At 35.5% G+C, this 72,089-nt stretch overlaps 1 long non-coding RNA gene across 2 annotated transcripts; it reads right to left on the bottom strand.

Annotated features, from left to right (window-relative positions):
• Positions 1-28,536: 28,536 nt before the first annotated feature.
• LOC105378814 (uncharacterized) lies at positions 28,537-63,342 on the bottom strand. 2 transcript variants are annotated; one of them, XR_947533.2, is made up of 4 exons: positions 63,074-63,342; positions 58,975-59,207; positions 48,723-48,860; positions 28,537-28,736 (listed from the first exon to the last, which is right to left on the bottom strand). It is a non-coding gene; the product is annotated as an uncharacterized LOC105378814 (long non-coding RNA). The 2 variants fall into 2 exon arrangements; XR_947532.3 differs by lacking the exon at positions 28,537-28,736 and adding an exon at positions 40,070-40,142.
• Between the last annotated feature and the right edge of the window lie 8,747 nt (positions 63,343-72,089).

The following is a 72,089-nucleotide window of genomic DNA, read 5'->3' as shown; positions in this document are numbered from 1 at the left end:
AAATTTCAGTCTATTGAAAGAGGCAGAAAATTAAAAAAGAAGTTACACTGAAGCAAGTTGAATAAGTCTGAGAATAGAAGAAGTCCAGGGTGCTATGAAAATTCAAAGAAAAGATATATAACTAAAGCATGGTGATGTAAGAAAGACTTACTGTGGAACTGATGACTAAGCTGAGACCCAAATGATTATATGATTTAACAAGATAAAGTTTGGACACCTTTTTTTTTTTTATTCCATCCAGAGGACAAAGATCCTGCAAAATCCTATTGGTAAGAGAAAGCATGTTTTAACATGGCCAGACCTGGATACTGCTCCAACAAATTTTTATTGAGTGTCAACTCTCTACTAGGCACTGTGTTGGAACTAGGGATATTATGGTGAGTAAGACAGGCATGGTATTTTTCTTCACAAAATTTAAGAGAAAGGTAAATAAACAATAATAATCATGCATCTTAACTTCATAGTTTATTTTCTGAACTGCAATGACCATGTTTTTTACTCTACTTTAGCCACTCAGACTCCTGACCATACGCTTAGATTCCCAAGTTGTTCCCTGTCAGAAATTTTAACTGTTATTCTCCAGTTCATTGGCATTCATTTATTTTTCTCATTCCTTCATGCTCTCTCGTATTCTCTTAAATCTGTGGAGATATTCAGCCTATCGATTGCTTTATTCCCTCCCAGTTGTGCTTGGTCTTGGCCTTCCTACTTCTCTATCCATCTTAGACTGCATGGTTTATCATTTCAGTCACTCAATAATCATGAGTGTTCATCCTTAAGCCTAATTATCTAGAAAAGACCTGATTCCTAACTCATCCAAAACTATACCGTCTCTATGCAGGATCTTGAGTGCTGCAAGAAGAGTCCTCAAAACCCTAAATATTTTTGTTAGATCAAATTCATGTCCTTCAACCTTAGCTGGAGTTATGGTACAATGCATCAAATATAGTGTAGTGATACCATATTTAAAAATATATTGATGTTCTTTCTTCCTGAGAATTTCTTTGTGATGACAGTCTTCCTAATGAGCAGACACCTACAAGTGATGATAAGTAGGTTGTAAAGAGAAAAAAAAATCAATATTTAGCTTTTTAACCTAAAATTAGGCTCTTGAAGCTCATTTCAAAAATAAATAGATAGTTCTGAAAATGAAGACAAATTTTGTATAATAAAAGCAGGGCTTTCAAGTAAGAGGACAACCACCAAAGCCATTTTGCAAATGGAAAACCATAATTCAGTAAGAGCCTGTCATGTTACCAAAACTTATCAGCAGAAGAAGAAGAAAACCTATAAAGTATTGGGTTATGCAAACGCAAGCAAGCACAGTATGAGGATAGCTGTGCCTTGCTGAGGGGCTATGGCAGGAGCCTATAGGCTCTCTGGCAAAGGCACCATATGAGCTGCCATCTGCATCTCACCTCTGTAGTGTCTCACAGGTATGAGTGTTCAAGGTTTTCTCAACTCATCTAAATACCATATAAAGTGACCCTCTACTCAACCCCCCGCAACTTCCAACACTCCTAATGCCTTAAGCATCAAGAATCAGTCAGGGGAATTTTACATGACCAGAGATAACAGTACTGGTGTGGAAGGAAATGTCCCCAGCACTTTTCCTTGTTTGGATTAAAAGGAAACAGCTCCAGATTTTCTCTAGGATTCAGGAAAATAGGAAAATCTAGTCCCTCATTACAACATCGCAAGGCCTGGCACATCATAAGCCCTGAAAAAATATCTGTTGAATAAATGCATGTGTAAATGAACATAGGAAAGCATGATGAAGGTCTAATTCCAGAAAGTGATACTGGGGAGCAGACAGATGATCAGGAGATAAATGGGATGAGGAGAGGTAGAGGACTATAGCTGGAGAGCATGATGTTGAAGGAGGAAGGCTTTTACATAGGGTGTAGGAGAAGCTGCTCTAAAAATCACCAGGTTCGGGCTGGGCGCGGTGGCTCACGCCTGTAATCCCAGCACTTTGGGAGGCTGAGGCGGACGGATCACGAGGTCAGGAGATCACGACCATCTTGGCTAACACGGTGAAACCCCGTCTCTACTGAAAAATAGAAAAAATTAGCCGGGCATGGTGGCAGGCACCTGTAGTCCCAGCTACTCGGGAGGCTGAGGCAGGAGAATGGCATGAAGCCAGGAGGCGGAGCTTGCAGTGACGATCGTGCCACTGCACTCCAGCCTGGGCAATAGAGTGAGACTCCGTCTCAAAAAAAAAAAAAAAAAAAATCACCAGCTTCCAGGTGCTATGCTTAATGGAACAGTTATTGGCACAGAATGACTATACATAACAAATGCCTTGAGGAATATCAATGGATGCATCTACTAGACCAACAGTAAAGGGTCAAGAGAGGATAATGATGAAAGGAAAGAGTATGAATAGACTTTCAATAAACTTTCATTCAAAACTTACATTGGACACCTAATACATTCTAGGCACCGAGTTAGGCTCTGGGTGATGGCGACAAGCAAAACAGGTGCGTTTCCTGTCTTTTTGTGACTTACCATCTATTGAGGAAAATTGATTTTAAACAAATAAATTCAGTTTATGTTTATGCACAATATAAATTTTGAAAACTTCTGTGAAGTAAAGGAACAAATTTCATTTGAAAGAATTTTAAGGAGTTTGGGGAAGACTTCTCAAGGAAAGGGACCAATGAGCTCAGGTTGAACGAAGGGAAGGGAGTTAGCCAGGCACAGAGAGCACAATTGTAATCTTTTAATTATCTGGACCAAGGTTAAAAAGATAATGTGTTGGCAATTAGAACACAATATGAGGAACTTGTACCAGCCAAACTATATATACATATGTGTATATGGGTGCCTGAGTGTGTATATGTGTGTGTGTATGTACATACACACACACATATATACATATACATATACAAACACACATATAATATACACATTCATGCACACATACACACATATGTATGCACACATGCATATACATGTGTATGTGCACATATATCCTCACATACACATACAGACATGAATTTATTAAGGAGATTTTGACTTACACAATTGTGGTAGTTGGTGTAACAGTCTGTGAGAAGCTGTTGCCTTCTATCCGTGTACAACAGGTCTTTTGGAAGAGAAGATAGATGTGAAATAAGTAACAGCAAAGACAAACTGCAACTCACAAAGTGAGATAGAACCCAAGATTTTAGAATGTAAACTTTGCTCCTCTAAGCTTCTCTAAGCCTCCACCTTAGATGATATCGGTGACCTACTGAAAGAGTTGGCCCACTTCCTCACAGAGATAAACACACACCTGGCCTAGGATTCAGAGAAACTAATGGATGGTCAGGTGAGAACTGGAGAATCTGCGGGCATGGCTGTTGTCCTGCATCAACAGGGTAAGCCAGGAGGCTTGGGAGAATGTGCTTTCAGTTGCGACACAGTTTCATGTCCTGTCCAACCTTCCAAATGTACAATGAATATGGCTACTGCTTCACATTCCTTTTCCAAATCCCACACATACCCACAATACACAGGGTAAGTAATTCTGAAAAATATAGTTCCAGCTTAGTTTAAGTTAACACAATGCAATTCCATCACAGTAGCAATTCTTAATTTTTTTTTTTAAAAATCCTTTCTTGAGGTGTTTAAGGGTAGAAGAGAAAATTGAATGGCTTTTAGTGTTAGAAACTAACAGTAAGAAGATGAGACTTGGCCACATGCCCGGTGTTGTAATGAGAGCAGGCTCAGGTATAAGGCAAACAGAGTGAAAATATTACAGTGTAAGGAATAGACTGGAATGGACAGCCCTGTGATCCAGGTCTCTTATTGGGATAGAGTATTCAGCCAATATAGTTGTGACCAGGTTGTCCTCTACAGGAAATGGGGGAAGAAGGGAAATAAAGACAACTATAGTCACATCAGCTTAATAGAGTATTCATCTGGGGAATGCTACAAAGAAATAAAAGTTTATGCAACCAGGTAATGTTTCCCATAACCAAGCCAAAAAAGTGCATTCCTTCTGGAAGCTATCTCCAAACTAACCCCACTTGGCTTCTTTTAGTTTCAGTCATTAAACTTCTTCCTGTCCACTTTCCTGAATACTGAACACTTACGTAAACGTCTCTTTACAGCTTCCATCTGGCAGATGTTTCTGTCACTCAAGTTTCTGATTTTATTGTTCTACCTTGTCTCCTTCATGGGGCCATAAGCTCCTCAAGAGCAGCACTGGGCTCTTGCTCTTCATATGTGGGTCATTTAGTAAATGCTGTTGACTGATATGGGGACAGATTAAAGGACTGTCCTGTTTTGAGGAACTGTGGGTCCAACCTGAGCAATCTGAAAAGCTCTTGCTTACAAACAGCCGAAACAATGTAATAAAGGGTAGATCTTTTAATAAAAGGTAGACCATTTAAATAAAAGCTATTTCAGGAGTTGTTACCCTGGAAAAGTCTACCACTTCCATGTGATAAATCCTTTGTATCCAAACTGGGTTTTGTCTATTTTTATTTATCCTTATTATCATATTCTGTACCTTAAAAGTTGCCTCATCCCTGCACCCCAAAGTTTCTGAAAACTTGGCAAGAAGAAAACTCGGCCCTATATACTCTGCCTAAGGTACAGCTGAGTCTAGCTTCTGGATTACTGCAGGATTTAAAAATCACTGTCATTTCTTTGTAATGTCTTTCCTCCCTCTTCCCCATCAGAAGTTATTTCATCTTTCTCATAGAATATTACATATGTGCATGTGTATTGAACTTATTGTCCTCTATTCTGCATTTGAGATATGTGCACATATTTTTTTCTACATGGTTAACAGGGCCACCATGGCTGGGTTCCTGCTTCTTGAATAAAGGGATATAATAAAGCACCCATAATCACAGGTTATATATACTTTATCACAGTGTATAGAGCCATGCCTTGCACTAAGTTCACTGCTGGTGAGTCTTTCTTCCTTCTCTTTTCTTTTTCGCTCTCTTTTTCTTTTTCTGACTGAATAATAAGAACGAGGATAACAAAGTAAACTGGATCCTAGGAAAACAAATGTCCTCCAACAGACCTAACTGATAATAAATTATATAGCCCCCAATACCTGGGGAGCTTGGGATGGGTGAGAGACGTGTGCTATTAGTGGCCTCGGTTATATTTCGTTTCATTGTTTAATAGGTCTATTACCTTGAACATGTTAAATTAGCTCTCTATTTTATTTTTGATTTAAAATAGAGATATTATTACCATTCTCATACTGGTGTTATAACAGGTACATAAATTATCATACGAAATACCTAGAACTTCACAAACACTTAGGGCTCAAAATTTATCCATGTTACTTCCACATGTGATGCCTTTTTATCTTTTCTGTTCCAAGACAAGTGCTAATTATTTCTAAGGGCCCAGATCAAATCTCATTTTCTCTTGAAAATCATCCTCATATACACTCATGATTTCTCCTTTCTTTGTATTTCTAATCTGCTTATAGTGTTTCCCAATGTATTTTAACTTTTTGAAGAAAATCTCTTTTTAATGTCAAAGGGTTATTTTTTTCCCATATGATAGTTGTTCTAAGAATCCATTAATTGAGGTTATGCTTACGGGCAAAGAATCCTTCCATAGTTGGTTCATATCATCCTTATTTATAACCTCATTGTACATAAAGGACAAAGCTCTTTGTATATGTATCCAATTGTGTATTCGGTCTATAGGCATGCCTAGAGCAATGAGGATGTATTCACTCTGTGAAAAACTGAGCAGGCATCACCTGGTTCCATCTCCCCCGCTTCTATCTTCCTAGCACTCCTCACTCTTCTGCCCACCTGAACTCATTCATGCTAATATTGTTGGACCCACAGTTCGCTAGTAACTGGACTATGTTTTTCCACCGTTTTATACATACACATTGTATCTACACATACACTCCATTTGTTCTAACAATATTTAAATAACATCTGATTTAGATTTTATGGTAGTAGTGAATTTATATCATTTACATCTTCATCTACTCACTATCAACTACATGCTGTAGTGCTGTTCTATAAATATTTAATGAACGAATTAATCTCTAATATGCATTTTCCTAAATACAGAAAATACACAATTTTATTAGTGATTCTTATTGACATCAAGAAGGTTGTGTTCTAGTTTAGATGAGATGAGTTGGGAGCTTGCGGAGATATGCTCATTCATATCCTTCAAAAAGCAAATGCCAAGATGGGATTAATTGTGTAAGGATTTTATTAGGGAAAATGTCTATGAGGCAAACTGGGGAAGGAGCCTCAAAAGGCTGGGAGAACCATCAGACTGGGGTGTAGTTTTAACCTTAATGAAGTATCAAGAAAAGGAATGATGGGTGGAAGCATATTGCCAGGTGTATAAGGAAGGTTCAACAAGGCTATTAGGTGCTCCCCAAGCCAGTCAGAGGAAAAAGGAGTCCCTGGTCTCCTGTCCCTGCCACATGCAGCCACTGTCTCTTGGCAGCCTGAAGGAAGCATGATCTCAGAGAAAATGGCACAGTAGATTTTTGAGTGCAGCCTCTGGGTCCCACCTGCAACGTGTAGTCTCACGTATATCACACCTGTTTCACAGAAGAACACACACTCAATAAAATAAAAATAATTAATGTACCATCAGGTGGTTTACAAACATTTTTTGTACCTGCCACTGTACAAATGCAAGTAATCATCAGAATGCAAGTAATGATTTTTTTTTGTTTGTGTGTGTAACCCTTTTTCCAAACACACATTTTCGTTTCACTTTGACTCAACATAACTTACCTTACACATATAATAGATTTTTGTTGTTGTTGTTGAACCCTCTTTCCAAACACACTTTTTAATTTTACTTTTGATTCAATATAACTAATCTCAACCATAATTTATGAGTGCCAGACTAATCTGTTGATACATTTAGCAACTAACTTTCCTCTGAGTCTTAGTTTCTCCATGTGCAAAGTTAAGGATAAGTCTGGCTGATTTTTAAAATCCTGTCTCACTTTTAATGAAGTAAGGAGACTGACATTCCGTAAGTGCCTACTATTTATCAGGCTTTGTACCATGAAGTTTCACATGCATTATTCCTTTTAATTCTTACAAAACTCACTCTAGTAGATGTTGCCAGTGTTGTCATCTTCATTTGGACACACAGGAATTCAAACAAGCTTGCCTAAGGCCATATAGTTAGTGGTGGATCTGTTATTCAAAGCAAATCTGAATGAGTTCTCATGTTTTCCGAGTTAAAAAGAGACCAAAGTAATAATAAGAAGAAGAATCAAGCTCCAGATTTCTCCCATTAATCAAGAAGCAGTTCTCAAATTCTACATCACATGAGAACATCCAGGGTGCTTGTGAAAAAATATATATTAATGAAACTATGGCACTCTCACATTTGTTGACTGGACCTTCAAATCTGTGTTTGAAGAAGTGCCAAAGGTGATGCTGACATAGGTGGTTGGATGGATGTTGCCTTAGAAAATACTGGCACAGAATGCATTGTTGCCAAGTAAAGAAAAAACAGAAGAAAGTCAGTGCTTCAGGCTGACCAAGAACACAACTGATAAAGAGTAGGAAGACACTGCAAGGCTGCACTACCTACTTTACCGTTCTCTACATGCATGCATTTCCTACTGCCCCCGCCCCCCCAAAATGGCTTCTAGATATCTATCCTAGGGAAATAGAAACTGATTTATGCCAAAAAATTTACATAGAAATTTTTTTATCGTAATTGTGATTTTTATCTCGTCACAATGCTAGATAGTATGGTAATTCAATTTAACATGATATTTCATATATAGAAGAAATACTGGAAGAAAATTTAATTTACTAAGGATGGATACTCATGAGTGGTGGTAATATGGGACTTTTATTTTCTTATTTGCAATTTCCTGTGATTTCCAGATTCCCAATAATGTACACGTTACCTCTGTATTTTTTAAAAAAGCTATTTAAGACATTTCTAAACTTAAATTTGACAATTTCTCTAAGTATTTGAAATGTACAATCTTAAAACATCTATTATACCTGATTGAAAGTTTAACTGTCACACATATATTCAGACAAAAGAATTATTCCAATCTATGGAGATAATAGACAGTGACATTGAATTGTACAATGTTTCTGAAAATAAATTTATTTTTCTTCCACAATATGTTCTGATTTAATGAATATTTAACTATGTATAATGAATAAAACTAATTACAGTAGTTTTCCTATAAGGTTATTAAAATACTAACCAGAGTGTCTTGGGAGTGTTCTCAATACCCATTTCTACATCAAATACCTTTTTTCTATCATTGTTTTCCAAAGAGCCTGGCCTGTTTTTGAGATCTGGTAAAGAATTTTCTCAGTGGAGAAAAAAATGGCAGATTTCATTATTTTGATGTTTCCTTTTTAATTTGCATTCTTAAAGAAGTGTTACTTCATTCCAATTCATGAGTTTACTCGTTTGCATTAAGTTCGATGTGTCTAGAATTTCACGACAGTGCGTTTAAACTATTCAGTCACATCTACCTCTTCTGGGAAATTTTGACATCTTTCTGTAGTGTGCTTGTAAATTTTTTGTGGTTTTCCCTTTCAAATTCAGTAGTAGATCATCAAGCCTTTGAGTATGGTAGCTCTGGCAGTTGTCAAAGCAAAAAGCCATATATGTTTCCAAATACAACTGATGTTCTTCCAGGATAGTGAAAGCTTCTATTTAATGAAGAGTTAACCAAATTATTTTTCTGTATTCCGGAGGAGTAAATTACTACAATTAAATTATTCATGTAGATTAGGTTTAAGCAGCAACAGCTATCATATTCAGAAATATATTAAGAAAACTATTTGAAAATCTTAAATCCTAGCTATATAATTTAGAAGCATCTTCCCAGGAGAAAACACATGAACACTAAATGAGATTAGAGTATTTCTAAATAATGGAGTTTCTGAAAATTATTTCTCCAACTTGAATATTTTTAAAATGAATAGCAATGCACTGAAATTGAGAGACTTTTAGAAGTTTCTGATCTGATATATGCATGAGTATCTTCCTTCGTTATTTAATATTTATTAAGTATGTACACTAAGTTAGCCCTCTATCAATTATACATATAATATACCCATATTGGAATAGCTAAGAGTTAGTAAAAATAACCTATACATTATATAAATACAAAGTGGTAATATTGTACAGCTTTTAATTAACCATGTCACCTTTATTCCTCCTGTCTGCTTTTGTTTTGCTTTATTTTCCAGTAAAAAGAGAGCTTTCCCTCCTTGAATAAAATAGACTTGGGCCCATCTACAACATTTATCTTTTATGAAGTGTGTGTATGTGGACAAATTCCTTAACTTAATTGGGTCTCAAGTTCTCGATCTACAGAGGAAGATAATAATGTGTACATTTTTACTGAGTTTGAGAGGGTTAAATGTGAAATTAGGTAAAGAACACATGCAAAATGCATATGCACAATAATTTTTAGTGTATCATTTTTTGAATTAGCAGACACTAGACACAACACAAATGTCCATCAGTAGGAAATTAGTAAAATAAATACAATAAATATTATGCATCCATGAAAAGGAAAGAATATATTATTTGTGCACTGATATAAAAAGATCTTCAATATAGAATATTATATGAAAATTATGTGTTAGAAGAGTATGTATAGTGTGCTAAAAGGGATCACTTATGCAAGAGTTTTTCCCTTAATCTATTTTTCGTACCTAAAACTTGTAGTACATTAAAAATTACTCATTTCTCTAAGGCCTTCTTAATAGATTTTAAACTTTGGAAATGATCATCGCAAGTCCATGTTGCATTAGAATATTTATTTACCATAAACACTGCTAATGCTTTTTCAAAATCATTGAAGTTTAATATCTGTATATTGTTCTGCAAATATATATGTAGGGAGTTATCAAAATTAGCATTACCATATAATTGCAAATTTGGGATTGTATAAAATATAATTCCACATAAGTGCTTATTCAAAGACTTCTACAAATCAAATTGTTTACTTGACATAGTGAAGCCATTCTTACCTGTCATGTAAATGCATGCTTTCATTGAAAGCATGTGTTATGAAGCATGGCTATTTCTGAGGTACTAGTGGGAATTATTTATGAAGATCAATTGTGCACACTAGGTAAGGATATATCCTTAAACTATTTAAATTAATTAGTTAATTAGGACAACCTAGATACATCTCTGATTTTCCAGACACCAACCTAGGCTACATATGGATTCAATTTTAGAGGATCATTTCATGACAAGAAAAGAGTGTGAACAGGGCAAGAGAGACTAGAGAGATTAGGAATTGCTCCTAATTTGGGGGTAGAGAGGTATACGAAGGCTGTTTATCAAAAGTAGTATAATATTTTACATTAAATTATTAACTAAAACTTGCCAACTTTCAGGCATATATTTACTTCCTCATTCTTAAAAAATTTAAAGATATCACATTTTAAACAAAACTAAAATTTTCAACTCCTGTGCCACATTAAATAAAAAGGGAAATGTTTTTTTCTAAGTGTTTTTTTCCCTTTTTCCCATATATAGGCTTTTCAGAAAGCTCAGTATATTAAACTTCTTTTGGAAAATTTTTTAGAGATATTCTGAATATTTTCAAGATCAAGAAGCATTTTTACTAAGTGAAGTTATTTCTACCATTGTTTTCAGATAGAAATGCTTCACTTTAAGAATAAGAATGTAATAGACGTGAAATGTCAAAGATACAAAAGACATAATTCACAATATGACTTATTCAAGACACAATAGGACTTAGTGTCATACAAGTATGTTCACCATAAGATGACTTTAAATACTGAATGGTGCAGTACACTTAAAGTAAATTTATTATGCAAAATTTTGCTTTACATACTTGACTTAATTAAATACATAAATAAGTGACCATGCTATTTACTTTAAGAAGAAAAATTTGTGACCCAAGAATTAATCAACTATCTATATTAATATTATATATATGTACACATTTGTAAACATACAAGAAGACTTGAGGTACAGTGTGCAATAATTATTTATAAAAGCAAGTACTGACTATTATGCCCAAATAAAAAAAAGTCAGACATATCAAATCAATTAATGGCCTAATGAGCCACTTAATACAATTCACTTCTTCTTTTTGTTTAATCTGAGATGTGTGTGTCTTTCCTGAAATGTATGAATAAAGGAGAAAGTCTAAGCAGACTCCATTTTCATACATAGATTGAAATGGGAAAGGGTATAAAAGTTGCAGGCAGATGTAGGATAAATAAGTCTGTAGATTCAACATAAGAACTATAATTATTATTATTATTATATAACTATAATATTGTATTGTATGTTGAAATTTTGCCGAGAAAGTAGATTTTAGGTGCTCTTATCAAAAATAAAAGGGTAACTATGACAAGTATGTTAATTTGCTTGACTATAGTAACAGTTTCACTATGTATATCAAAACGTTATGTTGTACACCTTAAATATATACAATTTAAAACAAATTTTTTAGGTAATTCATCTGGAAAATGTCTAACTTTTCCAAACAAACCATAGTTTTATTTTAATATCTCAGCAGCATTCTCAATTGTTTTATTTGGTAGTGAATGAACTTTGGAGAAAGATGTGCACCCTTAATGAAATCCAGTTATACCAGAATGTCTAAATATGTTCGTTGAGCTTACAAATAAAACTACAAAAAAATTTTTAAAACTCTTCAAAAAGTGAGCTGGTAACTGAGGATTGAAATCTGCATAAGTATTGAGGAACAAGTAAAAAGGTTGGAGGTCAAATGGCATGTTGAGACACCCTTTGAAAACCTAATAAATAACCTGCATCACAGATTTTAAATATACAATTTATATAGAGAGATGCACTATTATTTAGTTCACTTCTGGTTACCTCCTTCAAAAGTGTAGGATAATTGGTTAGTAATGCAAGTCCAGTGTAGTACTTGTCTAAGCAAACCATGATGGAAATAATACCTTAGATTTTGAAGTATCTACAACTTAAAAGCAGACAATTGAAACTTTATGCCACAGACTATTAACACCATATGAAGTTGTCTCAGAGTTACAGAACCATCACAGGCTCTTCTAATTGAGGTAACCAGGTGATTCCCTGGAGGGATTTTTAATTGTGGAGGATCAATAGACAGGAGGGTATATTTTACAAACACATCCTTAGAGACAAACTATGGTGTCTTACAATATAATTGATCGTAATAAACTATATTTCAAACATGTTGCAAAATCCAAGGGAATGCTTTAGTAGTCATAACAGAAACATTATTCCAAGAAAAACAAATCTTCAAACATGTCTCTTATGAAGGCACTACAAAATATATCCTTCTAATTTCTCAAATCTCTCGAAATTCAAAATCCCATCAGGTTTCTTAGAGTTGCAAAGAAAAGCTATTAATTTTCATTTCTTTTCAAGACTGCATATTTGTGTAGGTCACTTTTTAATTTAAACTGCTTACCTAACCTATAAAATGCAGTTAAACCAAGCAATTGTTATCAATCATGACTCTAGAAATGTAACCTTTAATTTTAATTTTATTACTTGTTCAAAATGTAAAACTTTATTCAAATGTCATATTTTCCCTACCCTCCTTTTCACAAAAAGAAAAGCTGTTTTACTAAATAGTATCCATCAATGCTCATTATTGCTGAAACCGTGGGAAGCTTTACCCTAAATTTCACAATGCACAGTAGGTTTCTCTTCTCTGTTTATCCACACCATGTGGTCTATGCATGTTTTTGTTTTTTCCTGCAGTGGAAACCACTGTCATCATAACTTATAACTGAATTCTTTTTTTTTCGACAGAGTCTCGCTCTGTCACCCAGTTATTAGTTGCTGAATAGGCATCTGATATTTCAGGAGATAGCAACACCATGTATGAAAGTTTGGAAGCATGAAATAGCAAACTATGTGTTTGATGTAACACATATATGAGAGAAGATGATGGAAATGAGAATAATAATGTAGGCAGAGATTACATTTACTGAAAAAACATTATCCTTAAAGTTATGGTGATCATAGATATGTATTTTATAATATCACCCTCTGTAGAATGGCACAGGGATATCAGAGATTAGGCTTGCTTTAGTATGAACAACTGGACAATTTTACAGCATTTCAGGCATGAAATGAAGGGCATGTGAACTAAGGAAATTGAAACCAAGTTGGAGAGAACTGTGTACATTCAGGAGATATTCAGAAGATAGAATATACACACTCGAGAAATCATATGGAGTGGTAGGAAAGGAATACGAGGAGTTCAGAGGAATAACTAGGTTTCTATTTGTATAAATAAAATATACAACAACGGAGGAGATATTTTGGGAGAAGGAAAGATGAGTTTAATTTTAAACATACTGAGAGTTGTCTGTTGCCTTGATGACATGTAACTTAAGATGTGTGATAAGTAGCAGACCCTAATACATATGGGGTCTAGAGTTCAGCAGAGAGTCCAACGTTATAGATATATATATGTATAGCAACTAATATATATGTATTATATATAATGCATTTATGTGTGTATATACAACTAATATATTTGTATTTTATATGTATTATATGTGTGTGTGTGTGTGTGTGTGTGCTGTTTTCAAATAGATGGAGTTGAAACTGAATTTAGACGGGGTTGTCGAGGTAGAAATAAGGTGAAAAGAGAACAAAGGACGGAATCCTGAAAATGCACCAATATGAAAGAGGCTTTTCAACCAATAATGTTTCTATTCTCAGTCATTAAAGAAGTAGCAAATCCCTCACAAATGAAAATGAAAGTTGTTTCAATTTCTCTATCCATTCTCCTGCCCTCCAGTACCTCCACATTATCCCTAAAAATAGTTTATTTTCTTTTATATGCATAAAATGATTTTTTTATTATACAGCAACAATTTCTAAACTCCTGCCTTTCCACACTTCCCCTTTTATTATCGATGTGGCAAAGTTGCATAGGTGTCAACTAAATGCAGACCTAGTAGTGCCTAGGAATGTTAAGAAGGTCTACCTTGTAGTATGAGTTCATGGGAAAGACCTTTATAATACCTCCTCTATCCAAACACACACATTTAGTGGGAAACCTGAAATAACACCACTTAGGTCTTAGTCTTTCAGTTATATGGAATAAGTTACCACTTTCATAAAACCTGTGTATAACCTATATAGAGATTTTGTGCTTTTTTCCACATACGAATTTTTGCAAAATTCAATAAAGCAACCAAGCCTAATATATATGGAATCAAATAAAACAAATAGAAGACAAGTTCCATGCTAAATCAATCACAGACAACACCTTCAGTATTTCACAGATAGACTCTGCTGACCAATGGTTCGTGGAATATAAATGGCTTACTTCATACCTCCCTAATATTGCTATAGTCCTTTTCTGCAATTAGGTTGGGCTATTCTGGGCAATTCCCTGTGACAATTTTATTTGAAAGCCTAGGCTGACAGAATACATCATCTCTGCTCCCACATTTACTTTGGGGTTTAGGATACAGTGATTCCATTCACACTAAATATTCAGATCTGTCACTTTAAAGTATGGTTGAGGCATCTCTGCTCTTCTCCTGCTCTGGAAGGGAAGGCTTTCAAAGACCCATCAGAGTGGAAGCAGTCAAGCAGGCACATTTTAAAGTGACAGGTCTATATCCAAACTCTATGGTCTTAATGAAATCTTTATTCTAAGAACTGAACATTTTAACTCCGCTAGAGCCACTGTGGTCTCCAGCCTCTCCCTGTTAATCATTTCTAAATCATGTCCATGGGCAGGAGAAACATCTCCAGGGTACTTCTGAAACATGGCTGAACTCAGCAGTCTGGGGAAGCAGGCACTCCGAGCACACTGAAGAACTTTTTCAAATATCTTAGGTTTGTAATTTTAAAGAGTGTCACTCAGTTGCAATTATTATGGGGAAGAAAGAGAGAGAGCTGGTTTGCCAATAGCGTTTTCAAAGGCCCTTGCCATTACTAAACTGCAAAAAATGATCAATATGGAGCCCATTGGATATTTGTGCAATTCCCACATTTTGGCATGGTGCACTTACTTTGGCAGCCTCTGGTAGTGACAGACCATGGTCACTGACAGCAGAAGGATTGCAGGTTGACATTGTGATTCACTGCCAGACTTGCCTGAAAACTGCTTGCCTGATGCTTGAAGCCAGTCCAGGTAGTTTGTCTCTGAAGTTTACAAAAATGATGCTCATGCTCAAATTAATCTCAACAATTTTAAAATTGTTAATCCCAGCCTTTTCCTGCTAGAAAATGGTTAAACCCAGCCTTTTCCTGTTGTCTGAACTTCAGCCAGTTACTGACTACAATGTTATCTATTGGCTTGCTTACAATTGATCACATGCGTGCACTTTATCAGTGCATAAATGTCCAGGTACTACTTGGAGTGCCAACCTAACACTTCTTTAGAAACTGTAAAATGAAATCAAGTGCAGAAACATTTGGAGTCACCAAGGATAGTCATTATAAAACAGTCAATTCACCATTGTAGGAGATCTTCTGAGTTTACTGTCCAACATGGTCTGGAGAATAGTGGCTTAGACTGTTGTTGTTGATGCTCAATAGCTAGAAAAAAAGACAAGTTGAATTGCTAACACACTGTAAAAGTCTCTAGACACTTTAACCTATTATTGCTGTTTCATATAATATCACTGTAATGATATCTTTTTCATTAAAAGTAAGAAGGCTTCTCTTGGTTAGAGAGATTCTGTAGAGTAGGGGCTAAGGATGTGAGCAGTCAGAACCAGACTGCTATGAGTTGAATTTTAGTTCTTCCGATTTCTAATTTTATGACTATGATCAAGCTACTTTCTGTGCCTCAGTTTCTTCATCTATAAAATGAATTTGTTTTTGGCACCAATCAAATAAAAACCACAATGAGATACCATCTCACACCAGTTAGAATGGCGATCATTAAAAAGTCAGGAAACAACAGGTGCTGGAGAGGATGTGGAGAAATAGGAACACTTTTACACTGTTAGTGGGACTGTCAACTGGTTCAACCATTGTGGAAGTCAGTGTGGCGATTCCTCAGGGATCTAGAACTAGAAATACCATTTGACCCAGCCATCCCACTACTGGGTATATACCCAAAGGATTATAAATCATGCTGCTATAAAGACACATACACCCGTATGTTTATTGTGGCACTATTCACAATAGCAAAGACTTGGAAACAACCCAAATGTCCAACAATGATAGACTAGATTAAGAAAATGTGGCACATATACACCATGGAATACTATGCAGCCATAAAAAATGAAGAGTTCATGTCCTTTGTAGGGACATGGATGAAACTGGAAACCATCATTCTCAGCAAACTATGGCAAGGACAAAAAACCAAACACCACATATTCTCACTCATTGGTGGGAATTGAACAATGAGAACACATGGACACAGGAAGGGGAACATCACACTCCGGGGACTGTTGTGGGGTGGGGGGAGGGGAGAGGGATAGCATTAGGAGATATACCTAATGGTAAATGATGAGTTAATGGGTGCAGTGCATCAACATGGCACATGTATACATATGTAACAAACCTGCACATTGTGCACATGTAACCTAAAACTTAAAGTATAATAATAATAAAATAAAATAAAAAAAGAATAGTGCCTAGCGCTACAGTAAGTAGCATGTAAGTGTCAGCTACTATTGCTTAAGAATCATGTTTTTTTGTTTGATTCTCACAAACCCGTAAGAGGAAAAACAAACCTACATGGCCTAAAGGTAATGCCTGGCCACGGACAAATTTACCCAGATATTTAACTCACTAAAACTGGATGTTTCATCTGTCTTATTTCATAAGGCTGCTGTGAGATTTAGCTAATGAAAGAAGAACAGTGTCTGGAACCTGCAAATGATGAATAGTTTTTATCATTAATGCTATTATTGTTAACATTTTATGCATTACTAAGACTGCATTCTAATTATTGATGAGAAATAAATTTCATTATAATAAAACGACCACACCACAACAAAATCACAGAACATTAGAGTCAGAAGACATCCTAGAGACTATCAACTCCACCCTATAACCCAAGAAATGCCTCCCTTTATCATTCTCTGCTACGTAGCTAAAATAAACAGACAAAAACACCCTAAAATGACCTTTGAACATCTCCGTTGAAGGTACCATAACTCTTTCATAAAGTCGCCCAGTATAGTATACATATTTTAAAATACTTACAATTTATTCCTTTTATTTACCCTAAATTACTGGCCATTTTTTAACCTAGTTGTTTAAGCTTCTATCCTAATGGTTCTTTCAGAATCCCCTAATTCTTCTATATCATATCTTATGGTCTCCCTTATATCCCATTAAACTTTTTCTTTTCCCTCCAGGCTTAAAATTTCTAGTGTCTTTTGCTATTTCTCAGGTAACTGTGTTTTGAGTTTGTTCATTCTAACTGCCCTCTCTGAGTGTGTTCTATGTTGACTATTTTTCTCCTCAAATGTAGTACCTAATGGAATATAATACATCCTTTTTCAGTACATGGTAAAGGGGAAATATTACTTTTCATCTTGGACGTTATATTTCCATTATGTATCCTAAGATTGTTCTTATTTTTTCCCATATTGCTTTTTTGTAGCTAGGTCTTGGAAACTAAAAATAGGGCTGCACATTTATCCCTAATACTTTTCAATCTGTTAAATTTAGCCCATTATTCCCTCCTGACTTAACATTTTTTAAAACTTAGTTAAACCTCCGAGCTTTTTACTATTCATATATAGTGAGAAGTTTGCTATCAGTGATGTCCTTGAAATCCCTAGAGTGTGGAAGGTCACAGCATCAGTGGTTAATCTCTCTTCTTAGTATAGTATTTTTTGATATGTTCATTCACCAGTTACAAATTTCTTAAGTATTTTAACACCCAGCTCAGTTCTAGTCAAAGATGCCATGAGAAGACAAGTCAATGCTTATGGCTATAGCTCTCCTGTAATTTAATTGCAATAGCTCTGTTATTAAAACAAACATAAAACAAAACAAAAAATAACAGTATGCTGGCAGGACCTGTACCATAAGGTCTCCATTTAGAAATCTGGAGGAATGACTTATGATATGGTTCAGTGTGCTCCACTTATGCTACTTATCTCACTTGTCTGGCCTCAGTATAGGAAAAATAAAGGTATCTCCTTTATTCTTTATGAAAGTAGGCAAACTCAAGGAGAGACTCCCTGTGAATTTTCACAAAATGACACATTCTCTTACTTATAGAATCACATTTTTCTTGTGACCTACAAGGAGGGACACTGGAACCTATGGTATGTTCTGGTAAGGTGACAAACAGCTTACCCTCACTTGGTGTATTCTAAATTTTTGAAAAGGAAGTTAGGTATCCCTTCCCTAAGACCATTTAGCTTTTTTATTTTATTTTATTTTTCGCGGAATGGAAAGTCACTTCAGGATGGGTGCGGTGGTTCATGCCTGTAATCCCAGCACTTTGAGAGGCCGAGGCAGGTGGATTACTTGACTTCAGAAGTTTGACACCAGACTGGACAACAAGTGAGGTAAGAGGATCACTTGAACCTAGCAGGTCGAGGCTGCGGTGAGCCATGATCTTACCACTGCACTCCAGCCTGGGTGGCAGAGTGAGATCTTGTCTCAAAAAAAAAAAAAAGGAAAGGAAGAAAGTCACTTCAAGTGTTTTCTGTTATGCAGTTGGAGGTATTTACTCATTTGACAAGCACTTATGGGGTCCTCAATGCATACCTATATTTTGTGCTAGGTATAAGGGATATAAATATTTTTAAAACAACACAATATTTTTGTTGAACTCATGATCTAATTAGGAAGACATTAACAAATAAGTACAAGCCAATGTTGTAAAAACTGTACAATAGACCATGCATAAAGAACTAATCAAGCATAGTAGAACTTGTATCGCCTACCTAGCATATCAGAAAGGACCACAGAGGAGAGACATTAGATACCAGTATTGAAGGATGAATGCATCTTTGTCAGGATTTAAGGGAAGGAGAAATTCGTGGTTAAAAAAATAATGTTTCAGGCCAAAGATGTACAAAAAAGTTCAATAGCACAAATAATTTTCTACCGACCTGGCACTTTGGTCTACTAACAACTCCATGACAGGTCTTTGCAAAAGCCTATTCTCCCAGCTTTTGTTCTCATCTTCTACAGCTTATTCCAGACATAGTTGACAAATAGATTTTTTTTTTTTTTTGAGACAGAGTCTCACTCTGTTGCCCAGGCTAGAGTGTAGTGGTGTGATCTCAGCTCACTGCAACCTCTGCCTCCCAGGTTCATGCCATTCTCCTGCCTCAGCCTGCTGAGTAGCTAGGACCACAGGCGCCCGCCACCACGCCCGGCTAATGACAAATAGATTTTTATAAAATCGAAATAAGATCATTTCACTAAGTACTCGAACTGTTCCAATGACTCCCATAATAAAATCAAAGAATAGGTATTCCATAATAAAATCAAGTAAAAATAATGATATCCCAGAGAAAAATCAAAGTCCTGAAAATGTCCTCTCAGGCTTTACTTGAATCCCCAGTCCCTTACTTGACTAACATTCTGACCACATAGCTTTGGACTGCTCTGCCCTAGACCTACTGGTTACTTTGCTAGTACTCAAACACTCCAAATAGCCTTCTACCTCAGGACCTATGCATTTGCACTGCCTCTGCCGAGAACACTCTTTCTACAGATAGCCACGTGTTTCATTTGTTCTCTTCTGCTATATCTCCGCTAAGTTGTCATCTAATCTAAAAAGCCATCCCTGACCATGTCATAAAACACCCTACAACCAACACTGGCATTTTCCATCCTATTCTTCCTGCATTAATTTTTGCCACAGCACTTATCCCCAGGGATTTTTCTGTATATTTACTTGTCCTTTGTGCCTTATCCACTTCCCCTCACTATAATGTAAGCTCCATGAGGGCATGGATTTTTTTTTTTGTTATGTTTCTATACTATATTTCCAAGTATTTCCACAGGATTGAAATTTAGAATGCAGAATCAGAGGAGGCAAAGTTGTATTGGTACCGTTTTATGAAGAAATTGGTATGATGTGTTAGGAAGAATGGACTTTTACTTTTCAACAAAGGGAAACTGTTGAATAACATTGAATCCTTTGGAAGCCAAGAATGAAATCTTTGGACTTTGTGTGCCAGGAAGTTCAAACACCTTTCTTTTCATGTTAATCTGTACCCTAATATTGTTTCCAGCTATGCAAGCCCCAAAAGGGGGCTGTTTTGCAACTAACTAGAGTTACAAAGACTTTTATTTTCTATAATGATAACCAACATAGACTTTTTGAACCTACCAGCTTCTTTTAATGGCTACTAAGAAACCACTGAAGCATGTGAAATTGGAATCATTGCTATTTACATATTTGAATCAAGAATGAAAAATTAAAAGAGTCACAAGTTAACATAATTTTACAATGAAGTAAGCCTGCTTCTGTCAGTGCTGAATAACATGAAAAAGGAATTTACATATTACAAGGATAACAGACAAGCTATACAGTAAACTTCTGATGTCAACAGAGATTTTCAAGCAAAGAATAATGACCACATAATTTTAGTTACAATGTTGACTTTGTTGTACATGTTACATAAAATATATGAAAACAAAGTCTGCAAACAAGGACTCTGTGGGTTTTTTTGCAGCAACAAAAGACCATGTCAAGTAGACTTTGAATAAATGGCAGTTGTAACCCAGCAGGCAACCAAAATTCAAGGTGAGATTCTAGGAAGAGAGGAAACATTTGTCCTTTCTATAAGCTAATAGCCATTAATTACAAGAATTTTGAAAATGTTAAGTTGGTTTCAGAAAATGCCAAAATTGCAAGAAATACTACTAAAATATATAGATAAACTTCCTCAGCTATTTGGTTCATTATTTTGAAGGTCAATATTGGGTGGGCATGTAATCCTATCTCAGTAATTGCTGATTCATTTAGCAAATATTCAGCTAGACAGGTACATCTCTTAGATTCTAAAGGAAATGGTAAATGAGAGCTGTATTCATGAAGAGTTACATGACAACTTGAGTAACTAATTATTTTTCACACTTTTAGCCAATCAAAACCTGCAATAAAAATGAACTACACATTTTCTCCCACCCTTGTCAAAACAGCAATACAATTCTATTATTTTCTGCTTAGTGATTTGAGTGATATAAAAGGAAAAGAAATTAACAAAATTCCAAAGGAATTTCATGCAAAGAAAATTGTATTAAGGAAAAGTATCACAAATTTTTCTTTAGACAAATACAAACAAATGAAGATTTTTTTAAAAATTATATATAGACTTTTCTTATTTATTTGTGATAGTTTGAATAAGGTAAGGAAGTTAGAAAGAATCTCATGTTATCCTTTCAACAGCTCTAAAGATTAGGTAATAATATCTTTATTTTACAGATGAGAAAACAGTAATTCAGAAGGCTTAAGTGACTTATTCAAGGTTACAAAGCTAAGTAAGAAGCAAAATTGAGCTGTAAACCCAGGTCTAGCTGACTCTAACATCTTTGAGCTCCCTAATATTATAGGCAGTGTTATGCAGTGTGCTCGTTTCTGAAGAATAGAATAATAATTTTTATCAAATTCTTAATGACATATATCATATTGAAAGATATAATAGTCCTGGTTTTCTGTGGGATCACAGGCTAAATACAGTGCAGGTGGAAATCCATTGGACTGCCTTAATGTCATTGGCCAGGAGGCCCTCCAGCATCATGAAGTAGATAAAGTGAACTTTGAGGCTTCCTTCCTAAAAGCAGGCTGAGCATCTGTCCTACATACTCTGTAATGGCCAGCATGTGTCCTGACTGATAAGTGTCCTTTCTAAGGGTTCAGATGTCTGTTCTGATTGATTAGTGCCTTCACCAGGCTCACTGAGAAATACTTTGAAAATATAATAAATATTCACAAATCTTAAACAATACAAACACCATTCTGTATTACAAACATGATTTCCAATTAGTTCCATGCTGCAGTTTCCTATCACCATTAGGAGACTTTTGTTTCTAACTTCTTGGGTGTCTCATCCAAGGGTGGCATAGCTTTCTTGTGGGATCACTTGTTACTTCAACATCCTTTTGAAAGGTATGGGTTATGGGCAATTCCTGTATCCCTCCTAAGTGATAATTATCAAAAGAATCTGTGTACCCCAAAATCATTTCTTTAATTACCAAGATTACATTTCAAATAGAAAAAAGAAAGGAAAACATTTTTTATTTATTACATATGTTTATTCTAAAAACATATTCTAACTTTTAAATAAGACTAAAAAATGTATGCGATAAAAGGGAATAAACGATATCACATGGTGAAATAATTTTGAGATATTTATACACTGTAGATATGTATACTCTCTGCCTGCTGAGGGCACTATTCCAACAACACCGTTCACTCCATTCCAGTTGGAACCATCCCTTTAAAAAAATTCCTCATTGCATAGTGGACATTTTCTTCATTTTCTCTCCTCCATTTTCCATTGTTGTTTAAATCATTAAAGTTACCCTTGCTGAATGTTAAGCAGAGGAAAAGGAAAAAGAGCAATATAAAGGTAGAGCCCCTCTTAGACACAACTACACTGTTCAGCAAGGTCCTCTATACTAGTAGCTTCTTATTAAAGCCAGAAATTCCAATATTATCACGTCTGCCTTTTGTGCTGAGTTGTCTTCATCAGCTGATCTGGTTTTCCTTCCTGACTTGTTCCTCTCTCCCTTCTTTTCTTCACTTTCTGTCCCTTTCTCCCCTTCCCTCTAATACAATAGTCGTTTAATTCTCTAAACACCCCACAACTCTCCTATTGTCCTCACTTTACAAATGAGAAAAAAAAAAACACACACACACAGAAACCAACAGGTTATATAACTTGACCAAGATCATATACTTAACAAGTGGCAGAACTGGGATTCAAATGGGAAACAAGTTGTCTTCTTTTTTGTGGAGAGAGAAATTTTTTTTTTTTATTAGCTCCTTAGCATGAACCATTTTTTTTTTTTTTTTTTTTTTTCCTCTCACATATTCTTCTTTGTTTTATTTATAATTTTTTTTTTTACAATTCTTTTTTTTTTATTTTTTTTTTTTTATTTTATTTTTTTTTTTTATTATACTCTAAGTTTTAGGGTACATGTGCACATTGTGCAGGTTAGTTACATATGTATACATGTGCCATGCTGGTGCACTGCACCCACTAATGTGTCATCTAGCATTAGGTATATCTCCCAATGCTATCCCTCCCCCCTCCCCCGACCCCACCACAGTCCCCAGAGTGTGATATTCCCCTTCCTGTGTCCATGTGATCTCATTGTTCAATTCCCACCTATGAGTGAGAATATGCGGTGTTTGGTTTTTTGTTCTTGCGATAGTTTACTGAGAATGATGGTTTCCAATTTCATCCATGTCCCTACAAAGGATATGAACTCATCATTTTTTATGGCTGCATAGTATTCCATGGTGTATATGTGCCACATTTTCTTAATCCAGTCTATCATTGTTGGGCATTTGGGTTGGTTCCAAGTCTTTGCTATTGTGAATAGTGCTGCAATAAACATACGTGTGCATGTGTCTTTATAGCAGCATGATTTATACTCATTTGGGTATATACCCAGTAATGGGATGGCTGGGTCAAATGGTATTTCTAGTTCTAGATCCCTGAGGAATCGCCACACTGACTTCCACAATGGTTGAACTAGTTTACAGTCCCACCAACAGTGTAAAAGTGTTCCTATCTCTCCGCATCCTCTCCAGCACCTGTTGTTTCCTGACTTTTTAATGATTGCCATTCTAACTGGTGTGAGATGATATCTCATAGTGGTTTTGATTTGCATTTCTCTGATGGCCAGTGATGATGAGCATTTCTTCATGTGTTTTTTGGCTGCATAAATGTCTTCTTTTGAGAAGTGTCTGTTCATGTCCTTCGCCCACTTTTTGATGGGGTTGTTTGTTTTTTTCTTGTAAATTTGTTTGAGTTCATTGTAGATTCTGGATATTAGCCCTTTGTCAGATGAGTAGGTTGCGAAAATTTTCTCCCATGTTGTAGGTTGCCTGTTCACTCTGATGGTAGTTTCTTTTGCTGTGCAGAAGCTCTTTAGTTTAATTAGATCCCATTTGTCAATTTTGTCTTTTGTTGCCATTGCTTTTGGTGTTTTGGACATGAAGTCCTTGCCCACGCCTATGTCCTGAATGGTAATGCCTAGGTTTTCTTCTAGGGTTTTTATGGTTTTAGGTTTAACGTTTAAATCTTTAATCCATCTTGAATTGATTTTTGTATAAGGTGTAAGGAAGGGATCCAGTTTCAGCTTTCTACATATGGCTAGCCAGTTTTCCCAGCACCATTTATTAAATAGGGAATCCTTTCCCCATTGCTTGTTTTTCTCAGGTTTGTCAAAGATCAGATAGTTGTAGATATGCGGCATTATTTCTGAGGGCTCTGTTCTGTTCCATTGATCTATATCTCTGTTTTGGTACCAGTACCATGCTGTTTTGGTTACTGTAGCCTTGTAGTATAGTTTGAAGTCAGGTAGTGTGATGCCTCCAGCTTTGTTCTTTTGGCTTAGGATTGACTTGGCAATGCGGGCTCTTTTTTGGTGCATGAACCATTTTTTTTAAAAGATGATAATAGCCTTGAAAAACATAAGAGCAGATACTGGAAAGGAGAAAGGTCAGAGGCTTCACAGAATACAAGCTCACCTATTTCCCAGGGTCAAAACAATAAATGCTACTGTGTGAAGAGTGACCTGATAAAAGATCATTAGCAAGTAAATTCCATCTTTGCTAAACAAAGTAGTATTAATATTAGGTTGGTGCAAAAGTAATGGCAAAAACCGCCATTACTTTTGTACCAACATAATAATATAATTGTAATTCTCTTAAGAAAATAAAACCAGGATATACCACTGAAAAAATAAATGTTGATTTTTGAAATATCTTTTCCTTAGAATTCTTGAAGCATTTATTCCTTTTAGATTATATAGTTTTTTTCTATACAAACAGAAATTTCAACATAACTATATTCTAAGGACACATCTATTATGACCTTTTAAAATTCCTGGCTGGGCTCAGTGGCTTACACCTGTAATCTCAGCACTTTGGAAGACTGAGGTGGACAGATCGCCTGAGGTCAGGAGTTCAAGACCAGCCTGGCCAACATAGTGAGACTACCCCTCTACTAAAAATAGAAAAAATTAGCCAGGTGTGGTGGCAGGTGCCTGTAATTCCAGCTACTTGGGAGGCTGAGGTAGTAGAATTGCTTGAACCCAGCAGGCGGAGGTTGCAGTGAGCCAAGATCACGCCATTGCACTCCATCCTGGGCGATAGAGCAAGGCTCTGTCTCAGAAAATAAATAAATAAATAAATATATGAAATACATAAATAAAATTTCTTTTGTAAATAGTTGAATTAGTTTATAGATAAATAATATTAGCTCATAGATATCAAGTAACTCATATGCTAAATGTCTTCCATTTGTTATCACATTCAATATTCAAAATGATACAATGATATTACAATTTTACAGATGAGTAAGCTGAGGCTTATTGGAGTAAAATAACTTCCGGAATGTCAGTAAGCTAGGGAATAAAGAAATAAAGATCTGATCCCAAAACTTCATTCCTCACCACAGCACTATATTGCCAAAGACCAAAGAGCATGACTAATTTTTTTAATCAATACACAATTATTCTTTTTTTTTATTTTTTATTTGTTTTGAGATTAAGTCTTGCTCTGTTGCCCAGGCTGGAGTGCAGTGGTGTGATCTCTGCTCACTGCAACCTCTGCCTCCTGGGTTCAAGCAATTATCCTGCTTCAGCCTCCCTAGTAGCTGGGATTACAGGCGCCCACCACCCTGCCTGGCTAATTTTTGTATTTTTAGTAGAGACGGGCTTTCACCATCTTGTCCAGGATGGCCTCAAACTCCTGACCTCGTGATCCACCCACCTCGGCCTCCCAAAGTGCTGGGATTACAGGCATGAGCCACTGCACCTGGCCTATAAAATTATTCTTTTAAAAATTAATAATGTTATTTGTTTAAAATATTTATAGTTTCTCTTCATATAGCTTATTAAATCTTCTCTTTGACTTTGGACTAAAAAAATTTTTTGCTCTTACATTTCCGTGTAAGAATCTGATAATTTTTGAACCTAATAATTTTCAAAGTGCTAACTGTGTCTTTGATAGAAATATATCAATTTTGTAATTTATTCCAAAGTGCAGTTGTTCTAGAATTTAAAGAAAAGCTTTCAGTATTTTTTTCTTGATAAATCTTTTAAAATATATATTAGAATTGTTAGAAATGCTGGGAAAAAGGAAAAGAGAAAAGAGAAGAGGAGCTGCTGAAATTTAGAAAAGGCGAAGATAGAAAAGATGGAATCACTGAAGAAATATTTCACTTAATTCACAGAAGGCAGTGCCCTGTGTACTGGTATATGGGAATTATATGATAAAACCCCCTTACTTTAGTTTTCTGCAAATTATAAATATAAAAAGCATTATAAATTGCTAAAAAGCACTTCTTGATTTAGCATTTGAAAAGTTTGCATTGATATTAGACTGTTAATATGTAACTGTGGTCTTATGGAAATAAATTAAAATCAATGTGGAGTGTCCTTTTCCTATCCATCCACCCCTAAGGTAAAACTTGATAATTATACTCAATAAAAGTATTATTCTTACCTTTCTTCTATTTAGAATATTTTCTTTGAGTATCAGGATTTGTCATTATCTTAATTCCTTACTTTTGTACTATAAATGAGAAGTTTTAAAAATCCCTTTGAATAAATGTGATTAAAAAGGTAAAACTCATCCTGAATATAGTGAGTTGAGTTATATAATCTCTGTTACTTTTCATTTTCCAAATAACCACTTCCCTATTTTGTATGACCTAACTCATTCTGGCAAAGCATCCATCATCACCAATCAAATGACTAGTTCAGAACAATACACTCTATGTGAATGACATGAGACTGATTGAATGAGATTTTAAAATATATATATTATTTGTGATTGGGGAAGGATCGTACTAGTCAAATGCACAGAAAAGACTCATGAAGTAGAAAAACATCCAAAGTCATATGAGAAAGTTTTTTCCTATTTGAGTTAGGTTTCTAGGAGTATTATGAATTTCATTTGGCCTTTTATCCCCAAGAACTAAAATTACATGATTTACCAAAAGTCCTTTCTCTCTTTTTATTAAATAACACTTGCCTAAGAACAGTCTCAAATACTATAGTCAAGGTCACTTTCTGTAATTAATTGTAGTATAATAATAATAAAACATAAGTTATTTCTGTAGGTTAACAGTACGCTAGTCTCATGAGTAATAAGAATATACAAAATGCATTTACTGATGAAAAAGAGCTTATGTTTACCGACTAGGACCTTCTTGGATTTTCTGGTAAGTGAGTGTTTCAAAGTTCACTCTCCATCTCCTGGCCCTTTACATAAAGTGCTCTGTTGGCCCTGAGCACCCTGGCTTCATTTGGCTTCGCTGAGCAGAGTTGCCTATGTCTATACACTTTAGCAAGACTTGGGTTGCTTTCTGCTTGTCTTTCTTTTCTGTTTTCTCTTCCTTTTACTTGCAAAGCTTTCAAGCTTGATATTTCCCGCAATAAGGATTCTTCTTCAATTTATCATGGGTTCTTACTACCCTTTATGAGTCACCCATTTCTACAGAAATTCTGCATTTTCACTCCACAAATCAGTTTCCAAATGTCATTAACTTTTCTTCATGGAGATACCTTTCTTTTTAATAGGCTACCATAGAGTCTTATTTAAAAATCCCTGCATTGCGTTTACTGGAATCTTTAAAATACTTAACATGTCACCATTAGCAATAATACATTAGCAATGCACCATTTCTCTACTTGGGTTTGTCTTTTATAGTATATTTTTGGGAGGTTTTTGACGTTGCTGTTATTGTTTTTAATAATGTATGTGTGAAAGTATTGCTACTCTCTCAAAACATTTCTACTATTTCTACTCCCTTAAAACATTAAGTTTATATTATATACATTATTGATCAAATAAAAATATGGGTAACATTTTCTGATCCTTTTTTTTTGAATGCCAGACACCATCCTAGGTAGTTACATGATATTCTTACAATAACCTTAAATAGTAGTCATTATTATCCTTACGTTTCAGAGGAGGTAAACAACTTCCCTGAGGTCACCCAGCTAGTAAGTAGCAGAAACAAAGTTTATACCTAGATTTAACTGATCCAAAAGTAATGTGTTTTTCATCAACAATCTTTGCCTACAATCTTTGCCTATAATCTTCGATTAGTCATGTCTGTAAATTCTCTGATTTTGGATTACACCAAATAAGGAATTTCCTCATCTGGTGAAGCTCTCATTAGCAGGCTTAGGAAAGATAGAAAGCCTGGGGGAAGCAACATACCTGACCTTCTCTCTCTGGTCTAAGAGTGAGCCAAAATCTCCATCCCTAGGCTTAAAGACGTGCTATTGATAGCTTTATTTGGCTTAAGATCTAATTGAAAAATGTCCTAAAGACTTGGAAGTAATTAGACTTGTTAGTTTATCTCACTGAGAAAAATCCTTCAAAGTATGTAACAGAAAGTATATTCCAGAATTTCTTTATTGGCATAGTTAGCTTGGTAAACCCACACTAGTCAAATAATATTTAAGGCAAAAATATCATCATATATAACCTCTCAAACAATAGGTTAATGTAACATAAATTCCAACTTGAAAGTATCATTCCACAGAGAATTAGCTTTATATTTGCTTGTCTTTTGATATATTGTTCCAATAACAAGACATGATGTTATTATTTCAGTTCCAGAAACCTATGGAGAAAGCACATGGAGATAATTAGTTCTACTTCCAGAGAGGGTAAACATATCACAAATGTAAGTTTTCTTCTTACCAATGTAGTTATGGGATGGCTTCAGTTTTTATAAGACTGTTCTATTAAAGTATCTTATTGTGTTTGCATTAGGAATGTTTTTTGTTTGCTTTATTTTTGTCTCACTGTCTGACATTTAAGCTCCTTGAGAGCTTCTAAATCCATTCAAAATAATAAACGTTTGTTGAGAACTTACAACATTACTAGGTAGTTGTATTATTTGGATGCTTATGTTTAAAACAGCATTATTCAGGTAGCAGATCTTTAATGTAAGGAAATGTGAAAGATACCCAATAATTAGATAAAACAAAATGCTCTAACTTGACTTACACCAACAATTAAGTATGGTCATGGTTTTATAGAGAACTTAAAAACAACCTAAAAGTTTGGGTCTTAGAGGCAACCTCAACTTCTGAAATTCATCAAACATCGTAATCAACCATATGCTTAGTGCAAGCAATAAAGAGTAGTTAAAATAAGAGGAGAACAATTATAACTGCAATTTTCCACTTTTCTAAACAATGGCAAACAAATGGTAATACTATTTAGCCTAGGCTAATTATTATTAATCATAATATTTCAAGACTATTTTTCAAAAACATTCATTTTCAAGACCAGAATTCTGTCATTTGAATCCCTTTTTTCTTTTCACAGAAAAAAGTCATTTTGCTTCATATATCTATGAAATTGATATGGAATATTCATTTTTAATACCTATGGACACTTAGATATGTTCAAACAAAATTGAGTGAGAAAGGCGAGTAAGAGCATATTTCATAGCACACACTTGTAAAATGTGAAATTTCCTTGGATCACTTTCCTGGAAAAAAATCCATAATTGTACTCCAGGAATGTTCTGGGTGAACTGAACAGCTTGATATGAATTATAGTCTAAAGTCATTTTGTTGATGAAACAAACCTTTGTTTTGAGGGAATAAATAGTTATGTTGCAGCATATTCTGTGCTATCCAAGAAAATGGTCAGCAAACCTTTCTATGAATATGTAATTAAATTTATCTAGTCAATAATGGTTCTTTGAAAAACCTAAAGCTGAAAATTAAGAGGTCATGCACCTGGGCATCTGATTGACACCAGTTTTATTTGATATAATAATACCAGTTGAGTTCCATTGAGAAGTTGATAATGGCCTTTATTTACATTTAATTAGCACCTCTCTGGATTAATTCCTCATTTTTAAAACCTAATACAACCTTAATACTGGAAGATGTGAATCGAATATGATAAGAACATGTACCTGGTTGTTTTAATTAATCTGTCTAAACTGAGCATGCCACTTCAAATTCATAAAGATCAAGCTTTATGCTACCCTTAGACTTTTCATCATGTTAATTGGCTGCTGTGTTAGAAAATGATCTTTATATTATTGTGACTCTGTGGCAGTACAGTTCCACTTGGTTATGATGAGGATGGAAAGTAAACATATAACCTTTATTTCAGACATTTATTTAGGCTAGAGGAAAATAAATAAAAGTATTAAGATTGGGTAATTCTAAGTGCTGGGAGCATAGATAGTTAAAAACAACTGTCCGCATCTTCCAGAATTTTTTATAATGAAAATAGATTACTTTTATTTAAAATGATATATTACATCTATAAATCATATATATATGATGTGTTTCTTTATATAAATAGCAAATACACCATACACCATATATGCATATATAGTTTAAATCCGTGTCTTGGAAGTCAAAGAAAAATAATCGAGGTACATATTTTTTTACTCACATTCTATTCGATTGCAATATTAATGAAGGTGAAGGTGAGAAGCAAGTCAAAAAATATTAGACAATGTAAACCTTAATGGCTTGAATAAAGAACAATATAAACGATGAATGAATGAGTGAATGAATGAGTAATGTCTTACAATTCTTCCTCTTAGGAAAGTAGCTGAAAAAAAGTCATTTTTAAAAATTTGCCATAAAGTCTTTTTTTTTTTCACTTAAGTTGTTTTTTTTATTTACTGTTCTCATTGGATTTTATTAAAGACCACATACTTACCATCAGATTTTAAGATTAGAATTTGTTGCCACTATTGAAATAAGTGATTACAGATTATATCAGAAGCACATTCCACTAATTTGTAATTATCCATTAGCTATATTCAGATTAAGAAGAAAGAGGAACAATCTAGCTTGGGGACAAAGTAATCAAAATATAAAAGGATTCATCAACAAATAGAAAGTAACAATCAAAGGAATGTTATACAATTATTCACAAAGAAATTCTAGAAAATACAGTTTACGATGTCATATCCTGTCAATTCTGTGGATTGGAAATGATGCCAAACCCAATGAGAATTAATGCCAAAAGAGCCTAACATGTAACATAAATAGCTTCTTGTGATACTCTCTCTGCTTTAAGAACTTAGACTAATGTTGTCATATTACACAAGTAATTGCTGCCCTGTGATATTTGATGATGGGATTTGTACTATTTCAGCATTATTGCTAGAAAAAAAGAGGGTTCTGTTTACATTTCAAAGTTTGTTTTTAAGTGAACTTTCTCTCTGTATGTTGAGAATATTATTTTTTAGGTTTTTAACATCTTATTTTCTCGATTTCTCCAGTGATCTCTTACAGCATCCCTTTCTCTAATCTTTAGCTGTCTTCCTTAATTCTGTACTATTAGTAAAATAAACTCCTATATTTTGGTACTACAGTTAGGGAGCCAGAGAAAGATTGTTTTCTTGAGAAAGAGAGAGGTAATCAATGTTTAAATAAATGTAAGAATAACTGAGACAAAATTAATAAATCTTCATAAAATGTTGACTAATCAACATTCCTTTTACTTCAACATTTGATAAGAAATTGTTTTCTACTTTGTCAAGTATAAATAAAAGCTGAATGTACCCACATTATATTATTGTTCTGAGTCCATTGGGATTAAACGGGAGAGAGCAACATTGCAACTAGGCTGGAAACCAGGAGACTTAGATTCTAGCTCTGGTTCTATCTCTGCTTAGTTTTGTGACATTGAAGAAAGAAGAGTTTCTTGAGCCATCACTTTATTAATCTGCAAAGACTTCATTGATCTGTATGACTTTGGCATCCCTTTGAATTGTAAGTTGTGTCCTTATACATACTTTTGTGGGGCTTTGAATTGAGTAATTCTACTTAAAAGGCAAACTTGAACCCAATTGTTTATTAATTTGAAAGAGTACATAAAATGATCTGTTGATTACTTTTCATCACTTTATTTTGTTAATTGTCATTAGTTGGTGTTGATAACTTCTTTTCTGTTGGGTTCAATATTATGATTTGTGGGTTTGCAACCTACACCATGCATCATTGCATAAGTAACAAAGGAGAACCCATAAAGACACCTTAAAAAATGAATATTATTATTTGATAAGTTGTCATATTTGAAAAGAAAGAGAAAACATAGAGCACTGTGAGTTGTTTGAACTGCATGCTTATTGTACCTCTCTTCATGCCAAAAAGTTAGAGCTAACAAGCAATTAGTTTATTATTCCAAACATACTGTTGGTCAGCCAAAATCTCCTTTGTGCCACTACTGTTACTGGAATTCTGAAATTTCTCTAAGGAGCATAGGAATTGTGCACAACATCTAGTGATGTAGGTCCTTCACAGTCAAAAGCATCTAAGTGTCCTATCTGAGGTGCTAGGGTGGAGTGAACAGTACAACAACACAATGGTTAAGAACAATAACTTGGTTGTGAGATTTAGTAATAATGTGAATTCGACCAATGGCTTTAACCTTTCTCAGTGTCTGTTATATCATCTACGAAGCAGGGAAAACAATACACTCAGTTCATGGAGTTGCTATAGTTATTAAGTGAGATTAAGTGAAAATATATATGTAAAGTGCTTATCATCATAGTGGCTCTTACAGGCTTTTATGTAAATAAGAATCGCCAAGAAAAACATTTCAGTGTTTGAGAATCAAATAGAGTTTCCTCAGGTGTTATGTTTGTTTGCTTACTTGCTATTAAAGCTTTATGAGATGTAATTCAAATACCTTAAAATTTACTTGTTGAAGTGTACAAGTCAATAGTTTTAATATATTCACAAAATTTTGCAACCATCACCACTACATAATTTTAAAATATTTTCATTGTCCATGCAAAAACCACATGCCCTAATCTACGTTTTCTTGTTTGCATGTATATCTATTTTGATCATTACATATAAAGGAAATTACACAATGTTTTCATTTGTGACTGTCTCCTTTCTTAGCATAATATTCTCAAGTTTCATCCATATTGTGGCATATATCAGTATTTCATGTCTTATTGCTGAATATTCTGTTGTATGAATATATCACAATTTGTTTATCCATTCAACAGTTAATTCGTATTTGGGATGTTTCTGATTTTTCATAATTATGAATAGTGCTGCCAAGAATATTCAGGTACGAAATTTTTGTCGACATATTTTCATTTCTCTTGGGTATAATAAAAGAGTAGAATTGTTGAGTGTCATATGGTAAATCTATGTTTACTATCCTGAGGAACTGCTAGAATGTTTTCCAAAGTAGCTGTACAATTTTACAAGCTCACAAGCAATATGTTAAGGTTCCCATTTCTCTACATTGTAGCCAACACTGGTTACGTCTTGTCATTTTTAGTCATCCTACTGGGTGTAAAGTTGTATCTCATCATGGTTTTGATTTACATTTTCTATATGACTAATGATATTGAGGATCTTTTAATATGCTTATTGGCCATTTGCACATTTTCTTTGGGTACATGTCTACTTAAAGATTTTTCCCATTTTTTAATTGCCTTGTTGTGTTTTTATTGTTGAATACTAAGAATTCTTTATGCTGGGTATTAACTCCTCATCAAATACATCATTTAAAACTATTTTCTCCCATTCTATGGATTTTCTTGTCACTTTCTTGATTGTGTCATAGGAAGCATAAAGTTGTTTAATTTGATGAAGTCCAATGCATCTATTTTTCTTTTACAGTTTGTGGTTTTGGTATTGTACCTAGAAACCATTACTTAATAAAATACTATAAGAATTTTCTCTTAAATTTTATTCTAGGAATTTATAGTTGTAGCTGTCACATTAAGGTCTAAGATTCATTCTGAGTTAATTTTTATGTATGATATGAGGAAGGCATCCATCTTCATCTTTTGGCATGTGGATATCCAGTTGTCCGGGTACCATTTCTTAAAAAACGATTCTTTCTCCATTGAATTGTTGGCAGCATTGTCAAAAATCAATTGACCATACATGTAAATGTTTATTTCTCTATTCTCAATCTATTTTATAGTCTGTTTGTTCATCTTTGTGTTAGTACCACATGGTTTTGATTATTGTAGCTTTAAAGTGTTGAAATCGAGAAACGTGAGTCCTGACACTTGTTTTTCTTTTTCAAGATTGTTCTGCCATTCTGTGTCTCTTGCATTTTTAATATCAGTTGTATGATCAGATTATCAAGTTTTGAAAAAGCCAGCTGGGAATTTGTTAGGAAATTCATTGAATCTGTAGATCAATTTGGGGAATCTTGTCATCTTCATAATTTAAGTCTTCTGATTCATGAGCATGGGATATCTTTCTATTTATTTAAATGTCTTCAATTCCCTTCAAAACAGTTTTGTTGTTTTCATAAGTTTTGTACATCTTTTATAAAATGTATTTCTACATTTAAAAATTATTTTTGATACCTTTTTTAAAATTTTTTATTTTCATAGGTTTTTGGGGAACAGGTGGTATTTGGTTACGTGAGTAAGTTCTTGAGTGGTGATTTGTGAGCTTTTGGTGCACCCATCACCCGAGCAGTGTACACTGAACCCACCTTGGAGTATTTTATCCCTCATCCCTTTCCCACACTTTCCTGCTGAGTCCTAAAAGTCTATTGTGTCATTCTTATGTCTTCGCATCCTCATAGCTTAGCTCCCACTTTTGAATGAGCACATACAATGTTTGGCTTTCCATTACTGAGTTATTACACTTAGAATAATATTCTCCAATTCCATCCAGGTTGCTGTGAATGCCATTAATTTTCAGATTTTATTTTCATTGTCCATTGCTAGACTATAGAAAGATAATTAATTTTTTAGATTGATCTTTGCTTACTGAACTTGCTTATTAATTGCAATAGGTATTTAGTGATTTCTTTAGACATTTTTATATACAAGGTCATGTTGTCTGTGAAAAGAGATCATATTACTTCTGTCTTTACAATATGAATAAAATTTATTTATTTATTTTAATCTAATTGGCCTGACTAGTACTTTCAATACAATGTGGATGGAATAGAAGTGGCAAGAACAGAGATTCTGGTCTTATTCTTGATCTTAGGGGAAAAAATACCATTAATGATGCTAACTGCAGGGTTTTTTTTTTAATAGGTGTTCGTTATCAAGATGAGAACTTTTCCTTTTTCTTTACAAGCTTTTGCAATTTGTTGAGATACATTCACTGCACATATTGGAATAATCATGTGGTTTTTATTCTTTATTTTATGAATATGGCATAAGACAGTGATTGAATTTCATATTTTAAAACAACCTTGCATTCCTGTGATAAATCACACTTGTTTATTGTAAATTACTCTTTGCGTCTTACTGGATCCAGTTTGGTAATATTTTATTGAAGATTTTTGGTCTATATTCATTTGCAATATTGGTTTGTATTTTTTTCTTGTAATTTCTTTCTCCAGTTTTTGTATCAGAGTAATACTGACCTCATAGAATACACTGGAAATGCATCTCCTATTCTATTTTTGAAAGTGTTTGTGAATAATTCATCTTAATTTTTAAAATATTTGTTAGAATTCACCAGTGAAGGAACTGGACATTGGCTTTTTTCAAGGAGTTTTAAAATTATCTATTTTGTTTTATATAGGTCTAATTCATATTTTCTATTTTTTATTTGGGTCTTTATAGGAATTTATCCATTTTGTCTAAGTAATCATTTTTTAAAAATTCTTTAAAAATATTTCTTTCTAATCTTTTTCATTCCATAATGTTGACAGTGAGATCTAATCTCTCATTCTCAATTATAGTAATTTGAGTCCTCTTTCTTTTTCTCTTGTTCATTTGCCCTAAAGTCTTGTCACTTTGGTTGATTTCAAAAATAGAAAATAAGTTTCAGTTTCATTGATTTTTTTTTCCTTATGTATTTCTATTCTCTAGTTCATTAATTCCTGACTTGACATTTATTAGTTCCTTCAGCCTGCTTAATTTACGTTTCGTTGGTTCTTCTTTTTCAAGTTTCTTAAGGTTGATTTGGGCCTTTTTTATATTAAAGGTGTTTATGGCTATAAATTGTATTTATAAGCACTAGTTTTGCTTCATCCCAAAATATGAGGCTTTTGTTTATTTGTTTTAATTTTAAGTTTAAGTTTAGACGGGGCCTTGCTCTGTTACCCAGGATGGTCTCAAACTCCTGGTACTTGGGAGTAATAATCCCAGGTACTTGGGAGGCTGAGGTGAAAGGATCACTTGAGCCCAGGATTTGAGCATGCCATAGCACCTGGCTGTTTCGTTTTACTTTCTTTTTATAAATTTTCATTTATCTCTAAGAATTTTATAATGTCCCTTGTAATTTCTTGTTTGCCCTATTGGATACTTAGAAGTGTGTGGCTTAATTTTACATATCTGTGAATTTCCCAAGTTTCCTCCTGTTAGGTTTTATTTTAAATTTCATTCTCTCAAGGTCAGAGAACATACTTTGCATGATTTCAATCCCTTTAAATTTATTGAGTTTTGTTTTTTGACCTAACCTATGGTCTGTCTTAAAAAATGTACCATGTGTGCTTGAGATAAATGTGTATTCTGTTGCTATTGGGTAGAGTGTTCTAGAGATGTATGTTAAGGCTAACTGGTTTATAGTGCTGTTCAAGTCATATATCTTTGTTTATCTTCTGCCTACTTATTTTCTCCATTATTAAAAGTGAGATTTTGAAACCTCCAACTATTATAGTTAAATCGTCTGTTTCTCCCTTCCATTCTGTCAGTTATTGCTTCATATATTTTAGGGCTCTGTCCATTGAGGTCTATTTTTCTCCTACAGTGTAGAGCCTGGAGTGTCCCTTCTCAGAGGGTGCAACTTTGGGCATGCATATTCACCTTGACTCCCTCCTCCCATCCCAGGGATAACAGTGCTTTTACCTGACCTCTCTGACAGTGTCTTTCGCTGATGTCCCTTATCTCATTGTGAGTTTCTGGCTGGTATCTCTCTATTGGTATCACACCTAGACATTAACCTTTACCAACTGCTAGCTGATTGCCCTCTTGTTTTCAACAATGTCATGGATCTTAAAATTGTCCCAAAATATGATCAAATAATGCATGAACCCTTTGCAGGGATAGTTTTTAAGGCCAGTCTTTGAGGCTGGCTTATACTCTAGAAAGGTGCTTCTTAGCTAAAATCTCCATTATTTTCACAGTGCCTTCAGGCTTGAACTTCCCTCACACTTTATTCCAAGTAAAGACAGACCCCTGACTGTGCCTCCTATTCTTGGCTGTATCTGTCCAGAGACTTCCATCACACAGGGCTGGAGGCGGGAAGAGAGTGGGGCCATTGCTCAGATGCCACAGATGCCCACTGTTCTCACCAAGATTTCATAGATTTTCTTGCATAAATTCTTTTTCCATTTGCTTAAGATAATTTTCTGAGACTTTGTTTTTTTGTTTGTTTGTTTGTTTGTTTGCAAATTTGACTTACTTGTTACAGTTGTTTTTCTGGGGAGACTTTGCACAGCTCCTCATGCCACCATTCTGGAGTGCTTCTCCTCCCTAGAATGTTTTACACTGGTTCATTCTCCTGTTTGTATTATTCAATGCAATTATATGGGAAGGGATTATAATTTTATAGTATAATTTTTGTCTCCACAAACATTTTTCTGGCCACATGAGGCTGTGGGATTGCTCCAGTCAGCAGCTCAATGACCTCAAAGCCCAGAGAAGCCCTGGAGCTGTGAATATAGATGAGGGGGGCCTTGGGAACCTGCTTGGTCAGGACTTCCTCAGCAGATGGCTCTCGCTTTATGTCCTGATTTATATTTTGTGGGAGGAGTAAGGATAAAAATAGTATTTTACTGAGGTTTTTGTTTGGTTCATGACTTAAATAAGCTGCACAGAATCTTAGGGAAGGCATGGGAAGGCCTCAAACAAATATTTGCTGTCCATCAGTCATCTGCAGCAACATGATGATTGTAGACTTAAAGTCCTACAACCCAAAAAGCTATTTTATGAGACAGGACCTGATGGCTTCTATGCTGGTCAATTATTTTGGTGCTATTAGCCAATTTCTTGTTTTGATGTGCTCTTCTCTCTATTTTAGTGGCTAGAAATCTACAGATTCTATTTCCCAGACTCCCTTAAAAATTAGTTTCTGTTTCAGTTCTGCCAATGAAAGGCACTGTTGGGAGATTGAAGAAAAGAGAGACAGAAGAGTGACTTTCTTCATCTTCCCAGTTTCCAGTGTCATCTTCAGCAGCAGGGGAGCAGGATTAGCATTAATGACAGGAGACACAATGCCAGAGGCCTGGGAGGGCAGGTCCTAGTGCTAACAGCAGGAACTTGTAACAGCAGTGACCTCAAGAGCTGGGAAAGATCTGCTTCTCTTTTGCTCCTTCAACTCTGGAGTCCACAGTTACTAAGCATCTGGTAAAACTACTTTCCCCTCTTGTTTCTCTAACTCCTCTCCCCAACATTCCTGTAACCAACTCTGAATTAAATTCTCTTTGTCTGAAATACTAAGGGTAGTTTTTCCTTTCTGACGAGATCCTAAATTATACACAGTATTTATATAAAACCTTTCCTTTAGACTAGAGGGATGAAGAAGGAAAAATGGAGTCAAATACTTGCAAAAGAGTCAGGAGTAGTATGGTTCATTGATAACTAACATAGAAAGAACATCTACTGGGTATCTATGTAGCCCATTGCAAAGTGTAATATTTTAGGTAAAAAAATGTAAACAATTAGGTAAGAAATTTGGGGAAAAGCTAAATTTATGAAGCTTTTAGAAGAAAACATAAGAAGAGTTCCACTGCAACCTGCAAATAGGCAAAGATTTTGTAGCAGTACACAGAAAGCAATAATCATAAGGAAAAATTAAATTATGCTTTATCAACATTTAAAACTTCTCATCAAAATGCATTAAGAAAATGTATAAGCAAGCTGCAGGCTAGGAAAAATATTTGCCAAATAGGACTTGCATCTAGAATATATGAAGAACTCCTGAAACTCCACAATGAAAAGACAGCTCCATTAGAGAAAGAAGGACAAAAAACTAGACACTTTGAAAGTAAGATATTCAACTTGTTAATAAAACCAAAAAGACTTCAACATCATTAGTCACCAAGGGAATGCAAATTAAAGTCACAATGAAGTACTACCAAACACCTAATAGAATGGCTAAAATTTAAAGACTGACAAAACCAAGTGTTGACAATGTGTAACAACCAGAACACTCAGACAGTGATGATGGGGATCTAAATGTTTTTGGTACTTTCTTACAAATGTCTATAGACATGTATCCTATGGCCCAATAATTCAATGACTAAGTATTTATCCAAGAGAAATGAAAACATACATTCTCTAAAAGTCTTGTACAAGAGTGTTTCTAGCAGCCTTATTCTTAAGAGTCCCAAATTGGAAACAATCCATATCTCAGCACCAGGAAAATGGGAAAACAATTGCAGTATAAATACAATAAAATGCTATTCAGCAATAAAAATTAATGAACTATTGCTATACATAAGCAACAATATGAATTAATTTTATAGACATTATGCTGCATGAAACAAGTCATTTACAGAATACTTACTGTGGGATTGCATTTATTTAACCTCTGCAATAAGCAAACTATAGTAAAAAAAAATCAGTAAAGCATTTGCCTTTGTGAATTGAGGAGGATTTATGGAGAAGGATCATGGAGGAAAAAACTTTTTGGTGCGGCAGCTATATCTTAATAGGAGTGTAGCTTACACGGGTGGATAAATTTGTCAGGCCTCTTAAAATTCACTTCAGATGTGCACATTTTACTTCATGTAAACTTTTCTACTAAAGGAATTTTAAACACTGATGAGTATAAAAGGGTCAAATATCCCAACAATGTACTATTTCACTTTCATCCAGTTCTTTATGCAGAGTAAAACATAAGTTTTCTTTATTTGATAATTGGCCATAAGCTGGAAATAAATGCAAAATGCAGTCTCCTTGAGAGCCTTGTAATTCTATGAAGGAATCATTATTAGCATACTCTAGATCCAGTCTTTGGCAGGAAGGGGCAGAGTATGTAAATTCATAGCAATGTATAGACAGGACCGTGGAGAGGGGCCAAGTCTATAAACATGGAAGCTTGGAAAACCATTATTCGAGGAAGAGATGCAAGAAGATATTGGTCTGAAAAATATTTAAAATAAATTAATGAGAAATAATAGAAGCTAATGAAATACAATTAACATGAGAGAAGAGAGAACAGGAAAGCAGACAAACAAAAAGGTTACATTGAAATATAACGGGCCTTTTATTTGCTTAAATTTCAGGGTTGCTTTTTGTTGTTGTTGTTTTTCTAGATTTACTCTCACCAGTGTACCAAGTTTTATTGCAATCTGTTAACATCTTTGGAAATGCTTCAATTTGGTTCCAAATCTACTGATATGAAGTCTATTTCCTGCCAAGATATAGTGGCGAGTTCAAAGTGTTTGTATATGTTCTTTCACTTTATTTACTTAAAAGAAGTAATAGAAGTAAAGGAAAGGAAAGTCGCATAGAAAAATAATCCTGACTTGTTAAGTAGATTCTTGCCAGAAGACTCAGGCTTTCTGATACATAGAAAAAATTCACATTTGGATACCATTTTATAAAATCTTGTCTAAACTGATAAAGCAATAAAAGCAGGCCAGCACCAGTCATACTATTTCTAGTATAGCGTAAGAGTTAAGAAAATGAGCTTTGCAATAACTTATGATTGAGTTCAAATTTCAGCGCTGCCCCATAACAGCTGTATAACTTCAGACAAATTACTTACCCCCTTTGAACTTTAACGTCCTCACCTGTAAAATTCAAATAATGCTTACCTCAGAGGGTTAATAAGATTAAGTGAGAAAATATATGAAATTACTCAATACCTGACATCAATATTAAGCATCATTCTTACTAAAAGATATGACTAACAAGGTGGCTTTACTCAGTTTAGGTACCAGTTTTTATTAACACTAAAGCTTATTTGAATCACAGTTTGGCAATCACCAAATGTATTAGTTAAAAAAAAAAAAAAACAGGACAACGTAAGGAGAAACCATGTACAGACTTTCTTCATTGCATGCATTAAAGCCCTAACTTTAGCACAGAATATTTAAGCTTCAAAGTATTTCATCAATAGATCAATAAACCCCTAAATTAGGAAGCCTGGTTTCATTTTATTCCCCATTTAATCTCTGTTTTCCTTTTCTCTCCCATCCCTAGTAATAGACTTTTCTGATTCTCACCTATTGTTGTTTCTAAGGTTCTTAGGCTTAGACTTAAGGCTTTTAAGTTTATCTGTCTGATTACTATTCAATCACTTAGCAAATACTTATTAATTTCCCATGTTATGTAAGATTCCATGCTAAGCACTGATCATATTAGGACTGGCTGAATAAGATAGACAAAATCCCTGTTCTCAAAAAAAAAATAAAAAGCAAGTTAAGAAACTTTAAATGACCAATTAGATCCTCACTTATTTAACTAAGTTACTATTAATGACAAGAAGGAGGATGGCACAATATTACAGGATTACAAAATAGTATATTGGCAGAGATTAGAGATTTAACAGGTAAGGATTGCCTTTAAAAAGGTCATTCAATAAACATCAAAGGAAATGTAGGCATTTGTAAGTGCTACATAAAAAAAGAGCCTTAAATATAAGACATGTAATACTTAAAGTTGCTCACAGAAATCGTGTGTGATTGGGGCTCAGAGAGAAAGGGAATGGCTCACAGTGAGCATTAAGGCAGGCTGGAGATAGATGATGGAAGTCCTTTTGGGCCATGTTGGATATTCTTTATTTCTTTTTAAAAGTTTGTTTTTCCTAGTAGGGAAAGGTTTACTGCCAATTCTGTAGTGCACTGCCTTTGTTGACCCTAGTCAATTTGTGTACACCATTAGCCTTTGAGCTCACTGTTGATATGCACTCAATCTGCTCTAAAGGATGGACATTTTCCTTGGCTGCCTGTGCCCTAGGCTATAACTCACATTGCCTAGGGCTCTATGATCTCTCATCATTGGCTTCCAGGAGTAGGTTAGTGACACCATTGGATATAACCCTTGACCCCAAGTCAGCACTCTTTGCACATCTATTCTATCAACCCAGAGCAGGCTTCCACCAACAATCAACTCTTTCTGGTTTAACTGACTGTTGGAGCCTACAGTGAAGATTCCACCCTTTGGCTAGCCTTAGCCCTCCCTCCAGTCTCCATCCTCCATAGCAGCTCCACCAGTTACTTTTTGTTAGACTTTTAGAAGTGTCCAGAATTTAATATATTTTACTTCTCTTCCTTCCAATATACCTGCAAGGTAAGTATTCTTTCTTAGCTTCTATTTACCCATGAGAAATGTGAGCATTAAGGAGATTTGCTCACTTGCCCAAAGTTAAACGTACAATATACAAAAATCTAAACTCAAGACTCTAGTTCAAGAGAAAAAATAACAACAACAAAAGCAGTGCTAATTATTTTGCCCCTTGTTTTAGAGAAATAAAAGCCATAACACAGAGCTATGAACACCAAGTAAAATAGATGGTACCCCAAAAAGGACTATTCCTTGAGACATGAGATCTATTTCTCTTTTTTTTAAAATTTATTTTGCTATTTTTTTTGTATCTGTTTATGGATTGATGCCCTACCTCCACTCATTTCAAAAATCTTACTGTGCATTCAAAATTCTTCAGCTCTCATCTCTCTCTTACTCAGCGCTATAATTGCTCCCCCAAACACAACAATTTTTCAAAACTAAACTGCCAGAACTTCAAGTCAAAGTTTTAATTTTAAACTGGACAGGTCTTGCCTTTGGCTGACACATTTCCCTGGTAGTTTTTCAAAGTTATTTCAGCAAGGCTAACAAAATTAAGTGAGGTGAAAGAAAAAACAATTTGTACTTTTTAGGTGGAAAAACACATTTTACTTTAATTCTCTTTTCCTGATTACTGATGTAGACCCAGCACAACATAAAGGAAATGGACTGTGTGAAGGAGAAAGGCACAAACAGTACCAGAGAAAGTCAAAACAAAAAAAAGAGGCTGTTATTCTCTCTAAAATCTGCATTAGCCCAGAAAAAGGGTCTACACTAAAGCCATGGACAGACTCTAAAATCACCATAATCTTTGGCAAATGTTCTTAAACTTGCCTCCGTTTTTTGAATCTAAAAAAAATTCAGGAAATTTTTCTGGAAAAGGTTACACTGTACTTAACTTTAACTTTTATCTTTGTAGGAAACTGTAGCCCTTGAACTAATTCCAATATATTATACATTGCCAAGTGCAAAAAGTTTAAAATTAAACTTGTATATTAAAAAAAAGAACAGAGGAAAAGTAAGTTACTTAAAGTAATATCCCAGTAATGTTTATCCATCAAAAATATGAGACAACGGGGACTAGACCTTAGAGTAAAACATACGAATTTTAATTTCATACTATGTAACGGAGAACTGTTGAATAGTTCATGAGATGTATGTTAGTTTTGATAAGCTACTGCAATTTACATTGTATTTTATTTGGGACTTCTCAGTATTCAAAAATGACTCCTTACTGAAGCTTTCTGTATGAGTGACATCTTTTCTGGAACATTCACTCCATAACCTTTAATTAATGTGTCCTTTTGTCACTTAAAATATAATCTAAATGGTTTTTTTTGTTTGTTTGTTTGTTTGCTTTTTTGGTGGGGGGATAGTTTAAACCAAAGAGGAACAAAAATAAACACTGGACTCATTTTTATCATCTTGCCAAGAGACACAACTATAGATAAGCATCCATGGGTATGATAAGCAAGAACTGAATCTCAAATCCCATTCAGGGTGCTGAAAATTCCACCCTTAATATATTTGTAAACACATTGTCATAAAATCAAACGGCTTGCCTGATGTTGATGCTACACCACTTGGAAATTGTGCAGGGGACCTGAATCTAGGAAATGTAATTTCCCTGTTGCTTACCTTGTGAAAAACCCTATTTTTAATATCATCTGGATATGAACTAGAATGATTGTGACAACTTCATCTCTAATGCAACGAGAGTTGTTGTGTTTATTTTACAGAGTTTTGCTTGTAGCAAAACACAGAAATACCATAGAGAGGAACACATACTTTATGGGTCTGCTGCTGATGATTTTGAGTGGCAATCAATCTTCTGGCTACGTGCAAATGCAGAAATACTGACCAACATGCAAAACACTTCAACTTTCAGGGATATTTGAGTCAAGAGGAACCCAGTGTGTATAAGTTCTTCTTGTATAATTTAGCACAATTCATTTAAATAAATGCATTGCATACCTTCTATATGCAAAATAATGTGCAATTTAAAAGTTCTTTCTCTCTCATTAAACATAATAGTATGTAGTGTTGAAGAACATTGGACATACATATGGAAATATTGCCATTCAAATCTAGAGTAATTTGTCTAGTGTAGTATTTTGTATTGCCTCCTTTAAAAAAGCTGATGAGTGTCCTATTTATTATACATTCCATCTTAAACCACAAAAGAAGTAAAATAACTTACCAAACTATAAGGTACAATCCACTTAAACTTTATTGGCATCTACTATGAGCTAGAGACAATTTCAAACTGGTCAATGGCACTCTATGTCTCCTTAATTAAAAAAATATTTTCACCATGTCATGTATTTTATTTAGAAATTACTTGCATGTTTACATCTTTGAAAACCACTAATTTAGCAAAATCAGGAAGCAGGGCCTTCTTTAATACATTCTTTAACATTTCAGTTAAGAAAATTTGCTTTTAATGGTGAATATCTTTAATGCTAATAAATCATTAATAATGGGAAGTTAGCAAATAACATTCTTCATTTTTTCTTTCAATAAAACCTCATTTTTAAAAATTTCATTTAATTTTGTTTTAAGTTCCAGGATACATATGCAGGACGTGTAGGTTTGTCACAATGGTAAATGTGTTCCATGGTGGTTTGCTGCACCTATCAACCCATCACCTAGGTATTAAGCCCCACATGAATTAACCATTTAACCTGATACTCTCCCTCCCCCGGCTCCACCCCTGGACAGGCCCCAGTGTGCGCTGTTCCCCTCCCTGGGTCCATGTGTTCTCATTATTCAGCTCCCACTTATAAGTGAGAACATGCAGTGTTTGGTTTTCTGTTTCTTGCATTGGTTTGCTGAGGATAATGGCTTTGAGCTACATCCATGCCCCTGCAAAGGACATGATCCTGTTCTTTTTATGGCTGCATAGTATTTCATGGTTTTATGTACTACATTTTCTTTATCCGGTCTATCACTGATAGCCATTTAGGTTGAGTCCATGTCTTTGTTATTGTGAATAGTGCTGCAATGAATATACACATGCATGTATCTTTTTAATAGAATGATTTATATTCATTTGGGTATATAGCACTGGGTATATACCCAGTGGGATTACTGGGTCAAATGTATTTCTGGTTCTTGGTCTTTGAAGAATCACCACACTGTCTTCCACAATGGTTGAACTAATTTACATTCCCACCAACAGTGTAAAATCATTCCTATTTCTCCATAGCCTTGCCAGCATCTGTTGTTTCTTGGCTTTTTAATAATTGCCATTCTGACTGGCATGAGATAGTAGCTCATTGTGGTTTTGATTTGCATTTCTCTAATGATCAATGGTGTTGAGGCTTTTTTCATGTTTGTTGGCCGCATGAATGTCATCTTTTGAGAAGTGTCTATTCATGAATAGGACCTAATTTTTTTATAGATGGCAATTTTGTCTTATGAAACAAATTGAATAAAATATTTTTACAGATAATTACACTCTCTGGTTCTTCCTAACTGAGATGAGGCTTCATCTCATTTCCTTTTATTGACTGAGTACTATTTCCAAAGTATTTCCACTCTGCTACTAATGCCTTTTATGCCTTCGTATACTGCATAATGCCTGGCATTTTCTCACATTAGGATGGCTGCCCACTCTTCATCCTAAAGCCAGTAGTTTTAGCTTTCTTCTCAGAACGTAAAATTGGACATCTGACCTCAGCAAGAACATTCCACTCCACCAGACCTCAGGAAGAACATTCCACTCCACCAAACTGGCTTTTTTTTTTTTTTTTTAAGACAGATTCTCACTCTGTGGCCCAGGCTGGACTGCAGTGGCACAATCTCGGCTCACCGCAACCTCCGCCTCCCAGGTTCAAGCAATTCTCCTGCTTCAGCCTCCTGACTAGCTGGGGCTACAAGCACATGCCACCACCCCTTGCTAATTTTTATATTTTTAGTAGAGATGGGGTTTCACCATGTTGGCCAGGCTGGTCTCAAACTCCTGACCTCAAGTGATCCACTCGCCTCGGCCTCCCAAAGTGCTGGGATTACAGGTGTGAGCCACCGCGGCCAGCCTCCACTAGCCTGTTTTATGTGCCCTAATCTTCTCTGCACTTATCAAAGGAAGTTTAGCTAAAATGGTCATGAACTTCTCAGAGGCCTGGCATGTGAGACTTCCCATGAAGAAAGGCCAAGTTTTTCAAGTCTCAGAAGGCTTACCAAATTAGGTTCCAAGGCTATAACTTACTAAATTAAAAATAGACTGCTCCTTTGAGGAACAAGTAGAAAGATCTAAAAAGAAAAGAAAAGAAAAAAAGAAAACCTAAGAAAAAAGTGGGTAAAAAACACTAACATTGAAACATGCAACCTCCTGGTAGACACTTCAGACTTTGATCAACCAAGAGTAGCAGCGTATCATCCAAACCCAAATCTTTTTACTGTGTTCAAATTGAATGGTGTAAGAACTAATTTTAGCTCCAAGTTTAAAAAATTAAACAAACAAACAAAAACTTTGGGTAGTTTAAGTTCTCTGGAGGTGGGTGTAAAATAATGGGAATAGTAACCATAATGTTCTGAAATCATTGTCTAATAAAAACAATGCAAGCTCTCTATAAGTTCAGTGTGTTTGTTTTGTTTATTGCTGTACCCCCAGCACCTAGAACATCGATGTTGCTCATTAAACATTAGTTGTATGAATGTTTTATAAACAAATGAATTTCAGTGGAATGCAATAGGGCTACCTGTCTATACCCCTTTTCTAGCAACTATTCTCCCTTACCTTCACATAGTGGGAGCAGGCACAAGCAAATTAGTAATGACCCTGACCCCTGACCATAGGTGATTGGTTGAAGAGTATATAATTCACCCAAACTGGGCTGATTACAATGCCCCACTTCTTTCCCTTCCCACCCCAGTCACAGCGAGTGGGACTGAGGCTCTAACTTCACTAAATCTAGACCAGTAAATTCCTTCGCTAGGAATTGAGGTCTTGGACAAAGAAAATATCAAGTCAATCTCCATGGTATGGTTGATTCTTACATGTAAAATTTAGGAACTGTTCACAGTCTTGTTTCCCACATTAAAAAAATATGGACAAAAATTCTTGATAGTACCTTCACTCTAGTTCTAATCGTCCTCAACACTCAGATGCATTTGTGGTCTTTAGTTGTGTGAGACACTTGAGTATTCACAAAGTAAATTTTCTTAAACTAGCTGGAGGTTTGTTTTTCTTTACCTGTTATTTGAAACTAAAAGAATTCTAAATTCTTCCTACCTTCCTCCAATCTTCCCTTCCTCCACCCCTTTCACCTTCTCTTCTCTCCTTTCCTTTCTTCTCTCCTTTCTTTTCTTCTTCCTCCCTCCCTCCCTTCTTCCTTTTAAAATTAGCCATTAATCCATCTATTTCCTATCTGAACTCCATATCCTACAAAAAAGAGGTTTTATTTCAAAATGAATAACTAATAACAAGCTGTCAATTCCCTGAAGACTGGGCCTCACTGGTAAGAGAATGCAGTGAACAGAATCATGAATTGAGGAGAACTTTTAGTCTCTCAAATGTGGTCATTCATTTCTGTTGATATATGCACAGGGGCGTAATACAGAAGATTAACATTATTAACAGAATTTTTCTAATAAGTTGTTTTCTTCCCATTAAGTCTAAATACTGTATGTTTCTGGACAGCATGATTGATGTAATTATTACTCTAAGTGCCAATTACTGAAGCAAGAGAGCACTCTATGCTTAGTCTGAAACTGCCAGGATGCTCCTAGGTCGAAATATCTAAAAATGTGTAAGTCCAAAACACATTCAGAATGTGTAGCACTGACCTTCTTTTCTAAACTCTAACCCTGGAGGTTACTTAATCTCAATAAAACTTATCTTTTCTGTTTGAAAACCTCAGCCTTTGAAATAATATGTGAAAATCTTAAAAAAAGAAAGAGAAAGTTTATTTAAATTCGTGTGATTTTAAAACTACTTGGAATAATTAAAGCACCAGTTAATGTGTTATCATTATAACCTATTCACTAATAATAGTTAATCATTGCTAACCATCATAGTGCCTATTGTGTTCCAGGTACTTTAGTAAGAGCATTATACGTATTAAATCATTTAGTTCTCATATGATTATCTGAGGTAGGTATAATTATAATCCCCATTTTAAAGTTAAAAAACTTGAAGACAATAAAGTTGAACAACTTGCCAATTTCGCTGATGGTGTATTTGTCACAGTTTATTAGGGTTCTTGGTTGCAAGAGATTAAACTGACTGAATTAAACCCTCCATATATTCTTCTAGAATCAACAATTCAGTTTATTTGCTTTTCTTTGATATATCATGGGATGAGTTTGCATTGTAAAACAAAGAATGGATCTGAGAAAGATTTGTAGGAAAAAAACAAATATTCAGCAATAGAGAGTCAATAAAAATGTTCTTTGGGTCTTCATTTGCTACCTAATGATTTCATTTACCTTTGGAGTGATGAGGCTGCCTTCACGTATCAAAGGAGAATTTTGGCATAAGAAGGCTTGGATTCAAGTTCCTGGCTATTCCACTTCCTGTCTGTAGTGGAGCATGGCACATCACACTTCTGACATCACATGGCTCATCTATAAAATGAAAGGAAGGATTCTTGCCTTACCCATCTTAAGTGATTTTTTAAGAAACAAAAAGGCAATTCATGTAAAAATTCTTTGTAAATTGTGAAACATGAAAGCATATTACAAATATAAGACATTATTATCCTGAAGTTATAGGCTTTGAAATATGAAGTATTGTCATGGGATCCTTGGGGTGTTCCTTCGCCAGCTGGAAACTGCAGATAAAGAATAATATCATCAGGTAACTGGCTTTCACATTTATTGCAGAGAAAAGGTGGAAGCAAAAGGAATAATATCACTAAAATGTTTGCTCAATAATAATTTTCTTATTCATCTGAGCTAGATTCGCTATTAGAAGCTTACTGGGTGAGAGGGAGTCTTTCCCCCAAAATTTATATTACTTTCTTTAAGAATATTGACAATTATAACTGCATCTACAAATCTCTCATTTATGGCTTTCTCAAAACATTTTTTCAAAAAGGTACAAATACGCCAAAAATATCAAAAGTGACTTGGTTTCGAGTTATATAAGGGCAACTCTTGCAAAACTGTTAGCTAAGCATTGAATACTTTCTCCTTTACCAACGTTGCCCTTCAGAATGAACGATTAGGAAACTTAAATTGCATTATCATATTTAAATAAGTCTCTGCATAGACTTATTTTATTCTTTTTTTTTTTTTTTTTTTGAGACAGAGTCTCATTCTGTCGCCCAGGCTAGAATGCAATGGTGTGATCTCAGCTCACTTCAACCTCTGCTTCTTGGCTCCTGGGTTCAAGCAATTCTCCTGCCTCAGCTTCCTGAGTAGCTGGGATTACAGGCATGTACCACCACACCCGGTTAATTTTTCCATTTTTAGTAGAGATGGGGTTTCACCATGTTGGCCAGGCTGGTCTCAAACTCTGACCTCAACTGAACCTCCTGCCTCAGCCTCTCAAAGTGCTGGGATTACAAGCATGAGCCCCCATGCCCAGCCGACTTATTTTCATTTATTAATTTATTTTCATAGTAGTATGAGGTACATGGGAAGATGCCCATTTTTCAGAAATAGGAAATGAGAAGAACTACTATAGATGAGAGAGTAGGGAAAGAAAATGGGACCTTGTAGTTTATTTCCTATCTGTGTTGAGTTTAGTTGTATAACTGTGTGTCAGTACAACCAGGTGGTAAAGGGGAGTGAAGAGAAAATTCTGGGGCTGTGGGCACATTTAAAAGCAGCTCTACTTACTGTAGTGAGTTTAGAGCTTTAGAAGCAATCACATCAGCTAACTCAAAAGACCCTTCAAAAATTTTAAGGCCACACATTTTCAGCATGGAGTATCCATGGTGCCTGTTCCACCCACTTTCTGTAATCATCCTGTCTCTCACTTTAACTCTTATGTCAGATGTTTGAAAGAACTTAAGCATCTGACCTTAGAAAAGTACACTATATTCCCCACAAGTTCACAGATTCCATGGAAACTAAACATGGTGCATTTAAAAACTATATAAACAGTAAATTAGCTATAAAAAAAACTCTCCATTTTATTTTATATTAAGCTTGGCCAATTTTGTACAGCTGCGTTCTCAGTAAATGAGTTTGGAAATTTCCACTGCAAGACTTTTCACTTAGGACTCATAGAAGAAAGAGGTCAGTATTCTTATCATCTTATCTCTGCTACTTACTCACTGGGTGGTTTTGCCCAAACTAAGATAAAAATTTGTAATAAGCAAATTTTTGTGGATAAGCAAAAAAAATTTGTCTTAGTTCTTAGCACAGTGCCCTGACACATGCTAGTAGCTCAATAAATGTTTGTTCAGTGAGTAAATGAATGAATGAATCGATGTATGAACAAGAGTTTTTGTTGATAGATAGTTAGACCTTATAAGTATCCTCCAGATGAAATGATAAAGGCTCTTCTTATCAGTCTTTTGTACTTGTTCCTAATACAGGGCAAACCAATTCTGAAAGAGTTGGAAGACAATTTCAGTAATATTTTCTCCCCTCCTTAAATAAATGATGCAATTTCTGAGTAAAGCAATTCAATTTCTCTTAGTTGTTGCAATTATTGACCATCTGATTAAGGCAAGTGTGTCTTGCTTTAAATGAAAGCTTGCTTTCAGGTGTTGTTACAATAAATAAATTTAACTCAACTTCATATTGATTCTGCTATATACTGAACAAAATCCTTACCATATGCTTCTAGTACCTAACTAAACTGCTGCCAAGGACTGCTCAGGTTGGCATAACTATTCAAACTAATTATGAAGTAGATTCTGCCTTGGAGATTGAGTGTAAAAAGTGACACACTGCTAATTATCTCTAAAGAACAGAAAGATAAGTAAAATTGAAGATGGGCATTGAAAACATGAATAGAAAAAAAGCATGAGGAAAATGAAGAAAAGATGAAAAGAAAAGTGAATCGTTTTTAACCTTCACAACTCAATTGATGTATATTTGTATGCCCATCTAGTTTTTTATGTCTAAGAAAAAAGAACAATTAGTCTGTAAAGAAGAAAGGTTGTTATCCTAGGGTCTCTTGTTAATTGAATAACAAGAAGAGAAAATGCTGCAGAAGAGGGAATGGGGGAGATCATCACAGGAAAGAAGAAATAAAGTTAACAGGTTGGAATATATATCGAAATAAAAAATGGGAAATAACATTAAACTAGAGAGAAATGATTTCTCATCATTCTTTTTGTGCATTGAATAAGCAAAAATAAATGTTGGTAGAGTCAGTACTGAATCCCTTACTGCTTAAATTGTTTCTTTTCTTGAATCTGACTCAACCAGAAAAAGTATCAAAAGCAGAGAATGCTTCACCCACTCCCTACTTCTTTTCCCTTCCTTTCCTATAACTTTGAGGTAGAGAAAGAGGTTATTCAATAAAAGTGAATACCAAAAGAAATTGGCAACATTATTCAACAAATACTTATTAAGCTCCTACTCTATTCAGGGTATGGGGAATACAAAAATGGATGGCAAATGTCTTTCCATACACTGTTTATAGTCTTTTTTTTTTTTTTTTTTCTGAGACAGGGTCTTACCTTGTCACCCAGGCTGGAGTGCAGTGGCATGGTCATAGATCACTGCAGCCTCAAACTCCTGTGCGCCAGTGATCCTCCCGCTTCAGCCTCCAGAGAAGCTGAGATAGTTTGACAGATTTAATGAAGTAACTAACAGGATAAATGATTCATTCAAAGCAACTGAACAGGTCAGTTTTATAAACTAGAGTTAGATATTTAGAATTGCTTTGAAATGGCTTTTTTATTGTTGTTATTGTTTTTCAAATTAGTCATGGAAGAGAAAATAGGAATCCATGTTTTTCTTGACTTTTTCTTTTGTTTTACAGCTGAAAAAAATTGTTTTTATTAAACATTGTTGCTTCTGATAGCTCCAACTTTGTGTCCTTTCCTGAAGGAAAATATACCTATTAAGAGATAAATCTTGAGATAAGAAAAGAAAAAGCTAAAATCCAGCATTACAGGTTAGAACAGTAGCCCATTATCATGACTAAGAAAAATAGATTTGTTTTACTTACAAATCCCTAATGACTTCTCAAATGTCATGCTAATAACTCAGTGATTACTCACTCATCAAAGAAAACACCCCATACTTAGAAGCCTTCAAGGCTACATTAGATCCTCACTTGTCTGAAGGTCACCTATAATTATTCACTCACTCACCTCACAGGGGTACTGGATGGAATGACTAATGTATCATTGATAACTACTTTAAATGGCACATATTAAAAGCCAGATTCACATCTTGTATTCCTTTATGGAAAGTCATTGAAAAGGTACGATAATGAAACAGTCTTTGGAGACTTTCAGCAAAAGAACCTGTCTGAATGGATGAGAAATCGTTTTTTAAAAGCAAGCTCACCAAGAAAGGACTGCAGTTGCTATAAAGTCTTGGCCCCCAATGTTATCTTAACAAATATTCTTGACATACATTACATTACATCATTGCTGCCATCTGTACACAACACTATTTTTTGCTGACAAGTAAGTGTGATAAGATGCAGCTCTTGAGACTATTATGATTTTATTTTAAATAAATGTGTTTTAGTAATTTAGCCTTTAACACAAAATGCTATTGTACTTTAAGACAGGGTTGGTTCTTTTTAAAGTGAAACAAATCTTGAATTTGCAATTTAAATGTACATTGTTTTCTTTTGGTAAACTCCACGAGAACACATCTCCAATATCCCATTTATTTTTCTGCATTTAAAGAACAAATTGTAGATTAAATCCATTGGGAATCACACATTTTAAATGACTCATGCTCATTCTTGTAAGTTAATAAGAAAGAGTATTTATATAAATTCAGAAAAATATTCTCTGCAGCTTCTAAAGTGAAGACATGTTATGAGCTCAGAGATAATCAAATATGAAGCCAGTATATTCTGGACCATGGTGTGCTAAGGCTTAGTTGGAATAAGAATAAGAAGGAAGAAAACTAGTTCCAAAGTATCAGTATTTCTTTGGGAGGGAAGAGAGGTTGTGGTATCAATAGTTCCCAGCTATTTACCAGAATCTACCTAAAGAGGTAGCATCTCACCAGCCTTTTGATTAAGCATTAGTGTGATGGTTAATTTTTGGTGTCATTTTGACTGGATTAAGAAATAACCTAGATAGATGAAAAACCATTATTTCTGGGTGTATTTGTGAGGGTGTTTCCGAGGAGATTGGCATGTGCCTCAGTGGACTGATTGGAAAGATTCACCCTCAAGGTGATCAGAAACATCCAGTAGGCTGGGGGTCCCTGTGGAACAAAAAGGCAAATAAAATATGAATTCTGTTGCTCCTGGAGTGGGGACACCCTTCTTACCCTGCCCTTGGACATTAAAACTCTAGGCTCTTTGGTCTTTGGACTCTGTGACTTGTGCCAGCAGCTTCTAAGCCTCTCCCACCTTACTTAGCCTTGGACAGAGAGTTATACCTTTGGCTTCCCTGGCTCTGATGCCTTCAGACTTGGACCGAGCCAGGCTACCTGCAACCCAGGGTCTCCAGCTTGCACAGAGCCTATCATGAGACTGACTTCTCAGACTACGTAATACTATGAGCCACTTCCCCTAATGAATTACCGCTTGTCTATCTATCTATCTATCTATCTATCTATCTATCTATCTATCTACCTACCTATCTATCTATCTATTCATCCATCCATCCTGGAGAACCCTGACTAATACAATTAGACTAGCTCTATGAAAAAGTGATACATGATGGCAGAAAACCTCATGAGTTACAGTGGTAAATAGCAAATGGACAGGGGAAAAGTAGAGTGACAATAGGTGTACAAAAGTCTAGCAGGTAGAAAAACCATCCCCAAGTATGTCCATTCCCTAAAACCCTAAAATCTGTGAATATTTTATGTTTCATAACAAAACAGACTTTGCAGATATAATCACAACGGGGAGATTATTTTGGATCACCAGGGCCCAATGGCATCACATAAGCACTTAAAAGGAGAGAACATTTTTCAAGCTAGAGACAGGAGACATACATCAGAAAGGGAGATCAGAGGTACCGGATGCATAAAAAGGACTCCTGCTTGTTGGCTGGAGACAAGACAAAGAATGCAAATGGTCTTCAGGAGCTGAGAGAGGCTCCCAGGTGACAGCCAGCATAGTAATAGGCACTGGGGCCTACAACCGCAAGACACTAAGCGTAGCCAACAACTTAAATGAGCTAAGTGGATCCTCTCCTAGCACAACAAAATACGAATAAGCTGACACCTTGATTTTGGCTTTGGAAGGTGGTATGTGGAGGAACCAGTGAATTCTACCTGGATTTCTGATCTACAGAACTGTGAGATAATAAGCTTGTGTTGTTTTAGCCACTAAGTGTGTGAAAATTTGTTACAGTATTAATTGTGACAAGTAATAAAAAACTAGCTCAAGAAGGAAATTGTTATAACTGATTGTATATTAACTTTGCAAACGAAGCAATATCAGTTATGTTCTTAGGATTCAGCTTATATTTGGGATCTAGGAACATCTCTTCACTGAACACACCTTTTTGAAAGACATTATGTTGGATGATGCTGATGGGAAAAGTGCTGGAAAGTCAATATCTGTTTACTCAAAGGGAAGACTCAGGGAAAGACCAAGAAACACATGACTAACTCTAACCCATCAGGATAATAAAAGCTGTTGATAGAGATTCAAACAAAATAATGTGGGAACCAGAGTCTGATCTGACTCCTGAAGGAAGTGGGGGTTGCGGGGGCAGTTCACAGGGGTTCAGTGGAGATGAGTTCAACAGGAAGAGGGTCTTGGCATTGTTTGGGAATCTTTTCCTGTCCCACTGTCTAGACAGGATCTCATGTAATGAAGTACCTCAATGTGCAGTACATTCTGTACCATCACGATGCTCCAGGTCTCACCCCAAGCCCGTAATACAAATAGACTCAATGGATTCCAGGAGGTTGGATGAGACTGTTCTAATACGTGCAGCCTCAGAGTTTAGTCTCCTAAAAAAGTTCAAATCAAATTTACAGCTTTTTCTGGCAATTGGGAGTTTGAAGTTCTCTGACATGATTCAGGAATGTAACTTAAAGTACTTATAAACGTAGTTTCTAATCCTCATTATTTTTCAGAATCAACCATGGGTTTTAAAAGAAAAATAGAGTTGCCATATTCCTATCCCCAAATAACAGAATCAGAATTTCTATAGGTGAGTCTTAGGCATATGTATTTTTTTAACTCCTCAAGTGAATAAACTTTATTTTTATTAAGTCCTCAAGGAATACTGATTGCATAGCCAAAGTTCTGATGAAGGCAGCAGTGAATTCAAGGTTACATAATCTGACAAAAAACTGAACTTCACATACACTATGCTCATCATGTAACAAATCACCTGAGGGAAGGCAGAGTCATCACTCTCTAATGACCTCATCTGAGAACTTCCGTGATAACCTCACCTGCACGCACACATGGTCACAGAGGAACTAGAGTGGACAGCTGCAAAATTTACTCAAAAAAGTTCTGGTTTCACTTCAATGTGAATAAAAATTAATGCTCAAAACTCCAAAATTTTAAATTAGGTTATGGTTCTCATAAACTTTGCTTGAAAAGAACAATGTAAAGCATACACCATTACTGGCTATAGAAAAATATCAATAAGGAATTTGTAGAAGGGAATATCTGAGGGGAAAACTGAATCTCAACATATACTTCTAAATAACTAAATGTAATGAGCTTCTGTTGTTAATAATTGATAACATGCTGAATAAATATTCAAGAGCTTCTGATTTTGATTTTTTGGTAGTGATCACCGTTACTCTGGACACTATTTTTTAAAAAAAGAAACAAGAAGTGTTACAGTAGGTAGCTAGTCAGGCATGAGCGGGGCAGGAGAGGGCTCCCCCCAGTACACACACACACACACACACACACACACACACACACACACACCACGAATGTCAAGTGACCATCAGGTGGTTAACTGTCTCTCTAAAATAATAATTGGTCACAGATGACACCAGGGAAAAGCAGTCTCCTGATAGATAGAAAAAACCCTGAAATTGGTGTTCAGTAGCTTCCTGATAAGATCTCAGGAGTTGGGTGAGTGGACTCAAGCATGCGCATTAAGAGGCAAAATGGCAAAATTTAACTGGTACATGACATTCTAGGAACATTCGACTGGTAAGGGAAGAATGCCTCAAGTGAGCGTGCATACAGCTCCGGTAAATTCACTGTACATGTTCACCTCCCAAGTGCTAGCAGGTCAATGCACATGCAAGCATCCCACCCCAAGGGAAGAATTGAGAAGAAGGGATGCAAGACCCCAGAAATATGCCAACATATAAAACCTCAACTCAAAAGGTCAAACTGCATACTTGATCTCTCAAGTTGCCAGCTTGGCCCTCTTCCAAGTGTACTTTACTTCCTTCCATTCCTGCTCTAAAGCTTTTTAATAAACTTTCACTTCTGCTCTAAAATTTGCCTCAGGCTCTCTTTCTGCCTTATGCCCCTCTGTCGAATTCTTTCTTCTGAGAAGGCAAGAATTGAGGTTGCTGCAGACCCATACAGATTCTCTGCTGGCAGTAAAAGTAGTCAGAACTATAATACAGTTAACTTAAGCTTGTGTGTTCCTGTAGAAGAGTATTGAACTAAAAATTACCTAGAATTTATCCAAAAAGAAACTTGTTTTAATTTGGGGGGGGGGGATATTCAATATATTATTATCCTCAAAGTTTGAGTATAAATGTGTGTTATGAGTATGTGGATTCCTTCAAGCCATTTTGAAAAATTGCTCTTTGTGACAGAAAGATAGAATTATAACTCCTTAAAGTATAACTATTGAGATACATTTATCTAGAAAAGTATAGTTAAAGGTTTCAAATATTGTTACTCAGTTTAATTGTACTGGCATAATTTATGTGTAAAGTCTATTCTATATATTAATGAACACTTTATAAGACCAGGAAAATAACAATTTTGTAAGAAACTTACTAGTAAGTGGTGAGACTGTTAAAGGAAAGGGGTCCAGATCCAGACCCCAAGAGATGGTTCTCGGATCTTCTGCAAGAAAGAATTCAGGGCGAGTCCATAGAGTAAAGTGAAAGCAAGTTTATAAAAAAAGTAAAGGAATAAAAGAGTGGCTACTCCATAGTACTACTACTCCATAGCAGCCTGAATATGGCTATCCCATATTCAGGCCTCTACTTTTTAGACCATATAGGGTAACTTCCTGATGTTGCCATGGCACCTGTAAACTGTCCTGGTGCTGGTGGAAGAGTAGTAGTGAGGACAACCAAAAGTCACTCTCATCACCATCTTGGTTTTGGTGGGTTTTGGCTGGCTTCTTTACTGCAACCTGTTTTATCAGCAAGGTCTTTACGACCTATATCTTGTGCTGACCTCCTCTCTCATCCTGTGACTTAGAATGTTTTAACTATCTGTGAATGCAGCCCCGTAGGTCTCAGCCTCATTTTACCAGCAATTATTCAAGATGGAGTTGCTCTGATTTGAACACCTCTGACATTTTCCCTCTCCCTTTTATAAGAGCACCCTTAATCCTAAGGGTTGCACAGAGATGAACATTCATCTTCTGTAACTTCTTCAGGCTGAATAGGGGCAATGATATTCCTGTCTAAATATGACAATCTCTCGTATTCAGAGTAGAGAGGCATTCAGTCAGAAAGCATCAGTATGGTGAGGGTCATTCATAGTTCTTTAGTTCTGACAGCAGATGATATCTGGGAGATTAGTAAGTGTTTAATTTAAGAAAATGTTGAGTAAGCTTATCCTCATTCCTACATAAAGAGTACAACAGCAATAAATTCCACAAAAGACGAGCAAAATAAGTAACATAGCCCAAGTACACTAAATTAGAAGACTTTCCATGAACTGGACAACTGTTGGAACCAAGCTAATATGGGGTTACTACATGATTCCAGTATATGCCCAGAATTAGAATACTGATTCAGATTTTTACATTACCCAACCCTCTTGTTTCTTCTGAGCAGCCATCACAGGTCCTGGTTGGTTTACAGGAATAAGGAGGGTTAGCCTAAATTTCAGAAACAAACTTAAAAACAACTGGTGAGACTAGAATTTAATAATAAGTGTACCATAGTTCTTGAAACATAATAGTTCTCTCCAGTTTTCTATTTTTAATAAAGACAAATCATGATAAGATCCATTTGCTTTATTATCCTTGGCCTGATTATTTGTATAAAGTGCAGCAAGAATAATTATTTTTCACATAAGCTCTTTTTAAATTGGTTTGGATGGAACTCTGTTCCATAGAAGGAATCTTAGATAAGACTTTTTTAGAGCTGAGCCCTGCCATGAGTTTGTACCTTCAAATACCTATGAGTTGGGTAAATTCTTCTCCTCTTGAGATCCCAAGATAACTTGGGGCTCCTGGACTTGTTAGAAAGTGACATTCTTTACTTACCACAGGTCAGAAACCCTGTAAAGGGACTGTGTAGGCAAGATATGAGGCTAGTTCTCCAAGGGTCTTTTATTGGCTTTACAAGTCAAATTTGATTCCTTAAAGGAAAACATACCATTCCAGGGAAAGCACTGGTAAAATAACCAGTTTCTCCAACTGTGTCTTGTTGCAAAGAAAAACAGATACCTATTGCATTTAGGCAAATAACTATATTGCTGTAAATTAAGAATACTTACAAATAGTTTCCAAATTCTGGAGAAATTAGGTAGAGAGAAACAAATATGCTCCAAATTTTGTTTATAGGAGTATACTTTACTTAATTGCTTCAAGCTGTGAATAGCTTCTGTAGTTCAGTCCATGCAGTTAACTCCTGTTCTGTTTAATATTCATGAACATTCCAGTTTTCCACGAGAGTTCTGAAAGTTGTTTCTTCTATTCTAGTGTCACAATCTTCAAAGTTATCAGAAACCTGTATTTAAGAACACCTGTTAGAGTTCTATAGCTGATTATAAACCACCTTCTAAAGAGGACAAAAACAAGACAACAATTGTGTATGGATGTCAAAACATCTTAGGACAGCCACAGTTAAAAACATGATTGACAAAGCAATTTGGTTACCTTTGTTGCATATACAGTGATTTAATGTAACAATTATAATCATTACTGATGACATATACTGAGGCATATTAGAATTATAGGAATCTTATGCAATTTTGAAACACACACTAATAAAAAATTTATATGCATATAACCTAAAGAAAGTTAAACACCATTTCACATTTGATAATGCTTCCTATATGACTTTTATACCAAATAAAGCAAATGTCACTGTTTCATTCATGTATTATTGATGTCAAACCCAGTTCTTAATAAAACCTTATAGACAAATGTATTTAATTTTAATCAGTCTGACCATAAGGTATGATTTTTATAAACCTTTTATAACCCTTTACAAATTTTTGTTAAAGAGCAGATCATAAACAGGTTTCGGCTTTAAAAACAACCTGTTGTGCTTTTACTCCAATGTTTAGTTTATGGAAAAACTAAATACATTTTTAACTTTAGCCCAGTTTCCACACATAGAATCTCTTTTACAATTAATTTTTCACAAACTTTCCACAATTTGCTTAAACCTTCAGATTTTTCCTATTTAACTTAAAACAATCCTTTAACCCTTTAGGCAAAAAAAAAAAAAAATTCACATTCCCATGCCTTCTGATAATCTTTTACCAAAAACTCATTTCACTTTTGGTATACACCTTGCTTGTAAAACTGTTTCTTCAGTAGTCTCAAATACATGTTACACTGTTAACTCTTAGTGACTGTTACTTTGGTGAAAACCTTGGTAAGTAAGGGATTTTAATTATGTACTAGGTATGAAGCCTATGACCCAGACAGAAGTGCAGATAAAGTCTGACTCTTTCCAGCATCTAAGTCCACATGTCCCAGGCCTTACACAGAATTTAATTCTCCAAAATAAATAGAACAATTTTCAAAAGTCAAAGAAGTAGTTTATGACCTTAAAGCATTTAGCAAATTTAATATCTGACCTGTATAATTTAGAGCAAATATTTACATTTTTGAAGATATTTATATTTTACCAATAATCTTTAAAACTGTCTTTATTTCCCAAAGATTACTTAAGTCATTTGAACTAAAAGACATTAAACTTTTCACTTTTTTTTACAAAATATTTGATTTATGCACTTATTATTTATAAACCAATTAATATTTATATCACACATAATGCATGTAAGTACACAGACAGAAGAAGATAAATGACTCATCCCCTAAGCTGGGAATTGAACCTCAAACCCAGGTTACCGTTGTGAAAAAAGAAACCATGGCCACATGGTTACAAGGTCAAGCTCCCAAGGACATAAAAGACAACAAGAAAACCTCATATAGATTTTTCTGTGACCTGCAGCAAAATTTGTAATTGACCAGTTTGCTGGGCCATCTTGAAAACCAGGTGTATAGGGGTCCTAGGCCCCAATCTTTCCTAAGGTACCCCTCTTTATGACAGAAAAATACAGAAAGACACACAAAGCACACTAGATTCCTACAGTTTAAGCCTAGCCTCACAAAATCTTTCTTCCATTAATCAAAACTTTACAAAGGAGATAAACAGTGATTTTTACCTCTCATTCAGCCGATTTGCATAGAGAGAGAGAGAGAAAGAGAGAGAGACCAGAAGCCTAGCTAGTAAGAAATCCTTCCCCTTTTGCCAGTATGCCAGGTTTCTTTGTTCTCTTTCCTTGACACACCCTAATGACCCGGCTGGCTGCACTCTAGCCCTGGGGGCCAAGCCACAACAAAAGGGAAAAGTATTTTTTTTCCATTTTGGCCAGAGCAAAATACATGTTACAAAACATAGACATTAGCCACTATGCTTAGCACCCAATATCAAACTGGCAAGGCTAAAACTTGTCCCCAGTTGGGGCCCATCATAGTTAATCCAACCTCCAACCAGGAGTTTTAACCTGTGGTCTTTGGGCAAGATGGTCTCCCCGAGTAATAGAAAAGATAAGGGTAAGAAGAGACAGAAAAGCATTGCCTGTGGCAGGGTGGGGAAGGTGAGGTGTTCAAGGGGGCCAGAGAAAAGACCCACCAATTGCAGCTGACACTGAAAAGCTCAGGCTGTTGAGTGTAAAAGGCAGATTATTCCAAAGAGAATAGCAGTTAACATCCCGTGGTGCCAAACCCATTCTTAGATGTAAGGTATTTTATGGAGAGAGGCCTCTAACCCCTTAAATCTTAGAAGGGACTTTAACCCTCCTGAGGTGGGCCTCTAACCCAAGGTTGATCAAGCATCCTTGCCTTTTATTAAGAGGGGCCTGTAACCAACTCTGTCTTAGGAGAGACTCTAACTCCCCTAAATTGGGCCTATAACCCAATCCCATCCTTTCCCCGGGTACCTCACCACTTACCCAAAGTCAGCCGATCAGCACTGCAGTCTATTTCCTTTGGGTTGCAGGGTTTCTTTAGTATCATCCCTTCAGGGTTCAGGAAAAAGATGTTTCCAGACCCCACCACTTACCCGAAGTTAGCCTTTGGATCGGGGGTTTCTGCACTACAGTCCCTTCCGTGGTCACCAGAAAGATGTTACAGGAAAGGGGTCCTATCCAGACCCCAAAAAAGGGTTCGTGGATCTCACGCAAGAATAATTCAGGATGAGTCCATAAAGTGAAAGCAAGTTTATTAGGAAAGTAAAGGAATAAAAGAATGGCTACTCCATAGATAGAAAAGCCCCAAAGGCTGCTGGTTGCTCATATTTATGCTTATTTCTTGATAATATGCTAAAGGAGGGGTGGATTATTCATGCCTCCCTTTTTTAGACCATATAGGGTAACTTCCTGATGTTGCTTTGGCATCTGTAAACTGTCATGGCGCTGGTGGGAGTGCAGCAGTGAGGACAACCAGAGGTCACTCTCATCGCCATCTTGGTTTTGGTGGGTTTTGGCCGACGTCTTTACTGCAACCTGTTTTATCAGCAAGGTCTTTATGACGTGTATCATATGCTGACCTTCCATCTCAACCTGTGACTTAGAATGCATTAACCATCTGGGAATGAGCCCAGTAGGTCTCAGCCTCATTTTACCCAGCTTCTATTCAAGATGGATTTGCTCTAGTTCAAACACCTCTGACAAAAGTGCCACAAATATATTCTACATACCCCTGGAAATCTTTTATACAACATGCAGAGACTTTTAATAAAGATTTATGTCTAAGAAAAAAATGTTTTTGAGGGAGTGGAAGAAAAAATGGTGAGGCAAGCTATTTTTAATGACTGATTGTCATAAGCAGAGACATTTGAAGTCACTTCCTGATATAGAAAGAGATAAACATTTTGTTCTCTTGATAACAAAAATGATTAAGAGCAATAATAGGTATAGAGGCTGCTTTCAAAACACCTTCAATGTTATATAATTTTATGCTATAAAATGAAAGTCATTATTATTCTCATAATATAAACTATAGAAGATGAAGATGGACAAAATCCTGCCTGATGGAGCATGTGTAATAAAAGCTTGAGTACTAAAGGAGGATCAATTGCTTGAACCCAGAAGATGGAGATTGCCGTCAGCCGAAATTGTGCCACTGCACTCTAGCCTGGGTGACAGAGGGAGAATCTGTCTAAAAAAAGAAAAAGAAAAAAAAGCTTGAATAACAGTGAAATTACCTTTGCAAAAATTATATCAATGACAAAAATTGTAACAGTAAGCTAAGCTAACCCACCTCCATCTTGCCTTTCCGTTAATTATTCCTGGGCTAATTGGCAGAGCCAACTCTGGAAGAAATGTAGGCTACATTGTAAATGATAATAGGCCTTACCAGAAAACTCAACCACTTTTGTAAAGCCATCAGGCTCAGGGAAGGAGAGGAGACTAGGTCTTTCTAAGGCTGAGACGTAAACGATTGTCAGCCATTATTCCAGAGGTGTAAGATACGCAACTTCTCCAATTACTGCTGCAAATAGAATCTCTACTGTGGAACCTAAGATTGAACTTTGACATATATTTTCAGGTTTTTTTCATGTCTAACACCCATGGTTCCACCTGGACCTGCCAACCCCACTCTGTGGCCCCAACCAGAAATGATTCAGCCAGCAGGAGGACAGCTTCGACTCCCACTGTGAGTCCATCTTCTTCCCAACCAATCAGCAGCAAGCACCTGTTACCAGCCACCCCACCCCTTCATCCAAACTGCCTTTGAAAAACCCCTGCCCTAGGAGCTGTGCCCAGCCCCGTGTCCATTAAACACTTTCTCCACTACAATGCAGTGGTCTTTCTTTACGCAGTGCTCAGGAAAAACTCCTTTGTTGGTTACATTAGTATTCACCGTCAGCTTATGAACAACCTGAATGGCACGGCTGGATTGAGGAAGATTAACTGGGGAGCAATTCAGCCAAGAAAATTAAATGTATAAAAACAATTCAGATAATAAGATGAGTTTGAAATAGGGTTTTTCCAAGAAGAATTCCAGCAGAGAGATCTGCATTTTTATGCAGTTGAATAGATTCAACTTGTTGATGTTGGAGCATTGAAGAAGAGTCTCCTTATTAGAAAGAGTAAATCAGAGATGAGCCTTTCATTCCTTAGGGAGTTTAAGCACTGTGTCTTGTGTCAGCACAGTATTTGACTTGGAGGCTTTCTGCAATCTTTAGTATAATGGAAATACTGTTAAAAAGATAAATAAGTTAGTGTCAAGAAGCAGGATCTTCTGAAAAGAGATAAGTCTCAAACATGTTAAAGCTATAATTGAAAGCAATTAGACATTAAACTGCCAAGTACGCGAATATAACAAAGTGAAAAACTTGCCTAACACCTGAATCTTAATATATGTCATAAATTGATTACATTTCTTTTCTAAAATTTCATATTTCTGATAGTGCTATAGTATTTGTCAGTTAACATAGGGTAGTGAGGAGGGGAGATAATAAAATGGGGTTGTTTCATTGGTACAAAACTACAGTTAGATAGAAGGAATAAGATGTGGCTGATGCCTGTAACCCAGCACTTTGGGAGGCTGAGGTGGGTGGATCACCTGAGGTCAGGAGTTCAAGACCAGCCTGGCCAATATAGTGAAACCCCATCTCTACTAAAAATGCAAAAATTAGCTGGGCATGGTGGTGGGCATCCATAATCCCAGCTACTTGGGAGGCTGAGGCAGGAGAATCGCTTGAACCCAGGAGGCAGAGGTTGCAGTGAGTTGAGATCACACCACTGCACTCCAGCCTGGGTGACAGAGTGAGACTCTGTCTCAAAAAAAAAAAAAAAAAAAAAAAAAAAAATTCGAGTGTTTGGTAGCAGTATAGGGCGAATATAGCTAACAATAATTTTTTGTATATTTTAAAATAGCTCCAAGAGTAGATTTAGAATGTACCCAACACAAATAAATGATAAATGTTTGAGGAGATTGAAATCCTAATTAACCAGGTTTGATCATTACACGTTGCATGCTTGTATCAAAATATCACACACATCCCATAAATATGTACAACTATTATGTATCCTTAAAAATTAAAATTAAAAAATGTGTTAGTTAACATAGAACAAGAAACTTCTTTACAGTTGAGAATCTCAGAGAATAGGAAATATTTTAGATACAAGTAATAAAAAGTCAGTATGTCAAACATCCCATTACTTCAGCGTGAGGGTCTCTGCAAAATTTACTCTGAAAAATAATGTACAGTCAGAATAATAATTTAATGCATGAAAATGTATAACAAACATGCATGTTTTTAAAACATTGATATTAGGAGATAAAGAATAAATCTATGAAACAAAGAAAATTCTAATGCTACCTGATTTTAAATATGCCCTGATAGTTGCTTAATTTGTATAGACCAAATGTATTCTATCAGCCTGACATTTTTTAATGTTTCTCAATTTTGTAATCCAATTACTAATTTTAAAAGGTTTATAATAAGTACATTAAGTGATCATAAACTAAGCTTTTTAATAACACATTACTTTTTTAGCTGGGTTTGTATCATATAGTTTCCATGATTGGTCTAATTCATTAATAGCAAAGCACTCATTATCAATCCTGTTTTGACCTGTGAAATTCTGAAGTCTGTCTATTGCCAGTGGATCACAATGCCTTAGCTTAAAGCAGGTACAGAAAAAAGTTAAAATCACAATGTGGTTCAGTTATTTTGTAGGAGGGTTAAAAGCTTAAATGTGCTCCATCCAGTGTCAACTGCACATACATCTTGGAAATTAAGTGTTCTGCCAAAAGAGTTGGCACTCACATTCACAAAAGAGACACAATTTTTGCTTTGCTTCACCACACTTACTTTAAAAATGTACACTAGAAGAGGTTCAGCAATTCCACTCAGTAAGGAGCTACACGTGCTTTAATAAATCAAATGCTTGGTGAGCATCTTAGCTTGAATATGTTAACCTTGAGAAATTACAAGTCATGAAGGCCTTGAAAAAGTATCTAAAAGTAAAAGACAAGAAACAAATATAATTTTCTCTTTTATTTCAAGCTCAGAATTCCATATCTATCAAATATTAAAACAGCATTACTTTAAAATGCCCAAATGAAAAAACAGACTATCTTGTTCCTACTTCATTGCCATTCTGCTATATAACATGACCACATGTTCACAACATGTCAAGTTCATTTTAATATCATTCCTCACATCTTTTTCTCCAACCCAAAAAAGGTAAATATTCTCAATGAAATAGTTTGTAATTTCTATATTTTTCTGTGGACCTTGTAAAATTTATCAGCCAGTCACATTCCATAATTTTTGGGAGATTTCAAGTTGAATCACATACAGTTTAACAGTGGCTAACCCTAGGCTAGTGACTGGAGTTGGAGACAGTTGGTTCAGTATAGTATTGCTTCCTGAGTCTTATTAGCAAAAGCTGATTACAAAAATAGGATATTTTATTTTCTGGGCGCTATTGGGTGGTAAGCATTTCAATGATAAATAATAATAATAATAAATTACCCCTGGTTCCAAGGTAGACTTAATATCAGGTTAGTGGAAAAATTCCTGGGATGCTAAAATCATAAGGGAACTTTTTTGTCTGACTACTTTTCAGATCTTTAATGGCTAGGGCTCTTGGAATATAACTGGTGCAGAGTGAACATAACTTCTTTATCAATAGGGAACTCTTAAGACACAAGAGGAAAAGACAGGAATTCACGTTGCTGGGAGCCTGAGGAAGCAAGCTGGCAGCAGCAGTAAAGCCAAAGGCACCCAAAACCCTCAAGGATTGAAGAAAGACTATCCCTAGGCAGACAGAACCGCTAGGATACAGTGCCTTATAATTTCCCTTTGTAATGCCCATCACACCTACAATTTCTTGATAATGAATGTCTTCCCCAGTAGACTGTTAACTGAATGAAGGCTGGATATACTGGAGTTCATTTCGTTCACTGGCATTTTTTCATTGTCTTCAGAAGTATTTAACATATAGTAGGGGCTTAATATTTATTGAGTTTTTAATTGGCCAAGAAACTTTTCCAAGTAAAGTTGGGGCTCAGGCAAATTGGGCAGTGATTCAACTCCTAACGGCGTCCAAGGAGACTAGACAAAGGCAATAGAATCGAATACAAAATGGAATTGTTGAACTCAAATTGTTCGTTTGTTGTTGTTACTGCCTCCCTGATACAGCATATTTTTAGCTTCCTTAGGTATGAAAAAAGTCAGTTATTATGAAGCTCTTAAGACTATATTTAAAAGCAGATATTTCTGGGGTTGCCATGGCAGGAAGCACAGCATGCTGACTAGATGAGATTATATTCCTATCCCTCTCGAAACTAAACAAACAAAGCAAAACACCTTCAAAGAGAATAAGATAGTTTCTCTATATATTTATTCACAATTTTTACTTTGCATCCTCATTTTTGTTTTGGGCAAGCACTGTTCTATGCCATGAAATTATAGCATTGAACAAAACTAATCTAATGAGAGGAGTTATTTTAAATAAACCCATCATGAAATTCCTTCCTAGGGCGTTGACATTTGAACAGTGACTGAGAAGATGGGAAGGAGCAAATCACATGAAGATATAACAAAGGGCATTTCCCATTGGTCAGAGCAGCCACTGTCAAGATTGGGGTAGGGTTGACTTCGTTTCATTGAGAAGCATCAACAGTACTCATGTGGTTAGAGTGGAGTGAATGAGTGAGTGAAAAAGCATCGAGAACCATTAAGTGTAAGGCTTTTACAATGAAAACTGAAGACTTTTTATGTTATTCACAATGTGAGGAGAAGCCTTCCTAGGGTTTTGGCTTGATAGTGAGTGACAGTGATTAAATCTTGCAGAATACTATCATCATATATTTTTCCTTTTTAAATACATCTTTAACAGCTTTGTGGAGAATATACTATGGGAGTTATAAATAAACTAGAGAGAACAATTAGAAAACTAATATATCTGTCTAGTAATTATGTAATATATCAGATTAATAATCATCTCAGGCCAGAGATAACTGTTGCTTGCACTAGGCCTTTGGCAGTATAGATGGTGAGAAGAAGATCAAATTTTGATGTATTTAGATAATAAGGCCCATGAAACTTGCTGGTTGAATGAAAAGGGGGTATTGAGGAAAGTGAGAGATAAGGAAACTGCTTAACATTTTTGCCTGAGCAACGAATGTGTGGCTGTGCTGTTAATTGAGATAGGAAGGAACTAGGAGGGTCAGATTTAGGCCTGATAGTGAGTAGTAATCAGAATTTTGTTTATATATAATGAGAAAGAAGTTTTACATATTAGATTCAAGTACGGTGATAAAGGTTTGAGAGTTGGGATAAAATTGTACTATGTTTAAAGCCACAGAAGCTGATGAGATTGCCTTCAGATGTGTTCATAAACAGAGAAGAGAAAGAACCTTGGGCTGACAATATTTCAAGGGAGAAAAGGAGAGGTAGGGAGGAAAGATTTTGTATAGTCAATGAAGTAGGAGGAAAACAAAAGAGGTTGGTGTCTTAGGAGTCAAGTTAACAGGGAATAACTAGTCAAGAACAAAAGAGTAATCATTTGTGTCCATCACTGTTGTGGGTTTGAATGTGATAAAGATATAGATTGGATCTAGTATTTTGCACAATACAGATTTGCTGGTGACCTTATTAAGAGCAGCTTCAATAGTATGGTGGTGACAAAATTCTGATAAGACATTAATGAGGGAATTAAGAGGTGAACATATAGTGAGCATAAACCAATCACTCAAGGAGTTTTGTTGCAAAAGGCTACTGAGAACAGTGACAGGAGCTGGTGGTAGGGGTATTTTTAATTAGTCTGTTACATTTTTACTCTATTGGAGATGATCCAATAGTGGAGGGTGTGGGGCACGAATTGATGGCAAAGGGGATAGAAGAACTAATTGCATGAGCAAAGTCTTTAAGTAAGAGATAAGGGGATGGAGACCAAGTTGAGGGGGTTAGCTTTCTACAGAACAGTAATTATTACTGGGAGAGGGGAAATAATATAGAGAATAAGGTTACATGAAGATGAGTAACAGATTTAGTGATTAAGATTACATTAAGATGAGAAACAGATTTAGTGATAGCAAAGTGTAATTCTCTTTTCACTGCTATTTTCAGATTAAAACAAAAATGTTTTATTATTTTGACCATCTGATATGAACAAAGAGTGGAAAAGTGTATTAGAGTTATAAAAACATCTGCAAGAGAAACATTTCAATGATTTCAATGAAGGACCGCGGGAGCAAACCTAATAAGTAGGAGTGATAAGGATGAGGACAGAAATTATAGAGCGTGAGAAAGTGGAGGGAGCCAATAGATTGGAGCTCATGAGTGGCTGAAGAATTACTACAGTCACAGAAAGTAAGCTGGGAAAACTATAAAATGGTAGTCAAAATATAGAATGCTTGAATCTGGGCATTTGGAAGAGAGGCAGTTATTGGTGATGGCAAGACGTAAGTCCTGTCACAGGACTCTGAAGAGGGGTAGAGGACAAGATTAATGCTACGGTCAAAGAACTGAAGTCAGCATCAGACAAACCATCTATGTGGTTCTAAAAATTGCCAAGAATGATGCCAAGAGTCTCTACAGGGAAAACAGTGGGTCAATTTCCAGAACATTCAATGATGAGGGGAGTAATGGTGAGGTAGTGCACAAGGAGGGGTCGTGGGTAGTATAGTTTGATGGCAGGCACCTCTTTGGCACTGTGGTAATTGACAGGGAGTGAGAAAATCGGCGGACAGCAGACTGAAAATCAAGGAGGGCATCTCCAGGCTTCATGATGTGTGGTGTGTCGGAGCCAGTGTTTCCATGTGAGAGCAGGGGAAGCTATGATCTTCAGAAATAGCCTCGATTCAGGAACAGATGGAAGGAAACTTCAAAGAGGGCATTGAGATTAAGTAAACTTTGTTGTTCACAGAAAATAAGTTCCAGATGAGTCAATAGAGAACCTATTTTTGTGGACTTGAGACACTCAAATTATGATTAAAAAGTACTATTATAATGATGATAAAATTTCTATTAATATGCATGAGGTGCCTGCTATGCACCAAGCACCATAATAGATGCTTTGCATCTATTATGCAAAGTTATCCTTACCCTAACAATAATCCTATTGATCAGCTCTATTATCCACATTTTATGAGTATAAAAATTTAAGTAACTTGCCTAAAATGAGTTAAAATGAGTTAGTCAGGACTTGAATCTGTATTGCTCTGTCTCAAGTGTTGTAGGTTTCTAAAAAGTGCCTTCTTTATCAGTATAAGTCATTCTCTATCCATGTATTTCTTTCTTGATGATGGTAAAAGGGTTGGTTCATAGAATGCTATTGCATATAACCACAACATTAAGAATTAGATTGACTATCTTAAAATAGAAGTTAGTATCATTATCAAAAATATCTGAATATTTTGATTAGTTACAAACAGAAGTTTATAAAATGACTTTAGTATTAACTTAATGTGGGCTTTTCTGGTGAATTAAAATAAAAGAATGCCCAACATTTCCTTCTCCCACTCCACTTATATTTTCCTGCTTTTTCAAAGTACCAAAGTTAGGGCCATAGGGATTCTGAAGTATTTTAGTTGAAATGTATTATTTATTAATAGAACTATTACTTAATAAGTCCTCATATTACATGTTTGACAATGTGCTAAGCACAGTGGAGACTAAGACTGATATAATTCCTTGCATGTTAGACTGCAGAGTCTGGTAGGGAAAACAGACTCTAAATAGATAACCATGCATGCTTTTATTTGAAGTACACTTGTGAGAAGTGCTTTGAACGAGAAGTACAAGTTCTAGCAAGGGTATACAATAGAGAGACACAGCTCTCATAAGATGACTCCTTCCACAGGGTTGTGTGTCAAGTGCAGTTACTCTCAGTGGTGTGTTTGCTAAAAGGAGTATGGAATATGTTACCAATCTCCTTTACCCAACATTAAGTCAGATCTGTGCAGTAACAAAGAAAAGCAAGAGGCTGAGTAATAATACAACAGACATAGATTTTAAAAGCTTCCAATCTTGGTCCTGCAGGTGAAGCAATCCAACTCTCTCAGCTTTTGTGGCAGGTCAGACAACACTGGGAAGAGGACGAGGCCCTCTGACCCCCAATCCAGTCTGTATCTCTTAGACCTCGGAGCATCTCAGGGTTAATTATCCTACCTGAGAATTTTGAATAAATCCTCTAATTATGCTCATTGCTCTGTTTTATAAGAGGAAAAAATCATCTTGTGGAATTCAAGCAATAAAGCATCATGATATAATAGCCTCATCCTTTATTCTCAGCCTAATTTATCAAAGAAATGAAAGAGTATCAGAAAAACAGCTACCAAAACCTGTGAAAGACATGCCAATATTTTGGCTGGAGAGTAGTTTTGTCCTGACAACTATATTGACTCATCTTTAGAAATAAATTGTGTGATTTAAAATGCTCTTGAGAAGTTATCACTTATTAAAATTTCCTGCTGAAACTTAAGGTTTGATAATTGCAGGGTTATGGAGAGACCAAGTACCTTTACTGGTACAAGACTGTTTTCCCCAGCTCTTTCCCTGGACTCAGCTGGCCCATCGATTTTAGAGGCTATGGAGACCAGCATAACTAAAGCCATCCCCTTGCCTTTCAGTCAGAGCCCTTTGGCAAAAGGATAAAAAAGAGGCCAACCTTAAGAGTTATATAGTTTCTAATATCTTGGCTGCCCCTTAATAAGTATGTATTCAGAGCACATTGACAATAGTGCTACTGACATTGTTACTAATATAGAACAAGTCAAAATACAAAGAATTTTAAATGGTTCAGATTCTTTAAAAATGATTTTGGAACCGTTTCTTCTTCTAAACCGGAGTCTCCTGCTGCTCCTGTTGGTAGTGAGATCTCTAAAGTGCCAGACAATGGTGACCGTGATAAATGGTCTTCCTAGTCAAAGGTGCCCTGAGTGAAAAGCAAAAGTATAAAAAGCCAGTCTCACTTGTGTGATGCCAGTCTTGTAGACAATAAATGTCTGTGCATGTACTTTTAAAGCCAGATCTTTTAAGTTGATTGTTAAGCAGTTAACTGTTAGTACTTTGAAACATTCCATTCTTTGGTAGTGTAGAGTTGATGTTGAAAATTTTCCATGACACTAAACCTAAAGCTTTCTCCAGTTGAGCTTAAATAATTTAATGACTGCCTGTTAACATGGACAAGTTTAAGATTCTGGTAGGTTTAGAAAAATAAATATTTCCAGTAATCAAGGAAAGGGTTATTCACTGTAATTGACATTAATGTATAATTTACATACTATAATGTTCTTGGGTTTTAATAAGTCCTAATAAATAAAACTAAGGATGAGAATGGTTATCCCACAAGAATAAAAATAAACTATCATTTCATTTGCTTATGATTTGGGAAGTTGTTCTGTTTTG

This window comes from Homo sapiens, chromosome 1 (assembly GCF_000001405.40).
Source record: "Homo sapiens chromosome 1, GRCh38.p14 Primary Assembly".
Classification (NCBI taxonomy): Eukaryota; Metazoa; Chordata; class Mammalia; order Primates; family Hominidae; genus Homo; species Homo sapiens.
The sequence above is the reverse complement of the archived record's forward strand: the minus strand, read 5'-3'. Positions and strand labels throughout refer to the sequence as shown.